The 72,089-nt window shown below is 44.9% G+C and overlaps 1 pseudogene; it reads right to left on the bottom strand.

The window, feature by feature from the left end:
• Window positions 1–34,756: 34,756 nt before the first annotated feature.
• On the bottom strand, window positions 34,757–38,465 carry LOC125532925 (annotated as a pseudogene).
• Between the last annotated feature and the right edge of the window lie 33,624 nt (window positions 38,466–72,089).

Here is a 72,089-nt window from a genome sequence, read left to right on the forward strand (position 1 = left end):
TGAAGAGTGTATAAACTAATCATGGTTAGCCGTGTCCCCGGTTATGGACATCTTGAGTATCTAGTACCTGGATTATCATGTGAATCTCATCATGTTACTCTAAAATTAAATTGTCGGGTTTTGTTTAATGATGATGCTTAATTGGGATTGAGAATGTTGTCAACCATTCTCAATGTTTAACAACTACCATGATAGTTAAATAAAATTTATTCCTTTGCAGTAGGGAAAAATTGGCTTTACGTAAAAACTGTAACCATAGAGCTTTCCACCAGCCAAATATGCATATAGTATAGCCTATTTCATTCCATTACTCTCTATGTGTTACATTGCCAGCATATTCCATGTGCTGACCCGTTTCAGGCTGCAACATTAATGTTGCAGACTTTTCGGACGACGATTAAGGTGCTTTTAGGTCGTGGTTTTATACTCAGTGATGCCGTTGGAGTTGATGGACTCACTTATCTTCCAAGCCTTCCGCTGTTATCGTTATTAGATGGCCTTAAGCCATATTTATTGTAATAAGCTCTCTCTTGAGACACTCGTTGTAATAAGTGTGTGATTGCTACTCTGTTATAAATCCTTCAAGTACTGTGTGGTGTCAGCATTACTGATCCAGGGATGACACCTGAGCACAGAGATTGGACCATTTGAGGTCTGGTCGCTACAAGATGGTATCAGAGCACATGCTGACTGTAGTACACGACCACTAAGAAAGACCTAGATCACTACTCACTCTTCTCATTCTGACCTCTCATCTTTTCTACTCTTTTAGGATGGCGGATGCAAGGAACAAGTTCACACAACCGGATGAAGATGCACCCTTTGGACGTCACTTGAAGGAAGTCACTAGATACCTAAACATAGGAGTACCAAGCTTCACCGGAACCTACAACGCCACTCTATCGGAAGAAGAGCGCTGGATGATTCAAGTTCAAGTTCCAGGAAGGACGTTCATGCCAGTCACTGAGCCCATAGAGTTTTTCTTTAATGCACCAACTTGGAGTCTAGGAAAGAGCATGGCAGCTCACATCGCCATGGGACGCATTGGAGAAGTTTACCGCAATGATCTCAAGGATACTATCTACCAGATTTGTGGGCGCCGAGCTGAGCACTAGGAGATGATCAGCACTAGGAAGGATAGATCAGTTGCAGCTTTTATCCAAGAGTTAAACCAGCACATACGACGACAAGAGAACCAGATGTGCGCCGACATGATAGATTTGAAGAAGGCGAGGACAAGAGTCAAGGAACTCAAGGAGGAACTCAAGGATACACGTGAAGATTATGAAGAGGAAATTGAAGTATTAGTGGAGAAGAATGACGATCTGATCAAGAAGATTGGAATATTTATGGGAGGCCCTACACCACTGGAAGAAGATGAAGAACCCAAGTAGATTCGCCCGGAAGACTACATCCTCATCGATGACACCGACTCGGATCCAGATGATAGCGATGATGACTATGTGGATGAAGCAGGAGCAGATATCATGGAGTCTGCAACTGAAGAATATTTTTAGTAGACCACCCCATCAGTGGTAGTAGTCCACCATGTAAATATATTAGTCTGAGCACTTTTGCGATAGTTAGATCGATTGTATGCCCTTGTTTGTTTGATTGAATGAAGTGAATTGTTTGCTTTTGCCTCATGTGCATATGGGTAGTGTTTTCTCTTTAGACCCTCTCTACTCTTAAATATTATCTTTTCTAAACCCTAAGATGCCTCCGAGATGTGACCCCGGATTTACCTTCCCACCGGAGCTCACCCAGTTGATCCAGCAGCAGAACACATTGATGCAGTTGCTAGTCCAGAATCAGAATCAGGGGAACAACAACAACTCACCAACACCACCACCACCTGTTGATCACTTAGCCCGTTTTCTTAGGCTGAATCCGCCGGTGTTTTCTAGTAGCACCGAGCCGATAGTAGCAGATGATTAGCTCCGCAAGATAGCAAGGGAGTTGACCACGGTAGGATGCACAGATGCGAAAATGGTGAATTTTGCCGCACATCAACTGGAAGGACCCGCAGCATCATGGTGGGAGAATTTCACAGCCACTTTCCCTGTCGACACTGTCACATGGGACCAGTTCCAGCAGGCTTTCCGTACTGCCCATGTTTCAGCAGGAGCTATGGCCATGAAGAAGCGAGAGTTTCGCAACTTGCACCAAGGAGGACGGACAGTTGGCCAGTATGTGGAGGACTTTAGTAAGTTAGCACGTTATGCCCCAGACGACGTTGCGTTGCTACGGATGCAGCTAAGCAGGAGAAGTTTCTGGAAGGACTGAATGATGAGTTGAGCATGCAGTTGATGGTAGCAACCTTCAACAACTACCAGGAGTTGGTAGATCGTGCTCTTATGATTGAAGGGAAGCAGCAACAGATTGAGAATCGCAAGAGGAAGTATGGACAAGGGAAGTACAATTCAGGAGCTCAGCAGAAGCCACGTTTTACCCCTAGACCGGGAGGACATTTTCAGCATACCCATGGAGGAGGTAGCTCGCACAATCACAATGGCACCAAGAATGGTAATGGGAATGGAGGAAGCAACGGCCAGAACCGCACCAACCCATCAACCCCAGCCAAGAAGACCTGAGCCAAGTCACTTGCTTTAAGTGCCAGAAGACCGGACATTATGCCAATGAATGTCCTGAACCAGAATGGAATGGCAATGGAAGCTCTGGGAAGAAGCCGAACCCTTTCAACAGGGGACAGGTGAACCACGTTAATGTGGAGAGGTTGAAGAGCAGCCGGATGCAGTAATCGGTAAGTTTTTGGTTAAGTCATTTACTGCATCGTTCTTTTTTGATACTGGTGCATCGCATTCATACATATCAAGGGGATTTGTGGATAAGTATAAACTCCAACCCAAGCCCTTAGGTCACCCATGTTAGTAACCTCGCCTGGAGCAGAGTATATGGCTAGTCTATGGTGTGATCGGTTACCATTAAGGATTGGTAACTACGTATTTCCCTCAGACCTAATAGTATTGGAATCTCAAGGATTGGATGTGATATTAGGCATGGATTGGTTATCAAAGTATGAAGGGAATATTGAATGTGCCAGTAAGTCAATTTTGCTTACCACCCCAGAAGGGAGAAGGATCAAGTATGTATCCCGGCATGTGCCGAAAAGGACTCAAGTAAATTGTTTAACAGGAGTTGTGCAGGAGGAAGTACCAGTGGTAAGGGATTTCCCTGAGTATTTCCAGAAGAGTTGCCAGGCATGCCACCGGATAGAGATATTGAGTTTTTGATTGAGCTATTGCCAGGCACAGGCCAATATCTAAGAGACCATATAGGATGCCTGCAAAGGATTTGGTGGAGATTAAAGCAGATTAAGGAGTTACTGGATAAGGGATATATATTCGCCCAAGTTCTTCACCTTGGGGATCGCCAGTACTTCTAGTAGACAAGAAGGATGGATCGTTAAGGATGGTTGTTGATTATTGAGGATTGAATGAAGTAACCATCAAGAACAAGTACCCACTACCGATGATCAATGATCTGTCTGTTTGATCGATTGCAAGGAGCTAAGGTATTTTCCAAGATCGATCTGCGATCAGGATACCACCAATTGAAGATTCGAGAACAGGATATACCTAAGACGGCTTTTACCACCAGGTATGGGTTATACGAGTATACTGTTATGTCATTTGGTCTGACTAACGCACCTGCATATTTTATGAACATGATGAACAAAGTGTTTATGGAGTTTTTGGACAAGTTCACCGTAGTGTTCATTGATGATATCCTGGTTTACTCGAAGAATGAAGAGGAGCATAAGGAGAATTTGTGTTTGGTCCTTGGAAAGCTCAGAGAACATCAATTATATGCCAAGTTTAGCAAATGTGAGTCTTGGTTGAAGAAAGTTGGATTTCTCAGACACGTTATATCCGGAGAAGTTATAGCAGTAGATCCCACTAAGGTTTACACCGTGACAAATTGGGAAGCACCAACAACATTTGGAGAGATCCAGAGTTTTCTTGGACTTGCAGGATACTACCGGAGGTTTATTGAAAATTTCTCGAAGATTGCAAAGCCTATGACAGAGTTGTTGAAAAAGGATACCAAGTTCATATGGACTGAGGAATGTAAGGCTAGTTTCCAGGAATTGAAGAAATGTTTGGTTACATCACCAGTGTTGATTTTGCCAGATCAGACCAAGGATTATGAGGTGTATTGCGACGCTTCACGTCGAGGACTTGGAGCAGTGCTTATGCAGGAAGGAAGAGTTGTTTCATATGCCTCACGAGAACTTAAGCCTCATGAGTTGAAGTATGCTACGCATGATTTGGAGTTAGCAGCCGTAGTGCATGCGTTGAAGACTTGGAGACATTTTCTCATTGGAAATCATTGTGAGGTGTACATGGACCCCAAGAGTTTGAAGTATATTTTCACGTAGAAGGAGTTGAATCTCCGGCAAAGGAAATGGTTGGAGCTCATCAAGGATTATGATATGAGATTGCATTATCACCCCGGAAAGGTTAACGTAGTAGCCGATGCGCTGAGTCGTAAAAGTCATGTCAACACCCTAATGACGGGAAATTTACTAAGGGAGTTAGCCGAAAATCTTCGTGAGCTATGTTTGGAAATAGTACCAAGAGGCTATGTAGTAGCATTGGAGATTCAGTCTACTTTGATGGATAAGATCAGAGAAGCCCAGAAGACTGACAAGGAGACTGCTTCTATTAAGGAGAAAATTAGCAAAGGAAAAGCTAAGGGATTTCGGGAAGATGAGCACGATACCTTATGGTTTGAAGACCGTGTTTATGTGCCTAATGATTTGGAGATTAGGAAGTTAATTCTGCAAGAGGCCCATGATTCACCCTATTCGATTCACCCAGGAAATACCAAGATGTATCTGGATTTGAAGGATATTTTCTGGTGGACCGGAATGAAGAAGGATATTGCGGAGTATGTAGCAGTTTTTGATGTATGTCACAGACTAAAGGCAGAGCATCAGAAGCCAGTAGGATTGCTACAGCCATTGCCGATACGCGAATGGAAGTGGGATAAGTTAGGTATGGATTTCATTACGGGTTTACCTAGAACTCGTTCAGGCTATGACTCGATTTGGGTTGTAGTCGATCGTTTGACAAAGGTAGCTCATTTCATCCCGGTGAAGACTACCTATACCAGTGCCAAGTTGGCAAAGATATACATGACCAGAATCATATGTCTGCATGGAGTTCCAAGGAGCATTGTATCAGATAGAGGAACCCAATTTACCTCAAAGTTCTGGAATCAGTTGCATGAAAGACTAGAGTTCAGTACAGCTTTCCATCCGCAGACAGATGGACAGACCGAGAGAGTCAACCAGATTTTGGAGGATATGCTGAGAGCTTGTGCACTAGATTATGGATCTAGTTGGGACGAGAATTTGCCATATGCAAAGTTCTCTTACAACAACAGTTATCAATCCAGTTTGAAGATGGCCCATTTCGAAGCCTTGTACGGAAGGTAGTGCAAGACCCCATTGTTGAGGGATGAAGTTGGAGGCCGCCAGTTGTTTGGACCGGATCTGATTAAGGAGTCTGAACAGAAAGTAAAATTGATTCGCGATAGGCTCAAGGTAGCCCAGTCCAGGCCGAAGAGCTAGACAGATTCTAAACGCAAGGACACAGTTTATGAAGTCGGAGACCGAGTTTATCTTTGAGTATCTCCACTTCGAGGAGTTAAGCACTTTGGAGTTAAGGGAAAGTTAGCGTCACCTTTTTGTAGGCCCATACAAAGTTTTGGAGCGTATGGGAGAAGTAGCCTATAAGTTGGAATTGCCCGAAGGATTGTCAAGAGTTCACGACATGTTCCACGTTCCCAGTTGAAGAAGTGCCACACAGAAATGGCTGATATACCGCTGAGAGATATAGTGCCACTGGAAGCCATTCAGTTGGACAGTGATTTGACCTATGAGGAGAAACCAGTTAAGAATCTAGAGTATGCCAGTCGAGTCACCCGCGGCAAGGTTATCAAGTTTTGCGAAGTTCAGTGGAGTCACCACACGGAGGATGAATCCACCTGGGAGCGAGAGGAAGAATTGCTAAAGGACCACCCTCACCTATTTTCTAGCCAACCCGAATCTCAAGGGCGAGATTCATCTTAAGGGGGTAGGTTTGTAACATCCCAATTTTTCAATTTGGAATGTTATACACTAGGTCATCATTGCATAGCATATTTTACTACATTTTGGTTGATCCTAGATAATTCTACGCAACTCAAGGACCCTCGGAGAGAGTTGGGGATTTTGTTATTTTCATATTTGAGTTTTCTCAAATTTTGAAAATAGGATCATTTGATTTTATTTATTTATCTTCAATTATTTCTATTACAAAAATATGAGAGAGGAAATAAAATGACTTTCCCAAAATAAAGAAATATTGAGTATTTAATAAAAAAATCAAATAAGATTTTATTTTGGTTTTATTTGCTATTTTATTTGAATTTAGGAAAAATGTGTGTTTTTCAAAATTGCATCTAGGCCCCAAATAAATGTTCATCCTGTGCGGCTTGATTTTAGAAGCCGGAGAAAATTTATTTCGGGATTTTTGGAGTCAGTTTAGTATTCCTTTTGTTTTTTTCTAAGCGTAATTATTAAAAAAAAGTTCGAACCGACTATGGGCCGTAACCGGCCAGGACTCCGCCTGGCCGGGCCTTTAAATAGTGCCGCTCGAGGCTCGACAGCCCAGCCGTGCCCCCGCCCCAAACCCTAACCCTAGAGCGCCGCCGCTGCCGCGCCGTGTCGCGCCGCATCGCTGCCCGCCGTCGCCGCCGCGCCGCCTCGCCGGACCGCCGGATCCGCCGCCTCGGAGGTAGATCTCGCCGCCGGTTTTTTTTTAGAAAACCGATCGGTTTTCCGTCGGTTTCGTTTGGTTTTTTTTAGTTTTGTTTTTTAAATAGATAGGTTTTTCCGGTTTATTTATTTAGTGAGCGTTCGCCCGTTTGTTCGTTTTAACGAACGTTCGTCGTTTTCTTTTTCTCGGATTAAATCCATGATTTTTCTGATCACGATTCCTGATCCGTTTTTCGTTCTAGTATAATTTTTCGCTCGTTTATTGGAATCAGGCGATTCAAGCGCCTGGAGTTTCGTCTCGAAACCCTCTTTCCGTTTAACCAACTCAAGCAAGTTTTTGCCACTGTAAAAATTGCCCTACATCCAGAATAGTAAACGAAGCTTGTTTCTTTTGCCGTTTGTCTTTCGTTGCTTCGTTTGAGTTGATTCTTTTTGCCAACCGAAGTTCTTAAGTTGAACTTTCTGGTTATATCTCTTATTTGAGTTTTACCTGTGCATTAGTTGAGTACTTATTGTATGCTTGTTTGTTTGCGATAGAGTACCTGGAGTGCGCTGCTTGCTACTTCGAATCGCTAGGTTTTGCGGATCACCAACAAGGCAAGTAACACTTTGATCATACCTCCTACTACCCGGTTTTATTGCATTAGATCAATCCTCACACATTGCATGATTAGGATCTAATTAAATTGTGGGTTTGGGAAGTAGTTGAGGTAGTACCTATTACCTGTTATTATCAAACCTTTGGGAGTTACTTCTACATTTGCTTATTATGCTATGCTATGCTAGTAGACGTGGATTGGGTGAGTGTATCCATGACAGATGTGAGATTGTAAATTAATGGTTTATCTAAGGTGACAAATTACATACACATCTGGGTGGATTGAGGCGCCTGGGTATTCCAGCGATTGCCTGTTTTCTTTTGGACCGCCACCCAGAATCAAAGGGATCATGAGATTATTCATGCTAGAAACTTCCGTGTGCAGCCACAAGCTACTATGGGCTCTAGCATAGTTGACTAAGTAATGCGAACTCTTACAGTGGTAGACTAGCAGATGTAGGGGATGTAGGTTGGTACGGTCTACCCGTTCGTAAGGTGCTAGTGCTTCTGAAAGACTATGCCTCGGTCATCCGTTTCTCGAACACCTTGTAGTGCGAGAAATCCAACAGAGGAGATCGAGTCTTATGGGGAAAAGTGCACAAACCTCCGCAGAGTGTATAAACTAATCATGGTTAGCCGTGTCCCCGGTTAAGGACATCTTGAGTATCTAGTACCTGGATTATCATGTGAATCTCATCATGTTACTCTAAAATTAAATTGTCGGGTTTTGTTTAATGATGATGCTTAATTGGGATTGAGAATGCTGTCAACCATTCTCAATGTTTAACAACTACCATGATAGTTAAATAAAATTTATTCCTTTGGAGTAGGGAAAAATTGGCTTTATGCAAAAACTGTAACCATAGAGCTTTCCACCAGCCAAATATGCATATAGTATAGCCTATTTCATTCCATTACTCTCTATGTGTTACATTGCCATCATATTCCATGTGCTGACCCGTTTCGGGCTGCAACGTTAATGTTGCAGACTTTTCAGACGACGATTAAGGTGCTTTTAGGTCGTGGTTCTATACTCAGTGATGCCGTTGGAGTTGATGAACTCACTTATCTTCCAAGCCTTCCGCTGTTATCGTTATTAGATGGCCTTAAGCCATATTTATTGTAATAAGCTCTCTCTTGAGACACTCGTTGTAATAAGTGTGTGATTGCTAATCTGTTATAAATCCTTCAAGTACTGTGTGGTGTCAGCATTACTGATCTAGGGATGACACCTGAGCACAGAGATTGGACCGTTTGAGGTCTGGTCGCTACAGGGGTGGTGCGGTGCGGCAGGGCGGGGCAGGCAGCGGCTGCGACGGCGAAGTGCGGCGCAGGCGGTGGGGCGGCTCGGGGTCCAAGGGAGGGCGGGTGGTATTTAAAGGGGGGAAGGGGCGGGGGCGGGGTCCGACTTGGGGAGGGGGTCAGCGGCGTCGGGCGGGGCTCAGACTCCCTCCGAGTCTGGCGACGGCACGCGGGTGAGCGGGGGAACGCGGCAGCGAAGCTGGGTCGGCTGGGCCCTTGGCCCAGTTCGGTCCAGGAACTTTTTTTAAACAAAACCGCCAAAAAGGGGAAAAAATCCTAAATAAATATATAAAAAGTCTAAAAATGCCAAAAACAATGTTCACCGTCTAAATAAAATATTTTGAATAAAGTGAACATTTTCTTGGCCTAAAAATGCAATTTTGAAAAATGCAATTTTTTCTAATTCAAAGAACATAGCAATAAAATCCAAATAAAGTTATTTATTTGATTTTATCATTTTCCTCTAATATTTCTTTTATTTTGGAGAAGTCATATTATCTCCTCTCATATATTTTAATACGAAATATTTCGGAGAGAAAAATAATTAAATCAAAATGACCCTCTTTTCAATATTTGAGGAAAATTCAAATATGGAAATAATAAAATCCCCAACTCTCTCCATGGGTCCTTGAGTTGCTTAGGATTTTTAGGATCACAACCAAAATGCAGATAAAATATGATATGCATAAGATGACCTATGTATAACATTCAAAATCGAAAATTTGGGATGTTACAGACGTAGATTGCCGTTCGATCGTGGCGCATCCTACGGTGCACATACGCGGTCCGCGTGGCTGGGGTTTCGGCCAATCATAACGTAACACACAACAGGCTCAGCGCAAGTGTTTCCGGAAGCGAAGGAGATGAACTGTGTGCGATAATGTATGGGCAAAATTGTAAGGGAAGCCAAATTTCTGTTGTCGTTTGTCGTTGAGCTCTTGAATACCACCGCACTGTACGGCTGCCCGGCCCCTCCGTCCAAGAACTCTCTCTAGGCGTCGTCCATGGCACCGTGGCACACAGTAATTGGTAAGGAAGCAATGGCATCCCGCCGCGCCGCGTTCCTCGCCGCCCGCGACCGCACACATCGTAAGGAAGCAATGGCATCTCGCCGCACCGAGTTTATCGCCGCTGACGGCCAGACAGTTACATGGGCAGACTTTGAGGCTATCATGGCCGGATGGGTGGTGGATCTAGAGGCGACCAAAGCCGCACAAAAGGAGCAAAAAGGCAGAAAGCAGTCAAGAAAAGAGAGTCCCGCCGCCATAAGAAAAAAGAGACCGCACGCTGTGGTGATGAGAGCTTGGCGGAGATCGAAGCACGGTGGGCTGCTGCCTACAAGGCCGGGAAGGAGAACGCCGGCGTCTGGCCAGCATTCCCCGATGGCAGCATGTGAGAAGTAGTTTAAGTTTGTAGTATTAGAGAAAATTACCAGTAATACTTTAAGTTTATAGTATTAACGTACAATGTCGGTAAGAGCATCCTTTGAGAGCTTTGAGCGTTGATTAGCATGTGTGCCCATGTGCGTTTTTTTTGCGTTAATCATTAGAAGATCACAAAACACACAGTTTCTATGTTGTATCTGTCTGTGTTTTTTTTTGCGTTAATGACCCATAAGTTTGTTACCTGTGCGATGTTTCCTAATAAACCAGGTGTACCATTGACCGAAAAAAGTTCAAGTACACGTGTACATTTTTTGTAGACGGGATCTGCCAACTTTCTTTTTTCTCGCGCACGAGTATTTTACACGCTTCGTCCGCGTTGTGTGTTTTCCCTGCCCAAGTTTCAAGTTTCATAGCGAAATTCTCATTAGGCGCGCGAATTCCGAATTTATTCCTCCAATCACATCCCCACACTCAGTATCCCCCCCTCGCGCCTCCCCCTACCGGCATCTCAAATAGCCGCCGTCGCAACCACACCTTCAACCACATCTACGTTCTGCTTGGATCCAGTCAGGTAACCTACCGATCTCTGTCACGGCCCTGGCCTAATTTCTTAAATGGCGTCTGCGAAACATCCTCATGCCTCCAAATCCCCATCGCCAGGAGCTGATGGCGGTCCATGGCGCGATGGCCACTGTGCGTGTTGACCCGGACGAACACCTCGCCTCCGCCGCCGTCGACATGGTGCAGGCTCTGGCCCAGATGAAGTCCCCCAGCGACTACCCCCCAGGACTTAACAAGTAAGATCTGGCCAGCTAAATCTTACCAATACCACTTGCAACGGCTATGATTTGTACGTTTGATGTATTAAGCATGTTCGTGCCTTGTTTATTTCAGTACTGCACACTGTGTGATGTTCAAATATTACCGTGTCCAGCTCAATTTCACCAATACCAGCAACAAACTTGCAATACATGACTCAGGATATCACTAGAGATGCTGCCCATTTACTATTTTTAGTGGATGCTAACCCTGTTGTACTTAACATGCCTGTCCATGTACTTACGTAGGGCCATAACGGCCGATGATGTTGTTTGCCATCGAGGTTAGCTGCATCCCTTGTCTTCAAGTATTTCACATCACTTGTGCAATTGCAGTTTAACTTCTACCATTTACTAGTTTCCTGTAGGCACACATGTCAGTGGCACTGATCCATGCTTCGACTCGGAGGAACAACTCGAATCCACCGTCGCTGACTTTGGACGGGCTCTAGCCAAGATGAAGTATCCCAGCAACTACCTCTCAGGATTTACAAAGTATGTACTCACCAATTCAATCTTACCAATACCAGTTGCAATTAATGGCTATGTTCTATATGGTCGATGTATTAAGCATGTTCTAGTAAACATGCCTAACACATTTTTGCTATTTTCCCTACCTTTTTATAGACATCTGGTCCATTCTCTGCTCTGGCAGCACCTGCCTTGTGATGTTTAACTATGTCAATTAAATTTTTATCAGTACTGGTTTCAATGTCTATTAAGCCTGTTGCAATTAACAGTTGAATCCATTTTTAAACAGTTGTATTTTAGTGGCTATAAAACTTACAAAACATGACTTAGGATGCTGTTAAGCATGTTGCAATTAATAGTTGTATCCATTTTTTAGTCTGTCCATTTGCTACCATGCTACTCTCCGCAATGAAGATATACTAGAGATGCTGCCCATTTGCTATTTTTGGTGGATGCTAACCCTGTTCTACTTAACATGCCTGTCCATGTACTTATGCAAGGTCATAACGGCCGATGCTGTTGTTTGCCATCAAGGTTAGCTGCATCCCATGTCTTATAGTATTTCACATCATTTATGCAATTGCAATTTAATTTCTACCATTTACGGGTTGCATGTAGGTACACATGCCAGTGGCACTGATCCACGCTTTGACACGGAGAAACAGCTCGCCTCCGCTGCCGCTGACTTTTGGCGGGCTCTGGCCAAGATGAAGTGCCCTAGCAACTACCTCTCAAGACTTACCAAGTATGTACTCACTAGTTCAATATTACCAATACCAGTTGCAATTAATGGGTATGTTTTCTACGGTCGATGTATTAAGCATGTTGTAGTAAACATGCTTAACACATTTTAGCTATTTTCCCTACCTTTTTATAGACAACTGGGCCATTATCTGCTCTGGCAGCACCTATCCTGTGATGTTTAACTCTGCCAATTGCATTTTTATCAGTACCAGTTTCAATGGCCATTAAGCCTGTTGTAATTAACAGCTGCATCCATTTTAAAGAGTTGTATTTCAATGGCTACAAACTTAAAAAACATGAATTAGGATGTTGTTAAGACTATTGCAATTAATAGTTGTATCCGTTTTTAATCCATCCCTTCGCTACCGTGCTACTCTTTTGCAATGAAGATATCACTACAGATGTTGTTGTTTATTACCATTTGCTATTTTTGGTGGATGTTAACCCTGTTGTAGTTAACATTGGCTTCCCATGTACTTACACAGGGCTACAATGGGCGATGCTGTTGTTTGCCGTCGAGGTTAGCTGCATCCCATGTCTTATACACCATCTATTCCTAAATATAAGTATTTTTAGAGATTCCAATATAGACTACATAAGGAGCAAAATGAGTGAATCTAGATTCTAATCTAAACTATATTTATAATTCTATATAAATCCGTATGTACTTCATATTGAAATCTCAAAAAAATACTTGTACTTAGGAACATAGGTAGTTGTATTTTACATCATTTGTGCAATCTCAGTTTAGCTTCTAACTTTTACTGGTTGCTTGTAGGTACATATATGAGCGGTACTGATCCACACTTCGATCCCTTTTGTGTATGGGAAAATGAGATATTTATGAACAAGCGTCAAGACAGGAAACTAAAAAAGATTGTTAGGCGAAAGAAACGGGTGATTGGAATTAAGCTCTTTATTTACACTTTGTCGAAGACAACATTGAACTTTATGATCGTAAGTAATGTGTTGCTTTTCCCCCTGCCCACAACAAGTTACTTTGTTAGATATCAGTATCTGATATTTTTCTCTTTTCAGTGGTTTCTGAAGCTATTTATTGATGATTACCTTGCAAACTACATGACCAGAGTGAAGGAAACTAAGGTTGAAGTATATAATTTATGCTACCATGATAATGCTCTAGAAGTCTTCCTGAAGGCGGTGAAGGATGGGCCAGCGATCGTCACAAGGGGTTCGACAAAAGTGATTCGTGCCTATGGCATGCAGGAAGACACATTATGGGCATTTCGCTTCTTCAACACCATCGGCAGTCAAAAGGATTTACACTTGTCTCTTCACCTTTGCCGCCTTTAAATATTATGGTTCATTATAGTTAATTGCTGCCTAATCCTATAATTACTGAACATATTATACTAGCAATTTTATTTATGGATTCGTTGTTGAACCATTGTGTTGAGAATTTGAATTGCACATCTCATATTTCAAAATTTCCAATTCGAATAATAAATTATAGACAAAAATAAAAAGACAACAAACGGTCATGGAACTTTGCAAACGGTTCTGGCAGTGAAAGCGCTTGTGATGGATAGCCCAATGCCACATAGTTTTCTACATCAAATCGTGTGTGATGTAGTTGATAAAAGCAAACAGTTAACCAAGGCAGAGCGTGTGATAGTTACACCTTTCACACATGAGCCTACACATAAAACTGTGTCGGATGTACATACGAACGGAAACGTTTTCCCTATTGACTGTGTGGGATGTACATAAGAACGCAAACATATTCCTTGGATTGACTGTGTGTGATATACATACCTACGAAAATGTTTTTGTTGGATTCACCGTGTGGGATGTACATACCTACGGAAATGATTGGGTTTCGATGCGTCGCCCGATCACACACGACCCCAGTCTGTGTCCCAGGAGGGCCTATTCTGATGATTTCTGGGTCGTGTGGGAAGGACCCCCTATCGCCCACACTCACTTGGCGATGGATCGAAATACTGTCGCGGAAAGGGGTTAAAAACCGTTTGTATAGCACCGACGCATACTAGTGTATGTACCACTTGCAAGGCCTGACGCTTCCATCGAAACCTCTGCACCTTGCATAAAATTTCTTTCTGTCAGTCCACATAGTCTTGGCATCAAACTCATGTTCGACTGCATAAGTCTTGAAACATATTCTAAACTCCTTCATGCTTGGGAACAACTTGCCTACTTCAATAACATGATTTTCTTTGTCATACACACTTACAAGCTCATCATCATGTGCATCATCTACATCATCTGCAGCATCTTCCATCAACTATCCATCCACGTCTTCACAAGCATTTATGTTAGCATCATTAGGCAAACTCGATTCATCCCTCTCTTCCTCATCTTGATCATCTACTGGATCTACTAGAATGCCAAAAGTTTGGCCATCTCAGTGTCAGCCATTGGTGCAATGACCAAATCAGTAGTGTCTTCTAATTGTACTGAATTCCAATCAACACAAACAACCCTTGCAGCACCATCACAACCCTCTTCTGCATCTTGATCAAACCCCCTATTACTATCACTTCACCTGTAAACATGGGCATTGTCTGTCTTTGTGAAGCCCAATCATCATCTACCATCTATGAAGCCAACTTTGGGGGCACATATCCAACCTTAGAATCTGATTTTAGATCAATGAGCTCTGCATGAAATGTAGTCTATTTGCTTGCCCAGCCGTCTTGCCGATCGATTTCATTCACCATCTCTTCACCATTCTCAATTCTCACCTACTCACCCTTCCAATTATCAAACCGTAACAATGCTACCTCTTGCTCTGGACCCAAAAAATGCTCTCCCTAATTTTCTCCACAACATTTCTCACAGCCCTCTCTTCCATGCACCGTATTTCCTATGGATCAATCTCTACAAATTCAACCTTCCATTTCACAATTGTATCTCTCTCTATGTCTCGCGCGCTACCATCACCTAGCTTTGCCTTAGAATGAAAGAATTCGACAGTGAATTCGAATGTCCGAGCACCATCGCCCCTGTTTGTCAATGGTGGGCAGTGTGAGCTAGCAGAAGCAGACGAGGCACAAATCACATAGCTTGGAAAGGATGCACATACCTAGTCGACCTTGTAGTCTCTGGCGGCTCCATCGCGGTCAGCCTCCCTCCCCCGCACCCAAATCTGAATCAAATCGACTAAAAACAGAGGGAAACAGATGCTATGCTGTGAGATCTAACTCGACAAGGAGAGAAGCAGGACAAGGGTTCCAGATTCACTCACCACAGCCGCCATCGTCGCCGAGAATGAAAGCTCCGCCGCTGCGGTTACCGAGAAAAAAAGCTTCGGCGCCGTCGCCGGCTCGCCGCCGAGAACGAAGAGGAGGGAGCAACGGGTCACGTCTCACCTGATTCAGACAGGCACGGGGACACATCTCACCTGCTGCACTGCCAAGTGCGGTCGTAACTAGATGCACTGTCAAGTGGGACCCACATGTCTTAAACATAACCTCAGTCCCGTTGATGACCATTTTAATCACCCGAGTGGGCCTTGGCTATTTGGGTATTTTTGTCAACCACGTCGCACTCCTTCCATTTCACCTCAAATGTGTCGCACATGAGCTATTGACCCCTTCTCATGATCCTTCTCATACTATCTCCTCTGCCAAAACTCTCTTCTACAAAGTTGCAATTGTCGACGCCGGCAAGGAGCAGCGGGCGAGGTGGCGACACAATTGACCTGCGGCTGGCGAGTGCATGTTGCCAGCGCACTGCTCACTAAACGTGTGTCCTCTTCTTGTCCCGTCAGTTGCTGCAGATCGAGCCTGGTGGTGTAGTGCTGGAGAATGAAGATGAACGGAAGTTCCTTTTTAACGGAAAGCATGGGGGGTGGGGGGGGGGGGGGGGGGGGGGGGTGGTGGGGTGGTGGAGAATTAGGGTAAATTGGCTGAGGGAGTGAGATTTTATCGGATGTCCCCGAAGGGACAGGGAGTGAGATTTTATAGGATCAAGAACCAACGTTAAATCGACACATTGAACAGTATCTATGTCGTCCAACCAGCTAGACAGATCGGACAGTTTTCTATTTATACGGCACAAAGTTTCTTTGTAGCTCGTCCTACATGGTACCCCTTATCTATGCCGTTGGCCATAATATGGAGATGTGTGCTAGTGCTAGCATCAGCAGTAGTATCTCTGTAGCCACAGAGCGTTTAGTCTGAAAAGGTAGGCCTGCTGAACAGTAGCAAGATTCCCTCCTAGGTCTTGCGTGCAACCAGCGCTGTCCCAGTCGTGTAACTGCCTGGTCTCCGTTGATGTTCGGTCCCAGGGTCCACCCTCCTCTGTTCCACCCGCCTCCCTCCCTCTCTGCAGATATTTGCATGCAGCACAAACTCACTCTGTGTCTCTCTCACAGCATTTGCACGCAAGACACGCTCTCTCCTATTTATTTTACTCCATCTGCATGCAATGCAGCACACTGTCTATCCTGACATGCAAGACACACACTCTCTCTCCTTTTTCTTTACTCGACGAGCACTAAAAGCACGCACATGTGACACTGTTGTGGTGAGGAACCAGCAAGAATCGAGTCAAAACAACTACAAGAAAATGACCTATAAAGAGTACATGTAGTCGAGCTTTGACTTTTGCCAGCCATACCTATTAGTGTGAGAGTACCTTTTGTGATTATTTTTAGTGAGGGAGAGCTCGTGATGTTGTGAATGCGTGCGAGAGTCCTAAAGAGAGAAATCATGTAGAGAGAGGTGCATGCATATGCCAAAGAGCAAGGAGAGAGAGCTTGTGAGAGATTATGTTGTGCAAGCTTTGTCCGAGAATTGTGCGTGTCAGAAAGAGTGGAGAGAGAGAGGGCCCTCTGTGCATGCATGTGAGAAAGGATGGAGAGAGAGAGAGGGCCATGTGGGCATGCATGTGACAAAAGCCTGCAGCGGGTCTAGTCTGACGAAAACATGACATCTCAACAGAGTATTAAGCGTTGAGAGCCCTATAGCAACTGCTGTTTTCTAAATCTTGGCACATATTCATATGTGCCTGGGTCCAGCTTGAACGGTTACGATATAGGGTGCCGCGTAGCCTGTCCTACAAAAAACTGTGCTCTATGGTTATGAGTGTGGGAGTGTGGTTTCATGTAGCCTGAGCTACAAAGGAACTTTGTGTATGGTTATTGGACTGATAAGAAGGTTTCCGTGCTTGGAGAAGTTGTACATTCAGGTGAATTAATTGTTCACTGACAATAATACCTTGTGTTTGGCTACTCATTTGATCTACTTGTTTTGCTGAAGTTGTTGTTTGCTGATGTTCTTTCCAGCGCAACACCTCAAGGAAGAACAATAATGCGTGGCGTCGTAAATACCGTGATCTGCTCAAAAGTCTTGACATCCGTCTGAAAATTATGGTGTTGAATTATTATTCCGGCAGAAAACCTGACGTTGATTTTGTCACATTCTTTGCCCTCAACGCTGAACCGCTAGAGTCGATGACACTTGTGGTCCAGACCGACGATGATGACTTCTTGGCAAAACAGCCTCACAAGCTTCAGCTGGAGAAGAGGGCTTCAAGTGGTGCTCGGTTTCATTTCACCACGGAACGACACTACGAATTTGGATACAAATTATCTTTTTGAGTGGTAGTTTTGAAAATACTTCGTGTTTGGTCCAGTGAGAAGTTACCCTATCCAACCAGCAAACCTTATTTTATGTTTCGTCCGATAAGCTACTGTGTTTGGAGTATTTTAGTTTGTATTGTCTTTCAACATGTTCAAACAAGCTATTTATTTAAATGATGTTTGCGGTTATTACATATTATTGTCTTATCATGAATTCATGATACCCTGTTTAGATAAAATTATTTGCATGTGTGGCGCCTGGGTTACTGCAGGAGAGGTGTGATTCTGGACCATAGTCCACCCGCACCCACGCTCGGCGCCGTCCGATTAATACTACTTCATTGGGGATACAAGCCAGCTTATCACTCAAACTTCAAAGATTAAGCTAATTCTAGAACAGTATCGGGGACCAGGGCTATGCCCTTTCTTTTCTGAATCTATGTGGGGCCAAGCAGTGCCCCAATGCTGATTCCCCTCCTGGTTGTCCCATGCAAATAAAACAATTAGTATATTTTTGGATATTTATTTATAGAATGGCTATAGTGCACGCATGGTACATCGAAGTTTGTATGTGTATTCATGATATTTATTCATGCAAAAAGGATACTTTTGCGTTCTTAGAAGAAAAAATCTTGTTCTCTAAAAAAAGAAAGATTACACGTGCTTTCACATAACTCTCTCTATCTTCTTGTTGCTACGATTTTATTTTTCAAGAAATTACTCAAAAGATATAGATGACCCAAATAACCATGTTGATGTACATACATGTAAAAAATGAATAACAATGCTGTTGCACATAACGAGGCAATACAAAATGTTGAACAGTGAGAAAACTAGTACTGATGTTAGTGTGGTGTGCTTTGTCCCCTAGTATCTTGTTGATTTGGCACTGATGTTAGTGTGGTGTTAGCAGGTTTTTGCCCGGTGGTAGATGTTTCAATAGCGAGCATCTGCAGTGGGTTTCCTACTAATGCTCCAACTTGCCTATCCCCTTTCCCGCCCCTTCTCTTTTGGTTAGTTGTAATACCTGGATGGATGTACTGAATATTTCCGTTAAGCAATTAATGAAAAGGGGTGTGTGCCTGATTGGAAAGAAAATGTTGATCTCAGGCAGTCCACTGTGAAATTCCGGCAACTTCATATCATGGTGACTTGGAGAGGATATTCTCTTCAAATTTTAGGTCTGGTTGTACAACTGGATGAAGATTGGACTTTTGTTCGGGGCATGTATAGAGATGATTTTGGCAGTCTCGAGCATGAAGCCATGAATTAATGTTTGAGGCTGAGAAGTCCGCCACTAACCATGCATGCATTGCATCTCCATGACACCTGTTTTACTGTTCACACGTGAAAAATCATAGTTTGAGGTTTAAAAAAATCTGAAAAAATGCACATGAAGATAGAGATGTATACTACTCCCTCCGTATCATAATGTAAGACGTTTTTTTACACTAGTGTAGTATCAAAAGGTGTCTTTCATTATGGGACGGAGGGAGTACATCTCAGTAAAATTTCCAGTTTTGACGTGGGCTGCACATAAAAAAATGATGGGCTTTTATAGTGAATAGTGCATGTGCTAGAAGTATATGAACGTTTTTGTCCAGCTAACACGGAAATGTTTTCATCATGAAATGTTATAGAAATGTAGTATACATCTCTATGTTCATGTGTATCTTTTTTTCAGAATTTTTTGAAACCTCAAAATATGATTTTACACACGTGAACAGTAAAACGGGTGCCATGGAGCCTGAGCTCCAAACAACCACACTCCTCCATTAGTCATTTTCAGAGAGTATCTCGTGGAGACTACTTCCATCTCACTCTCAATTTTAAAAAAGAACTGTCCAAAACTCTAGTTTTGGCGCTCAATCCCTACCAAAAATTCGTGAGGCTGAAGGCTGGGATGACGTGAGGAGCTATACCAACGCGGGTCGGCTGGGGTCAGGGGGCTTAGAGGGATGACCTCGGGCGACAACAAGCCTTTTGTGCGTAGAGGAGCTTCGAGCCACTCATTCTCTGGCCATGCCTTCACACCTGCCGTGTTACACCGACTTCACCGCACCGCCACCATCTACGCTTTCACTCACACCGTCTGCATCATCCTCCCATGCCATCACTGATATTCCCTCCTGTTGGTCCCTGACAGCGTCGGCTAACCTCGTTGGCCTCCCCCATGCCACCCCACCTTCCATTGTAGATTGCCATGATGCGTCGGGCTTCCACCGTGCCGCCCGCCTCGTCCAAACCACCACGTCTCCTTGTTGTTGCTCCGCAAACTATGCCTCACGTCCCATGCGTTGCTCACCCTTTCCCACTTATGCAACCGGAGCAAGCCACCGTGCCGAAGATGATTTCGAGGTGGTTATCGTCGCAAAGGAGAAGGGAAATTAAATAATAATATTTGATCCATTGACGAGGGGCTTCCACTTATCATTGTCTATGTAGAAGAAAATGTAGTGGAGGTATCAACAGTCTACTTGAGAAAAGATTCAAAAGTTGTTCTCCCTACTATAGGGGGTCACCTTGCATATAGGATGATGTTTTTGGTAGTCTCCTACAGATACTCTTATAGGAATCATCAAATGTGGAGAGAACATTTGATGATTCCTATAAAAGTATCTGTAGCATAGTGGTAATAGCATAGTGGAACTTGTGGAGAGAACATTTTAGAGGAAAAGCTAAGCACTCATGCGCTGCTATGGAACTACAAACGGCGTTACTAGGATCAACCTATGGTTATTTCATTTTACTGCCCGCGTGGGACACGGTTTCTGACCATGTCATGGCAAACAATGTTATTCTCCTTTCTTTGTGACTACAAGCAAGTTACTCTCTTCATGCCACATATCTATGCCCAAAATCTACCTCTAGCCTTACTAAAAATTGTGTTTCCCAGCTGGTCTCTATAACACTTAGTTTTGTATGTTCCCATCTTCTCTAACTCTAAAGGGCCACCTTACAAATCTCACTTCCCTATGTATAATTAGACATGGACTATAGAATCATTTCTAGTTCTATTTTTTCTTCAAAACGGAGGCAAAAATTGCCTCATCTATTAATCAAGCAGAAGAGAATTTCCCAGTTAATTACGGAAAACCGGGCAAAAACCGGAACAACAAGGGCCAAGCCCACACCCATAGACTGAAAACACACAGGGCAAAGCCCACCCTTATCGACGACATGTCGACCTGTGGCCATACAACGCAGCTCCGACTCTGAAGGAGAACTCAGAAGAACGAAACCAGGCACGGCTGGCGCCATGGAAGATCGCCAAAAGGGCCGCCTGCAGCTAGTCATCATACACCACAGGGCCCCACCGCCGCAGCTTTGACTCCACAGCAACAAACAAACTGAGGCAATACCATGGACACACCGGAGAAGAGCCGACTATCGCAAGCATTGTCGCGTCCCCGACATTGCTCCCACCATCATCATTGCCACAGAAGTCTGGTCGCCACCGTGATTCTCTCGGGGCCGCCGCCCCGACATCCACCGCTCCATCGCGCCCAGCGCAATCAACCGGCACCGCCTTCTGGGACCGCCCCGACATACCACCGTGCTCCTCAAGCAGCAACACCGCACAACCCAGCTGCCCGCAGCCCACGCTGCTCAGGGCAACCGCTCGCAGACCACGAATGTCGCACCACATCCGGGGCCGCCGCCTCGACGTAAATTCAGACCGGACCGACAAGCTTGCCACCTAAGTGGGCCAAGATTGCCACCCAAGAGAAGGCCGAGCCGCCGCCCGCACCATGGAGCCACCCCGCGCATCTCTTTCCGAGGCCGCCGCCTCATCTCACATCAGTCGTCTGGGGCCACTGCCCCGGCATCCACCAAACCCGACGTAGGAGAAAATCAGACGCACCAAAGCACAATCTAACTCTCCCAAGCAACGCCCCCAAGTGGGAAACGACGAAGACGCCGCCGTCGCCCGCTCCAGAAACATCTGGAGCTTAGCTTTTCACCCAGAGAGCCCGAGCCCCACGTAGAAGAAGATGACTTCCACCACGAGGCCTCCAAGGAGGAGATGACGCCCGAAAGCGCCACCGTTGACGGCACCGACAAACTCGGGTCAAGGCTTTCGCCCAAAACACACACATCCCAATGGAGTCCTGCAGATCTGATCCACCAAAAAGCGTGGAGATCATTGGAGCCATCCCTGTTGCGCCTTACACTCTCCAACGTCGACCACCAAGCTTCACCATGCAGCACCCACAGTAGCAGCACCTAAAGCTGCAAATGAGAAGTGAGCGCATATGTCACCCCGGCCAAAACGCCATGGCTCCTAGCCCGGGGCCGCCGCCCCGGCTTCCTCCTCACCCCTGTTCCGCACCTCTCGCCAGAGCACCACCAGGCCACACCCACACCTGCCATGCTCGCGCCGCGCCGGACCAGATCGGCCGAAGCACGGGCCACCGCCCCATAGCGCCAGGGTCGCCGCCGTAGGCCGGCCCCTCAAGCACACCACTAGATCCGGGCGCGAGGGCTCCAGCCCGCCGGCGTCGAGCACGTGACGACCACGTGCCAACACCGCACGAGGCAGCCACGGGCCGCCCGCCCCTACAAAAGAAGCCCCACCGCTGCCGCTGCCACACGGGCTTTGCCCGGCGGTGCATCCCAGCGGCGGTGAGGGGGGGGGGGAGACGGCGGAGGAAGCGCTGTGGGCGGTGGCTTTGGTCGCCGCCCGTGTCGCTCGTGCGGAGTGACGTGGGGGCCTTTTCTCCAGCGCCGGAATTTTGGTTGTCTGAGGGATCTCCCTTGACTTCCAGTTCTATTATCATTCAACAATGGATGCAACTACCGGTTTCTCCTTCAGATCTGCACCATTCGATGCCAACAACTTTGGTCCAGCTCTCCTAATTTCTAGGCTTTTAACAATATGGTGACAACCATATAATAAAAAATGCTAGGAGCAAATATAGTTCAACTACTTAAAATAACAGATTTGCATCGTAACTAGATAATCATTGGACACTTCAATAACATGACTAACATTGATACAAAGAAGTTACAACCAATGATTTTATTTCTTGTATCTTCTAATAACCATTTTCAAGCTCAATATGATTGCACAATGATGCATGTAAAGCGTGCTCTAGTGCCATCTTGCGTGGACTAGTGCTTCACAAATACCTTTCCCTTCAAGAATTAAAACTGAAGCATAATTAGCTATCACAACAACCGCATGCATATAAAAAAGGTATGCGACTTAAAATAAGAGATTTGCATCGTAAGATGAATTATCCCCACCCCCTCGTTCTCTCTCTCTCTCTCTCTCTCTCTCTGTGTGTGTGTATGTGTGTGTGTGTGTGTGTGGCTCGCTTAATGCTTTGGACATGGATCCTCCATGATTTCTGTTTGTTATATTAGATTAGAGATTTCTATTATTCATGTAGTGTGTGACACATTTTGTAAGATCGCTTTTCTATTGTTTTCCCCATGAAATAACGCTGCATAGCTTGTGTATGCCAAGAAAAAACAGTAAAACAATATTTTATTTTTAGGGTTCAAACAACAAGCTTACATGTAGTTATATCTTATCAGAAAAGTTAGTGAAAGGGGCCACTTGAATAGTCCCTGATTATACAACTTAAATTTTGCATCCTTTAGGACATTATTAAAAGTAACTTCCTCTGAATTACCCATTAAGTATTCACAGTAAAACCAATCCACAACCTTGATAAAACGGAGACAAGCAACACTTTACGTTTGTATATTGATCATATCCCGATGTTTATACATGTGCAATGGAAGGCATATGGGCATCACGGAGCAGGTAATAACACAAACACAATTCAATGCAACTCAACAATGTGCAAACAATGATATGCAGTAGTTGAGCATATAGAACAAGTCGATAAATGAAGTGATTAAGTAAATTAGGAAGAGTAGTGGTAGATCATTAAAAAGATAGTGGTTGTGCAAAGCATAAACTAGCGTTGGTTTGCACTGTGATAGTGATTTTTTTTTACTTATGCTCTAATGTGATGCAAGATCCATGGATGAGACACAGATACAGATGCACTGGATGTATATCCTCTATTAAATACTTCGTAATGGTACACTAGGAATGGATTGGGAATGGCTGCGGTTTTTTTATGTGATTATGCACTCACTGGTTAACTTCGATCTGAATTATGATAATGTATTAGATTTTTTATTTATTTTCTAATTGTTGATGGTATTATGCATAAATGCTTGTGTGAAAAGGAAAACAGACAGGCAATAGACCATCATGAAAATCAATGTGCAACGTGCAGTTGGACGGGGCTGACTACATTATTGTACCATATGTGATACACACCACTAGATTGTTTGCTTGATATGTGGAAGAAATAAAATTTTGGATCGTTGGAGCTTTTGCGGTCTTTTGTGACCATGAAGTTATGCTTTGAACGGAGTAAGAGCAATGGGAAGTTCTACAAGAGAAAAACCCTTCAAATCACACACACTCATGTGATTAATATCTCCTTTCAGCTCGCCCCCTATTTTAGTTCAGAAAATACATAGTTATTGAAGTATAGATAACTCAACAGTATGAAAATTCTTATGTATGCACTAATGAATTCATGGGTTGCGGGGCCATAGGGCTAATGGCACTGGTTATTACTTTATTTTAAAAGAAAATTTCCAAGTTTATTGCTTCTCTTCCTTTCGGTTTGCATGTTTCATTTCCATAAGCTGCATTAGTTGTGATGTCTTCCATGATTCGATCAACTGCAATGTTGATGCATTATTTATTCAGGTGGTAAGGTGTATACTAGTAGAATTATTCAAGTTAGGATGTTTTCTTATTAGCTTTGTTCATTCCCCTGGAATTGCTACTCCACATCATTTCATGACCTATGTTTCTTTTCATTGATAGGGTTTGAAGAGTATAGGTATGGGACTTCTAATTTATCTCCATGTATGTTGGCAATAAGCCATGTGTGTGTGCATGGCGCGTAGGTGCGCGTGTGTGCGTCGCGTGTGTTTGTGCACGAACGCTGCAGATTAGCTGCATGCATGGGCGTGTGCTGTTAGTCTGTTAGTACGTGCAGGCTAATTGCATGGATGTTTGGCCGGGTCTCACGGAGGAGGGAGTGGCTCACGACGAGAAGAGGCTGATTCCGGAGGGAGTGTGTGCGTGGGTTATGGATGCGTGGGCGCTGCGTCATCCGGTGTATAAAGTCTAGACGATGTGGTCCTCGAGTGGTGCCAATCCCAGTGAATAAAGGTTGCCAAGATACAGGCCGATTCGCGGCTGCGGCGTTCGTCGCCATTGCTCTGAGTTCGTGCTCGAGTTGGGTTATCTTGTGCGTATGGTTTCCGGGTTTGCGCCAACAATTGGTATTCAGAGCCACAAGGTTCGAGGGGCTGCCGTGGCGTGCGGCGGCGTTCGCGGCGCGCGCGGCGAGTCCACGGCGGTTCATTGTGATGTCGTGCGCGCGGCGAGTACGGTGGTCGCGGAGGCAAGGAGGTCGCGGAGGACCTGCGTGGTGGCCCAGAGGCCGCGGTGGCTCGGCACGACGACCATGGAGGCGCAGTGGCGCAAGGCACGGAGACGCGGCATGGCGGCGCACGGAGCTACGGGTTTCGGCAGCGGCAATGAGTGGCGCACGACTGGGCGCAGCGCGGCGGTAGCTGCATCGGCGGCGGTGCGCGACAGCGGCCGGCGAGGTGGCCGCGTTGCACGGCATCTGCGACGGCTCGTGCTGGAAGGACACGGTGGCGTCGGGCGGCAGCAACCATGGCGACGAGCCTGTCGTGTCAGGCGCGTGTATGGGCGCGCGCCGGGCGCGTTGGGTCCACGACGTCTGGTGCAGTCGAGCTCGTCGGGCGCATTCGGTGCGCATGGGACGTGCGGGACGCACCGGTGCGGTTGGGCTCATCGGGCGCGTCGGGTGCGTGCGGGACGTGCGGGGCATCGAGGGACGTTGGGCGTGTGTCGTCGGCAGAGAAGGAGCTCGGCGTGTGTCGCCGGAGTTGTGATGCAGCACGGTGAGACCGACATCGGTGCGCCAGGTCGGGTCCGTGGTGGTGTGACCGTCGTCGTTGCGTCAGGTCGGGTCCGCAGGCTGGGTGACTATCGTGGCGACGACTTCGACATGAGCTACTCCGGTGACGGCGAGGTCATGGCTTAGAAGGAGAGTGTTGGCAATAAGCCATGTGTGTGTGCATGGCGCGTAGGTGCGCGTGTGTGCGTCGCGTGTGTTTGTGCAAGAACGCTGCAGATTAGCTGCATGCATCGGCGTGTGCTGTTAGTCTGTTAGTACGTGCAGGCTAATTGCATGGATGTTTGGCCGGGTCTCACGGAGGAGCGAGTGGCTCACGACGAGAAGAGGCTGATTCCGAGGGTAGTGTGTGCGTGGGTTATGCATGGGTGGGCGCTGCGTCATCCGGTGTATAAAGTCTAGACGATGTAGTCCTCGAGTGGTGCCAATCCCATTGAATAAAGGTTGCCAAAATACAGGCCGGTTTGCAGTCACGGCATTCGTCATCATTGCTCTGAGTTCGTGTCCGAGTTGGGTTATCTTGTGTGTATGGTTTCCGGGTTTGCGCCAACAATGTATTCCCAAGCTGCAGCGGCATCCCAACCCAATCTTGAATTAGAAACTGTCTTCACCGCATCGTCCCCCTCCCCCGCTAGGGCTACTCGGATGGCGCCTAAAAACCTAGCTGCCGCCGGCGCGCACTGCCTCCTTCCCTCCCTCCACGCCACCGACCTAAGCCAGGGAGCCCACGGCGGTGGTGGAGGACATCGCCTCTGTCCCGCGTCTCTGGGTTGTGCAGGGCCTCGAATCATGTGGAGGCGCACCCGATCCGATCGGTGCGACGACAATGGTTGCGGCGTCGGAGGCGGCGCGGGCTGCAGGCACGGTGGCGTGGAGGGCCTGATTGTGGCATCGGCGGCACGTCCGGTCAGATCTATTTTGGCCGGTGCAGCCGGCAGTGGTGGACATCTCTTTCATCAGAGGCGGCCCGCCAGCGGCTGGGTGGTCGGATCTCGTGATTCGTCATCTAGTCCCGGCTACGAGTCGGGGAGACATAGTTGCCGGTGAAAACAGAGCCGTTGGCGGGAGATGGTGGCGTTTTGCGCCATTATCTTCATGAAGGCATCGTCGTGTAACTGTTGTCGACCCACTCGTGCTACTTCAGGGGGAAACATTGGATCTGGTTTTCCAGATCGGACGATGGCGATACTACAGTGTCGTTTCTCTCTTGAGAGCATCGTTTGTGGAGCAGCGCTGGAAGACAGAGGCGGGAGGTGGAGCGGCTTCGTTTTGCACGTAGCTTCGATGGAGCTATGAAATCATGACTGACCGACAGGTGCTACGCTGAGTCATGCCAGGTTGATAGGTGCTACGCACGACAGAACTTCCGGAGTCTTCGCGTCTAGACGGACGAGCGTAGGGCGGTGGAGCCCTTGGGCGTCATGGTGCCTTGACGGGTGTCCGGACTGGCAAGGATGACGGGGATCTCTCTCCTAAAGATGGGTTAGTAGTCTGATGATGATGGCAGCTTCTAAAACGTGTGCATGTGATGTGCGCGTTAGGTAGGCTGCACCGGCTGTTGGTCCCGGTACGTTATATGGATGGATCGGCGAGGACACCGATTTTAGATATTGAGAGTGAAAGCACTCCACATTATCGAGTTTGTAGATGTGAGTGATGGCTTTGGGTGGACTGATGTTTTTGTCAGACCTTTGTGGAATAATTAATAATGATGGATGCATGCATCGATTGATGCGGAGGCCGGGGGTTTAACCTCCATTTCTTAAAAAAATCCACCACTTCCAGGATCACTGTTGGTTGTGCATTAGGAACATTAGCAACGTGGATGGGGAGTGGTACAACTTCAATAGTCTGTATCCGGCACATCTCTCATTTTCTCCTCTCAGCTTACCTTGACACCATGAGGGGGCCTGGCTAGAACATCTATGTAGTAAGGGGCACTTTTCCCAGGGACTGCCCTACTGATTACAATTATTTTGGCCAGTGGCTAACTCATGATGAAGCCAGGATCATTACACATTCATGCTTTGAGGCGTGGCAGAAACAAGAGAGCAACACTGCAATAGCAATGGTCTCGAGGAGGTATCTCACAATGGGGGTAGCCGCTAGCTTGAGGAACCTTGAAGTTCCAGGCACAAAAACTGAAGTATCTAGTCAGCAGCCTTGCCAACAAAAGGGCATGCCTAATTGCCTATGATGCAAGAGGAGAGTGATGATAACCTGTAGGCGGCAACAACTATTAGCTTGATGCCATTTGAAGCTCCAGCGACGAGTTCTCATCTAGCCCAAGAAGAGAGAATTTTGACAACCATGGAGGAACCTGGCAACGGCAACTCTGAGGGGCTGGCAGAAGATGATTAGAATGTCATTTTTCTTCTTCATTCATGTAGGAACATTCTTGAACGCGAAAAGAAATTAAGTCTCCGTTCGCTGGAGCAGCTATTGTGAACTTCTGATACGATGTAATGATCTGGAATGTTGGATTGAACGTGTGTGATAATATATTTACATGAATACATTGAACTTCAGTTAAAATGAGTCTGTGCATCTCTTTTTCTCAATTTGTTGGAATTCATTTGAAATGCTACTCCTTTAGAATTGATTTCGGGGTTGGCTAGATGGCTAGATCTCAACTTCCCTTGTTGCCTTATCTAACGTAAGGTTTGGTTACCTGTATGAGAGTGGATGGGTTGCTCTATGTAGAGCATAGTCCAAAACATTTTTATGGATCTGCTCAATGTTCATATGTGGGCTGGCATGTAATAATAGGTTTAGCTTTCATCTTGCATATATATTCCGCTTTTGCATATCTATTCCGCTTTTACCGTCTCAGGTCAAATGATGCTGACTTGAGGTTGACGGTAGTCTATTTTCTCCTTTTGATATTAAGCTTTTCAATGCATAGCAAAACATTGCTAATCTTTCAACCGCTTCAGGTGCATATGTGGGTATGTCATATTACAATCAAAAAGCAAGCTTCCTCGTTTTGTAGTTTGTGATGACACAGGTTGCTGCTTTGCAGAAGACCCAAAAGGGATATCTATGAATCCGAGCTATCTGATAGGTTGCTAGTGATCGATAAATGGCAAATTGGAAAAGTTGTAGGCAACCATGTAACTCATGAAGAAAGAACATGCGCTGATTAACGAAGCACAAACTGTCGCACTTCCATAGCTAGGAATTCTCGCATCTCTCCCTCCATGCACTCTATCTGGTTGGGAAAGTTATATTGGACTGATAGCCCACTTAATCTGAAAGTGGCGTTTCATTCGTGCAATCCACATGATGCGGCATGGAGGAAGCATGGACAGACAGCTGCACCCACAAGGTTCAGACTTCAGAGTTCAGACATCACAACCGAGGGAACCTGCTACCTGCTCCCATTTAAACTTCTCGGTTCAGCAATTTCTCACAAGTCACAACCATGTGAAAGTTGCCAGTAGGTGCAAGGTTACAGGCAAGCACAAATATGTGTCTCATCAATTAAGCACAAGACATGCTCCCTCCATCAATTTTAATTTCAAATGGCACCCGTTGGGCATTCATTCATAGTGCTACCGTCCTAAATAAGATGTCACGGGAATGTCACGTCGTTGTTTGGTGATAAGCATAGGTAGCAGCAACTGAGGAAGCCCGAGCTAGCTAGCTAAAAGATTCTTGGACGGTCATGCGTATGATGGGACATATATGTATCACCTGAGGGATATATATGTTGCTTATGATGGCACTTCTAGAAGTTCTTATGGGCAAGAAATAATACATTGCACTGCTCCCAAAATTAAAGTGGTAGATGCACTTTCTCTTTCTAGATCCGGTGATGACACTTCTCCCAAAATTAAAGTGCTAAATGCACTTCTCCCAAACACCAAAAATTCTCTTCTACAAATCCACCATCATGCAATCTCGCTGCCTCTTGTCGTGGTGATTTTTCCACACTTCCATCCTGTATAAAACTTCCTTATGGTCAGACGAGTGTGTTCTACACACAATCGAGTCGAGTGGAGATTAAACGAAAGTCACAGGAATTAGCAAGGGAGCAATGGAGGGGGGGAGGAGCTCGCAAATATTGGGATCCTAGCTCCCATGAAAATACCCATGCACATCATAGAAATTATGTGATGTCTCCCCTGGAATCTAGATCGTCGCCTCCATTGTATCTCCTTCCCCCACTTGTATAATCTCCCTCCTCCTCCCTCCCTCCCTCCCCACACCAAACAACATGCCAGAAGTCCACCCCCAAACCGCCACCGCCCTAGAGGGAGTCTTCCTCCTCCATGCCCTGGTGCTTCAGCGGCGTCGCCCGTACCTCCTTCCTCAATTTCGAGAGCTGAGTTTTAGGACCATGGCTCGGCCGCACCTACGGTCAACACCCTTGGATGTAGTACACCTCCCATTGGGATATATATGGGCCCTATTAACATTCAAATTTTTGTGATTCAGTACTCTTTAAGTTAACCCATCATTTACGTTGGCATTCAAACAGTGAGTTTTTTTTTCATATTGCTTGTAGGCCTTCTCAGGCTAGACTTCCAATGTGGCACGCCTTTCAATAATATTGTAGCTCACAAGCCCAAGAAAGAAAATTAAAAAAGAGTCATGTTCAGGCTTCCCAATAATAATGTAGCTCAGGGTGATATGTATGCACGAAAAAAACATAACAGAAAAGAAAAAATAAAGGAAAATAAACAAACAAAAAGAAGAACAATGAAAAAAAACAAAAAAAAGAGAAAACAGAAGAATAGCAACAGTAGCAGCTACATTACCATGCTAAAGTTTTGATTCTCTCTGGAAACTATTGCTGCCTTTTTTTCTTTGCTCTGATGCACATAAATTTCTCTAATTGAAACATTCAAAAACCGATTTAGCTCGATATACTATCTGCAGCGATTGTTGAGGCATCCATGCAAGTCTGGGCCCATAGCCATTGTGCATCACGAAGCAATAAAGAAAGTGTATGGACCAAACTTGATTATTTTAGTGATTATTTTATTCTAGCATGCAGTAGATCTTATTAGAATCTATAGGCCTGCTAACTATCTTTTGACCATTCCCGCCATGTTTTACCTTGGCCGTCAGGCACAAATCCCAAGGATGGGGCCCAACAGATGTGTGGCTTTGAGCGTAGGTGCGGCTGCACCATGGTTCTATCCAACATTTTTGCTCAATTTCGGGCAGTGGCTGGCGAGGTACGAGCAGCTTCCAGTACTCCGGTGGGTTGATTGCTTAGTCCCAGACCAACATCCTCAGATTCTGCTCGCTTTCTAGGTCCGCCCCGGCTGCTGCTCTGCTATGAAGAAAAATCTTCGTTTTCCACAAACAAAAGCACTTCGTTGTTGCACGGCCGAGTACTAATAGCAATTTATTTTGGCAATAGCCAGGGGTTCAATTCAACGGATGCTCAGCTCGGCATGTGTTTTGCTGTCTATTACCCTCAACAAATTTTGCAGAACCTTATTTTCTGTCAGTTTGACTGAATTCCCCATGCTCTACATCCGGAGCCCCACCTTCTGTGGGCGGATTCGCCCGTCGCCGGCTAGCTAGGGAGTGCTTGGATTCGAATCATGCCGACGAATTCTGCCGTTTTACTAGTTGTTCCCGACGGATCTGAGCTTTTGTAGCTATGATTCTTGTCCATGCTGAAGGTGGTTGTGTATTTATCCGAGTTTCTGCATCTCCAGTTCTAGGGCAAAGTTTGAGTTCCATGTAGCTGTAATTCCAGCCACGCCACAACATTTAGTTAGCTTAGTGATAGCCACAACAGCTTTGCAGCAGGGAAGTTTTAAATGTTGCGTGTTTGTCATATATGTACAACTAAATAACTGAATATAATCCTTAGTAATTTTCGTTCTTTATTGCCTTACATCTTAACTAATAATGGCAATGTACGCAAATTAGTACATAGTTCATTATTGGTATTTACTAATATGAACATACCACGCACAGATGATGATGTTGTTAGCTGATATTCTAATTGTAGAATCGAAGCTCGCTAATTTACTACTTTGGCTGATAGTAATAGAGTTACAAGTTATAGCACCTTTTGGTTATTTGAAGTTTGTTCCGTACTGCACCTTCTGGTTTGACCTTGGGAAGGACTTTCACTTTAATTTTGGTCAATTCACTGAGAACTATAAGCTGAACTTGGTATGTGTATGCACATTTTAGAACCTGTTAGTGCTATTGTGGAAGTTCACATTTAGTATCAAAACTTTACAACACCAGGCATAATCAAACTTATAGTGATCTTGAGATTTTATGAGGCATTTTGCACAAGCAATATAGAAAAGAAAAGTTTGGAATTTAACATGTTACAGTATTTCTTTCATTCAAATTTAAGTTGCACGGAAGGTCTACCTAGTATAAATGCAAAAATGAGAACTTGCTTCACATATAAATCCATCAATAATATTTTAGTTTGGAATATACATAATTATTAAGGTTTTGATAACTCAAGGGTAAGCAAGTTGTTATGGAATCCACTTATGAATTCATGGGGTTGCAGGGACATAGAGTTTGTGCATTGGTTCTTATTAAACTGATTAAAGAAATTTTCCAGGTTAACAGCTTTCCCTTGCTTCCAGTTTGCATGTTCCATAAGCTTCATTTGTTGTGATGCCATCAATGCTATGGTCTACATTCTTTATTCTGGCAGTATGTTGTAAATTGGCAAACTTATGCGCATTATTTCCAGGAATTGCAACTCCACCATTATTTCTAGAACCAATGTCTCTTTTAGTTGATAGGTTTTAAAAAGGACAAGGTATGGAACCTTCAATTTATGTCATATTAGGGATGAAAATGGAGTGAAAACTTTCCGCTTTTCCGGAGAAAAATGGAAACAGAGAGGAAATGTGAGAACAGAAATGAAAATTTGCAAAACGGAAATGGAAATGGAATTTTTTATGCGGAAACGGAAACAAAAATAAAACCGTGATTTCTGGTGGAATAGACGTCGAAATGGAACTTTCCGTTTCCGTGAATATGGAATTTCTGTTTTTACCATAGGCCTATGGCTGCATTGTAGCCCAACCACCAAACAACACACAATGACACATTGACGAGAATGGCCCAACTTCTACTACCACATACGTACTCAACTAGACCCTACACGCAATTGTCCAGCACTACTAGAATACTACGCTAAGTTGCCGACGTAATCATATCACTACTAGGAAAAGGGCTATAGATGGAATTGACACTAATGGCGCATCAGACATATGGTGCGCCATTACTATATACTAATGGCGCACCACCTGTTGGTGCGCCATTAGTGTGGAAGAAACTAATGGCGCACCAGGCACACGGTGCGCCACTAGTAACAAAATGTTTTTTTTCATTTTTTCAAACAAACTAATGGCGCATCCTGGCAGAGTGCGCCATTAGTAGTTAGAACTACTAATGGCGCACCAGCCATAGAGTGCACCACTGCTGTATTTTTTTTACTTTTTTGCAAAACTACTAATGGCGCACCGTTGCATAGTGCGCCATTATTAGTTTAAACTAGTAATGGGCACTTTTTTTTTTACTTTTTGATATCATGAATATTTTTAAATTTCATGGGCACTTTTTGAATTCATGAATATTTTTTCAAATTTGATGATATTTTTTCATATTCCACATAAAAAATATTGAATATTCATGAGGACACTCGATCTCGATCCCCTCCCTCTCGATAGCTATCCCCCTCGCCAGATCCCCCTCGCCGCCGAGCACCCCCCGCCCGCCGACCCCCCCCCTCGCACCCTCCCCCACTCCACCGCCGCGACGACCCACCGCACCCTCCCCCGCTCCACCGTCACAAATGAATGCAACTAAAAATCCAAAAAAAACAAATTTTTATATTTTCAAATAACAAATTTGATGATATTTTCAAATAATAAATTTGATGATATATTTTCGATTCATAAATATTTTCAAATAACAAATTTGATGATATTTTTAAAAAATTATTACTGTTTTTATAAAAATTTATTACTGTTTCATATTCATATTCATTTTCATATTCATATTCATATTAATTTTCTATTAAATTATTAGATGCAACAAAATAATAATAATAAAATCTTACTTATGGCGCATGGCTGGCTGGTGTGCCATTGCTATCTAAAAAAAGAATACTAATGGCGCACCGTCTCGGGATGCGCCATTGCTATAAAAAAACATACTAATGGCGCACCGCCAGGGGGTGCGCCATTAGTAATCTTCCCACCTAGTCGCCCGATCCCTTCGTCCCTCCCGCTCGCCAGATTCATTCCCCCCTCGCCAGATTCATTCCCCCCTAGTCGCCCGACGACCCCCGCGCCCCGCCTCGCAGTCTCGGTCCTCGCCGCCGACGGCCTGCCCCGCTCCTTCCCTCCACCCCGAGCGCCGCCGCCGCGCGTCACCACGGCCACCGACCGCCCCGTCCTCCGTCGTCGTGCCTAGGAGCTGCGCCAGGAGCAACACCATCATCACCTTCATCGCCTACGTCCACGGATTGGAGCCGGGTCATCAAGGATCGAGCGCATCGACCTCTTCTTCCTCATCACCGACCACTGCTTCTCGGCGTCGATCCGCGCTACCCCGACCACCCTCGGCCTCGCCATCTCCTTCCCCAGCTCCGCGGTGAGCGTCTCCATCGATTCCCTTGTTTTTCTCCTTGTTTAGTCACCGTTTGTGCATGCGGGCTCATGCTCACCGCGCCGGCCGCCCCTCGCTGTACATTCTCTAATGTCCTTACCTGAAACTGAATATAAAGTCAGTTTAAAAGTCAGTCTCCTGATCTGAATATAAACTTTATCTGAAACTGAAATTGAAACAGATGCAGTCGTAAAAATTCAGTTAAAAATTCAATTTTAGAGCTTGGCTCCTGATCTAAATATAAAGTGTACGACAAGCTTATATTGCAAGAAAGTTTAAAATTCAATCTAAAACTCAATGTAAAATTCAGTTAAAGTGATCTGAATATAAAAACTCTTGGAGTAAAAATTTAGTCTAAAAGTCAGTTAAAGTTTCAGTTTTAGAGTAATTTTCAGTTTGTAAAACTGAGAAGTGTATTTTTTTATTTTGAAACTTAGTGTAACTATTTTCAATTTTGATGGAAATCAGTCTAAAAGTCAGGAGGGGGATCTCTGTAGATTGCATATACAGATTTCTTGAACAGTGCTATTAATTACAAACAGAGCAATGTTGAAAATGAAACAAAAGGAATTGGAAAGCCAGAAAGATAGGCATTCTGTTGTAAGTAAGCTAAGATAAAAAAAGTGTTTACTTTAAGTAATTATTTACAACAAGCATTGTGTAGGAAAATGTCATGCAGGCTGTAACTTGAACTTGAAGAACTCCTTAGATAGTTTTTTAGTCTCCTTATACAAAGCAAGCTGAAGTTTGAACTCAATGTGCTGTCATAGGTGCTGTGCTGTCAAAAATTGTATGTGCAATCTCCAGAACAATTATGCTTATGTGAAAACTGTATGTGCAATCTCCAAATGTATCATCATAATGTAGGTGCTGTGTTGTGTGATTCTTCATGCCGAGAACTTCAGCTTTTTCAACTTGCTGGACTATATGTTCATTGGTACTACTTGTGATGCTGCTGCTGTACTACTTGGGAATTTTGTCAACTTGTGATGCTGCTGCTGTACCCCGAGAGGCCCTTGAGTTGGCCGGAATGTCGATTAACTTCCGTTCCGGCAAATTCGGGTACTCCATATGTCCTATTTTCAGCAAAGGTCATGCTGAAATTTTCCGTGAATTTTAGCATGACTTTGCTAAAAATAAGACATATGGGGTACTTGCGACTAATGCATGGGCCGGGGTATCTTAGTACTTAGTTAAGTAGGATCAACTGCCCCGCCATTCTTGCTGCATTAAACCATAGGTGGCAATAGAGCCAAGTGATTAGGCCCAACTTAGAATTCTCATTAGCATCGATAAACCCTAGATGATAAACCCAACATAGGTGGCAATAGAGCCAAGTGATTAGGCCCAACCTAGGGTGCCTCGGCATCGATAAACCCTAAATGATAAAAACTTAACTTGGCTTCTATAGGGTGCCTCGGTGTCGATGAGAACCTAAATGATGTACGCTTAGGCTTTTAGGGTGCCTCAGCGTCGACAAAACCTAAATGATGAAAGCTTAGGCTTTTAGGGTGCCTCGACGTCGACAAACCCTAAATGATAAAACCTTGGCTTTTAGGGTGCCCCGGTGTCGATAAGAACCTAAATGATGAAAGCTTAGGCTTTTAGGGTGCCTCAGCGTCGACAAACCCTAAATGATAAAAGCTTAGTTTTTAGGATGCCTCGGTGTCGACAAACCCTAAATGATGCAGTTTTGAATTATGAACGTAGGATATGTCGTCATCATCATCGGGCGATGAAAGTCTCCCGGGGGAGTGAGACTGGTGCCACGACGATCGAGGTCTGTGCGACATGCCTCACCTGGACGATGATCGGCGCTTCAGCATTAAGCTCGAGGAGACCTTCGAAGTTGAAACGGTACACAACGACGACAAGTGTTATTTTCATAATTAAGCATGACTTCAACTATTTCAACGTGTAATTTTCATCTTTTACAATTCGAGTATAGCTTATCCCATGCCATGCAAGACGCTATGTCTTGGAGAGGATGGATTTTGAAGACCATGAAATTTCTGAAACAAAGAAAATTCACCTAAGGACTCATCTCGATGTGGACTTTGAAGTAAATCTATATAATTCTGAGAGCGTAACCCATTTTGGTTGCAAAAATTGGGAAGCATTTTGCAAGATGTATGGTTTTGATGAGGGTATGCTTATCACCATGGATCATGGTAATCCTGACATCAACCAAGACAATATGGACATTTGGGTCCTTGTTGATACGCCTCCAGTTCTACCACTATGTGAGTTTCTCAAACATAGTTATTAGCTAATTTATATTGTTTATTTCAAAATAGTTGACAGCTTATTTCCATTGACAGCTTATTTTTATTGTTCAAAGAATGTGCGGGAGATGGTAGACAAAACCCACTACACCGATGGCTCCGAATTAACAACTTACAAGGAGAAAAATCATCTGGTCGGATTTTGTACTGACATTGAGAATTACAATATCCACAATCAAACTCCTCAACATTATGGTAAATACGTGCCACTAGTGCATATGTTCAACTACGGTGACTACCATGGAGATACCCTGGTAAGGTTTTTACTATTACGACATCCGTGCATCTTTTGCATACTTCTAAAACTAGTACATCATTGCTAACTATGAAGTTATTACTATGTTTTTCAACAGATAATCCCAGAGAATTGTGTGCCTCAAATGATGTATCAGAAAGGTAGTCTTAATGTTTTGAACATACAACCAGGTCATCCTACGAATCTCAAATGTCCATACAAGATTTCTAAAAGAAGTGGAGACATGAAAATCAAAGGATGGAAAAAAATGTATGGACAGTCGTAAGGAGCTTCTTGGAAGCAAAAGGAAGCGAAGCGCAAGAATTGGAGACAGGATGTTCTCCATTCTCCATAATGGAGAGTCAGGGTCTATATTGTTTTATGCTATTTTAGCTTAAATAGGGTATTTAGGTCCTGCCTAATACTGATGATCATGTGCTAAGAACAATTAAGTAGGGTTGGTTCGATGACTATCAAGATGATGATCGTATGACTTGTTATGAATAACGAGTAGAAGTTGTATGATGATGATTAGTAGGACTTGTTAGGATTAGTATTACTTCCAACAAACTCGATACTCGCGGTCTCGAGACTTGTAATGTTTTATCTTTGTTCGGTCTTTTGAATTCGGAGACTAATATAATGAATTGTATTTGGAGACTAATCTTCTATTGTATTCGATGAATCTGCTGTTGCTGTGTGCTACTGTCTATATTCTGTCAAATAATATATTTTGTAACCTGTGCAAAAATCAGAAAAGTAAAAAAAACCTAATATTCATACTAATGGCGCATCACTACAGAGTGCGCCATTAGTATGCCAAGTATACTAATGGCGCATCCATGGGCAGTGCGCCATTAGTGTGCCAAAGCACATGGTTAAATATGGCCCTGGGAGGCATACTAATGGTGCATGGTGTTATATACTAATGGCGCACTAGGTGGTGCACCATTAGTAATAAATACTAGTGGCGTGATACTAATGACGCACCAGTGATGCGCCATTAGTAGGCAAAACTGGTGCGCCATTAGTAGGCCTTTTCCTAGTAGTGTATTATTTTGTAGCCATGATAACAATTCTTTAAATTTGTTTGTGTTGTGTGTATTTTTCTGTGGTTCAAGGGGATTTTAACTTCTGGTAAACGACCACTTCTGTTTCTGGGTCCCCTTTGTATTCGCTCTATGTTTGTTTCCGATAGTATCCGTTTCCGGGGTTTCTATACTTGTTTTCTCTTTTCGATGCTGCTTGTCGATGATGTTGATCCCATCATAGTACTGCGTCTCCACTACTCTTTCCCGTTCACATCCCCTCCGTCCAGCACCAGCTTCTGTGCACGAGAACGCAACACGCTTACATCGATCGGTTCAACAGTCAATCAAACATCAGAAATTTGAATTCCGGGAAAAAAAGAGAAGAAGGCGTCAACCTAGGGCTTGGCCTCGAGATCGCGGAGCCCGCGGAGCCCCGGCGGGTCATCTCTAGTGGCCACCTCGACAGTCCACACAGCCCGCGCCATCGTAGGACGGGTCGCTGTGTGGCGGCTTGACCGGGCATCTCACGGCGACGCTATCGAAGTGCCTGCGTGCCTTGGCCTTCACCCGCGCCGCCTCCTCCGGCGGCAAGTGCGGTTCGCTCCGTGCCGGCCACGTCGTCGCCATGTCTTCCCTCCTCTCTCGTTGGCTCGCTCGGTGGTCACTTGAAGTCTCCGGTTCCAATCCGAGCGAAAATGCCAAACGAAGGCCGAGCTCTGCAAACACAATGACTTTAATATTGAAAAATTTAAATTCATACTTGAAGTTTTAAAATATACACATAATTAAAGACATAGCATACATATGTGCAAATTATCATGATGAAATACTTTAAAATGAGAGCTACACAAAAAAATAGCTTTTGAGCACATGTATTGTTGATCCTCATAGTTCATAAAAAAATTGCGACTTGTAATTCAAGATATTTCATCATAAAATTAGACACACATATACATTAAATCCTTGCATACCTGTATATTTTTTCAGAATTTTTTGAAACTTAAAGGTACAAAATTTTGAACTTTTCAAAATAAAGACCTCCATCACTACTGGAATTGAGTTATACCCCGAGTGCCACGGATACTCAGCAAAGGGCCTATCCCCGCCGACAAAGCCTTTGTCGAGTGTTGGACTCGGCAAAAGCCACATGGTGTACACCTCTCAGGCAAACAGGAATTTGCCGGGAGCTAGGACACGGGCACTCGGCAAAGAGTTTACTGAGAGTCAAACAATACAACTCGGCAAAAAAGAAGTAGCTAATGGACAACAGATGGGGACGGCAGTTGCCACGTGGCGCATCTTTGCTGACTTGGCTCTCGGCGAAGACCCTGACACCTAGGGTACATGAAAATTCCAGTAGTGCATGAAGCTCGGCCTCCAAAACACTCTAGTTGTGATCGTTATCCTAATCTGCCCTTGTTATGCTGAGATTGGGACGGCTAGCACGTGGCGAGCTCGGGAGGCGAGTGATTATTCACGTGGGATCGGTTGGTTCATCCAGAGAGTTTCCTATTCAATCATAGAGAAATATAAAAATAAAATTCTTAAAAAGAGGTAATGTTTGTTTTCCTGCCAGACAAAGTGCTTCGTCCAACCTTACACGCCCCCTCCCTTTTCTCTCTGTTTTGATTTTCCCCACCCTGGTGTTAACACAACCAACCGATATAGTGTTAGGACCATATCTCTCTTATCATTATTATGTGGATACATGATACAAATCTCACTAGAGATTGAAGGAGATATAGTTTAGGATGGGACAGAAAACCGCACTTCTTTAGACTAAAAACTTCACTTCATCGGACAATCAAGTGCACTACATGATTTTCTTTTTTGTGGGACATATTTTTTTTCCTAAACGAGGTGGAGTGCACTTCATGTCGAGTGTTGGTGAACCACAAGACTATGAAAAGTGAACCCGGAGACTACCGTAAATGGGTCGTACTGCATCACACAGAAAACCACACTTATTTAGACTAAAAACCATACTTCATTGGATAGACAAGTGCACTGCATGATTTCTTTTCTATGGGACGTAAATTTTTATGTGTCGTTTTGATAACATTTTTCTGCATTACAATATGAACAACATCACACGGCCGACCACACTGCTTCAGAATGAAAACCGCACTGCATCGGACGGGCAAGCGAGCTGCATAATTGAACTGCATTACATTTTTCTAAGTTTCCATAATAATTTTTCTGCACTTCAAAATGGTAGTAAGTGAACCGAGATGCTACCGAAATTGAACCGCATTACTTTTTTTTATTTTCCGTATTTTTCTGTGGTTTTTACTTTGGGTCCAAGCGAACCGCAACACTCTTAAAAGTGAACCACAACACTCTATGAAAGTGAAACACACAACTATTTTTTAGCATTTTAAACTTGTTCAACAAACACAACGTAATTTTTTTTGCAAATACATTTTTTGTTCAAATGAAGTGTACTTCAAAGTCCTTTGGAGTGGACGTTTTTAAAGACCGGAGTGCACTGCATTTTCCTTTTTCTTTTTTCTCTAGAGTTGTGGTTCCCCCCTAGTGCACTGCATATATATGTTTTTGGTTAGTAATGAAATACATAGTGCGAGAACGAAGCTAGTGGACTGCATTTTTTTAAGCACGATACACATCACATCGCGTTGTGGACTGCATGCTCACGGCACCGGCTCCACCACCGTTGTGAGGAAGCACACACACGAATTCAGGCCTCGCCGAGCAGTGCTACATCTTGAGCACTGCACTGGTTTTCAATCCAGTAGGAGGAAAGGGTGATCCAGCAAAGTAGCGTAAGTATTTCCCTCAGTTTTTGAGAACCAAGGTATCAATCCAGTAGGAGGCCACGCACGAGTCCCTCGCACGTACGCAAACAAATAAAATCGTCGCAACCAACGCAATAAAGGGGTTATCAATCCCTTCACGGTCACTTACGAAAGTGAGATCTGATAAATAAAATAAGATAATATTTTGGTATTTTTTATGATAAAGATGCAAAGTAAAGAAAGCAAAATAAACAGTGCCAGAAATATAGCTTGTTGATGGGAGATTAATATGATGAAAAATAGACCCGAGGACCATAGGTTTCACTAGTGGCTTCTCTCGAGAGCATAAGTATTACGGTGGGTAAACAAATTATTGTTGAGCAATTGACAGAATTGAGCATAGTTATGAGAATATCTAGGTATGATCATGTATATAGGCATCACATCCGAGACAAGAAAGATTGAACCCAAAGCTAAACTGATAATTCGAAGAGACTTGCAAAGATAACCAATCATACATAAAAGAATTCAGAGAAGATTCAAATATTGTTCATAGATAAACTTGATCTTAAACCCACAATTCATCGGTCTCAACAAACACACCGCAAAAGAAGATTACATCGAATAGATCTCCACAAGAATCGTGGAGAACTTTGTATTGAGATCCTAAGACAGAGAAGAAGCCATCTGGCTAATAACTATGGACCTGAAGGTCTGAGGTAAACTACTCACACATCATCGGAGAGGCTATGGTGTTGATGTAGAAGCCCTCCGTGATCGATGCCCCCTCCGACGGAGCTCCGGAAAAGGCCCCAAGATGGGATCTCACGGGTACAGAAGGTTGCATCGGTGGAATTAGGTTTTTGGCTCCGTATCTTGTAGTTTGGGGGTACGTAGGTATATATAGGAGGAAGAAGTACGTCGGTGGAGCAACATGGGCCCCACGAGAGTGGAGGGCGCGCCTGGGGGGGGGGGGGTAGGCGCGCCCCTACCTCGTGCCTTCCTGGTAGCTTTCTTGACGTAGGGTCCAAGTCCTCTGGATCACGTTCCTTCCAAAAATCACGTTCCCGAAGGTTTCACTCCGTTTGGACTCCGTTTGATATTCTTTTTCTGCGAAACTCTGAAATAGGCAAAAAAACAGCAATTCTGGGCTGGGCCTCCGGTTAATAGGTTAGTCCCAAAAATAATATAAAAGTGTATAATAAAGCCCAATAATGTCCAAAACAGAATATAATATAGCATGGAACAATCAAAAATTATAGATACGTTGGAGACGTATCAAGCATCCCCAAGCTTAATTCCTGCTCGTCCTCGAGTAGGTAAATGATAAGAACAGAATTTTTGATGTGGAATGCTACTTGGCATCATTTCAATGTAATTCTCTTAATTGTGGTATGAATATTCAGATCCGAAAGATTCAAGACAAAAGTTTAATATTGACATAGAAATAATAATACTTCAAGCATACTAACTAAGCAATTATGTCTTCTCAAAATAACATGGCCAAAGAAAGTTATCCCTACAAAATCATATAGTCTGGCTATGCTCTATCTTCACCACACAAAGTATTTAAATCATGCACAACCCCGTTGACAAGCCAAGCAATTGTTTCATACTTTTGGTGTTCTAAAACTTTTTCAATCTTCACGCAATACATGAGCGTGAGCCATGGACGTAGCACTATATGTGGAATAGAATGGTGGTTGTGGAGAAGAAAAAAAAGGAGACGATAGTCTCACATCAACTAGGCGTATCAACGGGCTATGGAGATGCCCATCAATAGATATCAATGTGAGTGAGTAGGGACTGCCATGGAACGGATGCACTAGAGCTATAAGTATATGAAAGCTCAATAAAAGGAACTAAGTGGGTGTGCATCTAACTCGCTTGCTCACGAAGACCTAGGGCATTTTGAGGAAGCCCATCATTGAAATATGCAAGCCAAGTTCTATAATGAAAAATTCCCACTAGTATATGAAGGTGATATCATAGGAGACTCTCTATCATGAAGATCATGGTGCTACTTTGAATCACAAGTGTGGTAAAAGGATAGTAGCATTGTCCCTTCTTTTTTTATTTGGGCCTTTTCTCCTTTTTTATGGCCTCTCCTTTTTTTTATTTAGTCCGGAGTCTCATCCCTACTTGTGGGGGAATCATAGTCTCCATCATCCTTTCATCACTTGGGACAATGCCCTAAAATGATGATCATCACACTTTTATTTACTTACAACTCAATACTTAGAACAAAATATGACTCTATGTGAATGCCTCCGGCGGTATACCGGGATATGCAATGAATCAAGAGTGACATGTATGAAAGAATTATGAACGGTGGCTTTGCCACAAATACAATGTCAACTACATGATCATGCAAAGGAATATGATAATGATGGAGCATGTCATAGTAAACAGAACGGTGGTAAGTTGCATGGAAATATATCTCGGAATGGCTATGGAAATTCCATAATAGGTAGGTATGGTGGCTGTTTTGAGGAAGGTATATGGTGGGTATATGATACCGGCGAAAAGTGCGCGGTATTAAAGAGGCTAGCAATGGTGGAAGGGTGAGAGTGCGTATAATCCATGGACTCAACATTACTCATAAAGAACTCACATACTTATTGCAAAAATCTATTATTTATCGAAACAAAGTATTATGCGCATGCTCCTAGGGGGATAGATTGGTAGGAAAAGACCATCGCTCGTCCCCGACCGCCACTGATAAGGAAGACAATCAATAAATAAATCATGCTCCGATTTCGTCACATAACGGTTCACCATACGTGCATGCTACGGGAATCACAAACTTCAAGACAAGTATTCCTCAAATTCACAACTACTCAACTAGCATGACTCTAATATCACCATCTCCATATCGCAAAACAATTATCAAGTATCAAACTTCTCATAGTATTCAACACACTCATAAAAAATTTCTTTTTACTAATCTTGAATGCCTATCATAATTAAAGAAAATTACCATGATGTTTTGTAGGACTCTCAAAATAATCTAAGTGAAGCATGAGAGAACAATAGTTTCTATAAAAAAATCCACCACCGTGCTCTAAAAGATATAAGTGAAGCAGTAGAGCAAAAACTATATAGCTCAAAAGATATAAGTGAAGCACATAGAGTATTCTAATAATTTTCAAATCATGTGAGTCTCTCTCAAAAGGTGTGTATAGCAAGGATGATTGTGGCAAACTAACAAATAAAGACTCAAATAATACAAGACGCTCCAAGCAAAACACATATCATGTGGTGAATAAAAATATAGCTCCAAGTAAAGTTACCGATGGAAGTAGACGAAAAGAGGGGATGCCTTCCGGGGCACCCGCAAGCTTAGGCTTTTGGGTGTGCTTGAATTTTACCTTGGGGTGCCATGGGCATCCCCAAGATTAGGCTCTTGCCACTCCTTGTTCCATAATCCATCAAAACTTAACCCAAAACTTGAAAACTTCACAACACAAAACTCAAAATAGAAAAAATCTCGTGAGCTCCGTTAGCGAAAAAAAACAAAACACCACTTCAAGGTACTATAATTAACTCATTATTTATTTATATTGGTGTTAAAACTACTGTATTCCAACTTCTCTATGGTTTATAAACTATTTTACTAGCCATAGATTCATCAAAATAAGCAAACAACACACGAAAAACAGAATCTGTCAAAACAGAACAGTCTGTAGTAATATGTAGCTAACGCAAGTTCTGCAACCCCAAAAATTCTAAAATAAATTGCTGGACGTGAGGAATTTATCTTTTAATCATCTTCAAAAATAATTAACTAAATATCACTTTCCAAATAAAAATGGCAGCAATTCTCGTGAGCGCTAAAGTTTCTGTTTTTTACAGCAAGATTAAAAAGACTTTCCCCAAGTCTTCCCAACGGTTCTACTTGGCACAAACACTAATTAAACACAAAAAACACAACAAAAACAGAGTCTAGATAAATTATTTATTACTAAATAGGAGCAAAAAACAAGGAATAAAAATAAAATTGGGTTGCCTCCCAACAAGCGCTATCGTTTAACGCCCCTAGCTAGGCATAAAAGCAAGGATAGATCTAGGTATCTTTAGTTGGTAATTATTTAATGAGACATCTATCACCTTTAGGAGTTTCTTTCCTTTTTTCAACAATCAAACTTCTAGGCACGAGATAGAAAACATCATTAGTAGCAAATGGTTCCTTAATGATAGAAAAATGATTAGGATGAATACTTATAGATTTGAGATCCGCAGTTTCTTTGCTAGAGGATTCACCCTTATTTTTAGGACCATACATAAGCTTGGCAATTTTAGTTGGAGGACTTGGAGTATTATTTACGGAAGAAAAAGAGGTTCCCAAGTTGGTAATGATACCATCAAGTTTATCGATTCTAGTGGAATCATGATTTATTCTTTCATTAACTATAGGTCCCTTCTCTTTAATATTTTTCAAAGTTACTCCTACTTTAGATCCATATTGGGTAATTTGGTTGTGGATCTTTTTATCAAAATTTTCAATTAACTCTACGGTAGCAACTTTATTTTCAACAATTTCAAGTTTTTGCATTACATGCCCCAAAGTTAACATAGTTTCATTAACCAGAAGAGGGGGTGAGCCAAACAAATCTATCATAGCATTATAGGAATCGAAAGTGTGGCTACCCAAGAAATTCCCTCTGGCAATGGTATCAAGGACATATCTGTGCCAAGGAATAGCTCCTACATAAAAATTGCGGAGAAGAATAGAAGTAGATTGCTTCCTGGTAGATCTATTTTGAGCATTGCAAATTCTATACCAAGCATCTTTTAGGTTTTCTCCTTCCCTTTTGATGAGGACATGACTACCTTGGACATGACTACCCTCGCCTCTATCACCTTTGCTTAAAATTAAGAACTTCATTTTCGGGAGACAATGGAGAAGATAGGGGACTAGCGATAATGACAAGCAGGCAATCCAACACACAAGCGAACAAGAAATGGGCAAAAAGAGGCAAATAGAGAAAGAGAGGGAGGATGGAGAGACGACAAATAAAATGGCAAGGGTGAAGTGGGGGAGACAAAAACGAGAGGCAAATGGCAAATAATGTAACGCGGGAGATAAGGGATTGTGATGGGTACTTGGTATGTCTTGACTTTCAACGGCGCCACAAGTGACTCATTGTCGGGAGTCAAATCTTGACTTGTATTGCGCGAACCTCCCCAGCTACGGCGCCAGAATCCTTCTTGCTGCCTCTTGAACACTGCGTTGGTTTTCCCTTGAAGAGGAAAGGGTGATGCAGCAAAGTAGCGTAAGTATTTCCCTCAGTTTTTCAGAACCAAGGTATCAATCCAGTAGGAGGCTGCGCACGAGTCCCTCGCACCTACACAAACAAATAAATCCTTGCAACCAACGCGATAAGGGGTTGTCAATCCCTAGACGGTCACTTACGAGAGTGAGATCTGATAGATATGATAGGATATTATTTTGGTATTTTTATGATAAAGACTAATAAAAGATGCAAGTAAAATAAATGGCAAAGGAAATAACTAAGTATTGGAAGATTAATATGATGGAAGATAGACCCGAGGGCCATAGGTTTCACTAGTGGCTTCTCTCAAGAGCATAATTATTTATGGTGGGTGAACAAATTACTGTTGAGCAATTGACAGAATTGATCATAGTTACGAGAATATATAGGTATGATCATGTATATAGGCATCATGTCCGAAACAAGTAGACCGACTCCTGCCTACATCTACTACTATTGCTCCACACATCGACTGCTATCCAGCATACATCTAGAGTATTAAGTTCAAGAGAATAGAGTAACACTTTAAGAAAGATGACATGATGTAGAGGGATAAACTCATGCAATATGATATAAACCCCATCTTGTTATCCTCAATGGCAACAATACAATATGTGCCTTGCTGCCCCTACTGTCACTGGGAAAGGACACCACAAGATTGAACCCAAAGCTAAGCACTTCTCCCATTACAAGAAAGATCAATCTAGTAGGCCAAATCAAACTGATAATTCGAAGAGACTTGCAAAGATAAAGAATCATACATAAAAGAATTCAGAGATGATTCAAATATTGTTCATAGATAAACTTGATCATAAACCCACAATTCATCGGTCTCAACAAACACACCGCAAAAGAAGATTACATCGAATAGATCTCCATAAGAGAGGGGAGAACTTTGTATTGAGATCCAAAAAGAGAGAAGAAGCCATCTAGCTAATAACTATGGACCCGTAGGTCGGAAGTAAACTACAAACACTTGATCAGAGAGGCTATCGTGTTGATGTATAAGCCCTCCGTGATCGATTCCCCCTCCGGCGGAGCTCCTGGAAAGGCCCCAAGATGGGATCTCGTGGATACAGAAAGTTACGGCGGTGGAATTAGGGTTTTGGCTCCGTATCTGGTAGTTTGGGGGTACGTAGGTATATATAGGAGGAAGGAGTACGTCGGTGGAGCAACAGGGGGCCCACGAGGGTGGAGGGTGCGCCTGGGGGGGGGGGGGGGGGGGAAAGGGGGGCCCCCGGGGGGGGGGGGGGGGCCGGGGGGGGGGGGGGGTAGGCGCGCCCCCCTACCTCGTGCCTTCCTCATTGATTGCTTGACGTAGGGTCCAAGTCATCTGGATCATGTTTGTTCCGAAAATCACGTTCCCGAAGGTTTCATTCCGTTTGGACTCCGTTTGATATTCTTTTTCTGCGAAACCCTAAAATAGGCAAAAAACAGCAATTCTGGGCTGGGCCTCCGGTTAATAGGTTAGTCCCAAAAATAATATAAAAGTGTATAATAAAGCCCAATAATGTCCAAAACGGAATATAATATAGCATGGAAAAATCAAAAATTATAGATACGTTGGAGACGTATCACGGACGACATGATGAAGGGGGTGCAATAGTACTCGCTGATGTAATCGGTCCTGTAGAATATAGAATGGATGATGAGACGGAGGTCGACCCAATGGGTTTCCTCAATACAAACGCGTATGATTGTGACATACTCCCTTCGTTCGTTTATGTAAGGTGTATTATTTTCGGCACGGTGACCAAGGCACATAATTATAGACATGTTAGGATGAAATTACACTTGGCAAATTTATTTGTTAGTGGCAAGTAAATCAGTTAGTCGAGAAAGTATGAGATATATGCAATCGACAGAGAGATAGTTTCCTTGTTTTGCTACAAGGAGAGATACAGACAATCAGGAGAGAGATTCTTTCCCTTTTTCTGGAGGGCTAACAAGGGAATTATGCGGAATTGGAAGAAATACACCTTACATTTTGGAATTTTATCAAAAAACAAATACACCTTATATAAAGGAATGGAGGGAGTAGATATGATGAGTCAAACATATGACGAATCGGGTTATCAACATGCTAATGAGGATATGGATGATCTGTCTGGGCAGGAAGGTCGTAGCAGGGATTGCAAAAAGTCTCTCTTCATGAAATCCTCACAGGACACGCCTGAAGATGCCGCCTCAACATAGGCTCAACTAGTCGAGGGTCGTACAGTGCTTAGCCCGGGAACACTGGGGCAGGGGTTAAGGAAGGGTCTGGAAGGTGTGCCCAAGAAAAAGGAGAGGAAGAGATCCGGGAAGATAGCTGCCTCCAAACAAGCCAGAGCACATAGCAGCCAGATGATGGATTCTGAAGAGCATGTACCCATGAAAGGTGTGGCCATGTTCCATGTCACAGGCGAGCCGATGCTACCGTCGAAACCGCTGGAGGCACTATCAGGGGATCTCAGGAGACTGCACGACCATGTGCTATCGACTGAGAAAAGCCTACTAGCCTTGAAGGATCCAGGATATCCGACATATGTGGCTCGTGGGCCCGAGGGGAAGTGCTACGTCAACACACGGCCCGTGGAGGTGTTCTTCCTGCGCTTTGACCATATCTTTGAGATGTTTCTGACAAGGCGGCTCGATTTTACAATCATCCGCCTTTTTGCGCTACATATGAGCTCCGTCATGAGGAGAGAAGAAGTCTCGCAAATCTGTGTGGCGGATCCGTACTACATGCATGAGTCTTTCTTGAGTCTCGGCGACTTTGAGCGTGAAACTACTAGGGACTACCTCCAAAACTTCATGGTATAGAATAAGGACCAGGAAATTGTCCTCCTATCTTATCATCCAAAGTAAGTCATTTCCGGACAACCCTTTCATACATTTTAATCATTCCTTCTCGCTCATATGGAGAATAATTTGAGGTGTCTTTTCCCCGCAGCAACGGGCGCGCCGTCCTTATCGTTCTTTACCTGCGAGTCTCCCACGCCATGTATTTCGACCCTCCAGAGACTATGAGAAGAAGGACTACACCCACATAATGAATATTCTAGATGATGCTCTGCAAGGCTTCAACATTAGAGGTGGCCACATGCGGATCAGGAAACAAAGGAACAAGAAGATGGGTTTCGCGCATAAAACTAACTTCTGCTACATCCATGTCCCAAAACCAAGCAAGAAGGATGGATTGTACATCCTCCATCTCATGATTGAGTTCAACACGGATCACCAAAAGCTTCGCATGACAAGCAGAAATGATGAACATATCCACAAGTGGTTAGAATCTCATGGAGAAGCGGATTATAAACTTAGAGATGACTTCTTTCGCATCCCAAGGGACATTGCGACGATCATCATGAAAGAAGTCGTCGATGAGAAGGGGATGTTCCACCACGGCCCTATATCGCGAGCTGATGTCCGAACTAGCATAGGCATGCAACGTCAAGACCTCACGCCGTTCAAGAAGCTAGGGTCCATCCTCGATGATATGGAAGGATGGAACTTCTAGTGATTTACGGTGCCGATGATGATGATATGTGTCGGTTGAACTTGTGTACTTTCTGTAGCGATGAAACTTTGTGATGTCCACGGTCCCTGCCGAACTCGCATAACGCTACTTTGTTTATTTGGGTACGATGACCTGGGTACCTCTAGTTAATTAGTTTGTGTACTGTATGTTGCATCTAGTTGCTAATTAACCTTTTCTTTTTCGTGTTGCTCTAATATATTTTGTTGCATATGATTGTACATCCTCATGATGAACATGCATCTCTAACAGGTACCTAGTTTCTTGATGGCGAGATGGCGGTGCTATGTCGTGTACAAAGGGAAGGTTCCGGGGGTGTACAACGAGTGGCCTGAGTGTCAGGTGCAAGTGAATGGGGTTTCGGGCGCCAGCCATAAAGGCTTCAAAACCAGACAAGAAGCTGAAGCTAGTTACTTGAGGTTCATGCTAGCGCGCGAGAGGACTTGTAACCGCCGCCTCATGTACTGCATAGTTTTGCTCTCACTCATAGTGATAGCTCTTCTTGTGTATACCATTGTTTAGATGCATGACGTTGTAGTTGCATGTATTCGAGACTTGCATGTATTGCTATTTTCGAGATGATGACGAGATACCACTTTGTGTTGGATGATGATTATGATGAGACTATTTGTATGTATATGCTATGATTATATTTGTGGTCTCGCAGCCATTTGTATGTGTATCATGATGACATTTGTATCTGCTAAATATTCTTGTATGAAGCTTGTTCAAATACAAAACAAATATGCAGGAAAAAACAAAAACTACTAAAATTAGGAGTAGCGAGTGGAGAAAAGTTAGCAGCAGCGCCAGAGTAGCAGTAGTGCGTCCAGGAAAAGCACGCTAGAGCTATTAGCAGTAGCGAGCTTCCATGAAGCACGCTGCTGCTACACTTGTATAGCAGTAGCGCGGGTGTGCACGCGCTACTGCTACGGGTTAGCTATATGCAAACTAAGAGTTATTTTGAGCTCAGATTGCATATAAATCAAATAAACTACCACATATAATTCATTCCAAACTAAAACCCACAAATCACTATACATATAGATTATTGCAATAGCTAATCGAGCAATGAGAGCTGAAAGAACAAAGCTGCTAACCTTTGTGATCACTTGGATGGATTGGGTGCCTTCAAATCTTCACAAATTTTGGCAAAAATGGTGGTTGTGCTCGAGAGGAGAGGAAAGGGGAAGAACAGAGAGCTCGGGCTCGACGAAGGGTTTATATAGGATAATCTTTAGTCGCGGTTGGTTATACGAACCGGGACTAATGGTGAATCTCTAGTCCCGGTCCGTGCCATGAATCGGGGCTAAAGGTGTTGGTGGGGCCCCAGCCTGACACCAGCCTGCCACCACCTCTTTAGTCCCGGTTCGTGGCACGAACTAGTACTAGAGGTTCGCCACGAACTGGGACTAATGAGCGCTGTCCGCCTAGCCGTTGGAACCGGCACTAATGGTCACATTAATGTCGGTTCATTCATAAACTAATGCTAATGAGCTAAACATTAGGCCCTTTTTCTACTAGTGTTGTCTTGCTTTTTTGCAAACTGCACATGTAAAGTTAATCACATTTAGTTGATGCGCAAAAAGAAATCACATTTAGTTAGCTTAGTGATAGCCACAACAGCTTTGCCGCATGGAAGTTGTAAATTGTTGCATGTTTGTCATACATGTACAACTAAATCACTATATACAGAATATGATCCTTAGTGATTATCGTTATTTATTGCCTTACATCTTAATTAATAATGGAAATGTATGCAAATTAGTGCATAGTTCATTATTTGTATTTACTAATATGAACATACCATGCACACATGATATACGCCTTAGCACATGGCCCCTCGCCCAACCTCCTAACCTATCAGGCATACGATATCAATGGATACACGTTCTACACGGAGCCAAAGATATGGACAGTGATGATCAGAACTCAGGGGTGACGATGGAATGCATGACCGGCAGCGACAACGACGCAACTGAAATATTTTACGAAAGGGTCGAGGAGATCTGTGAGCTTGACTACTCTGGACTACACAACACGACGATGTTCCATGTCAGATGGGCTAAGAATGTCAAAAGAGAAAACCGGACTTTCACTACCATGACTATACCCGACGCCAAGAGCGCTACCGTGAACGTTGTCGTAAAAAATGACCCATGGGTACACGCTAAGCACGTGACACAATGCTTCTTCATAACCGACCAGCGCAATCTCAGCCGTGTTGTCGTGAGGAGCGGCAAAAGGAACATCATTGGAATGGATGGAGTCACCAATGAGGAATACTACGATCAACACGGAAACCCAGTGAGGGAAGATGATGATGAAGAAGTATACGTCAAAAGAAGAATCAATACTGCATTACCTAAGAAAAATCATACTCCATGGAAAAGGCAAAGTCACAATGAGGAGCTCAATTATTCTCAACGAACAAGAAGGGAAAGAAGCTGGCTCAAAAATGAAAACGTCAATGCTGAGGAACCGTATGTTATCGGTCAAATGATGTAATATATATGTTCCTATTTTGTATACACACTTAGTTAACTGCTCTTGTAAAAAAGTGAGAGAAAATAAAGGAAAACAAACGAGAAAACTGTTATTGGTTATAGTAGCAGCGCGTTTTCCAGAAAAGAGCTACAACTAGTCAAGGCAGCACTAGCGGTTTCTGCACGAAACCACTATAGCTACCTTGAGTAGCTATATCGCGTTTTGCCTAAACGCGCTACTACTATGCCCACTTAACCCCGAAAATCCCCACTCCTCTCTTCTTGCCGCCTCTTTTCCCCCAAATGCCCACACTCCCTCTTCCCCCGTCGCGCCACCGGAGCCCTCGCCGCACCTCTGCGCTCGCCCCGACCCTGACGCCGACCGACCCCGGCGCAGGCTCCGGCCCACGACCCCGACCCCGGCGCTCGCCCACGGCCCCGACCCCGTCCCCGACGCTCGCCCACGGCCCCCGACCCCGACCCCGGCTCCGGCCCCGGCGCTCGACCCCGACCCCGACCCCTCCCAACCTCGGCCGTCGTCGGGCCTGCACCCTCTGTAAGCCCCCACCTCTCCTCCTCTCTCTGGTAGCTAGGTTTTTTGGTTAATTTAGTTAGGTTTTAGTTAGGGCAGATGGTTAATTAGGTTATATATGTGGACATGTGATGTTTTGGACATGTCATATTTCGAAATTTGGACATGTCATTTGGACATGATGATTATGTGCAGGGTAAATGATCCGAGTGGCCTATGTTACGCCGAAATGTTGATTCATTTCCGTTCTGGTGAATTTCAGGCGCTCGATATGTCCATTTTTTAGCAAAGGTCATGACGAAATTTTCCGTGAATTTTGGCATGATTTGTGCTAGATAGTAGGCATATCGAGTGCTCAGAAACGACATTCGGGCAAACATAGATTTCTTTTTTATGTCATTTCTCATTTTTTTCATAGTTTTAGAATTAAACGAGGAGACTTAATCATAGGAAACATGTCGAACAACGAAGAAACTGGGCCTTCTGACCAAGATGCGGACGAGATGGATTATGAGGGTGAACAAGAGTACCTCGACTATTTGACTGCTAAGAAAATGCAAAGTCAAGGTTTGCAGGTCGGCCTCGATGGTGGTATTGACGTCGACATCGACACCGACGGCACCGGCATTGATGGCGGCGACGAGACCGATGGCGGCGCCAAGACCGGCGGGGAAGGTATCAGCGAGGAAGATACCGTCGTGGAAGGTACCGACGCTGATGCCGCTACCGAAAAGAAGCAGAGGATACGAAAACCTAACAAACTAGGGATTGGACGACTGGTGATCCCAAAGATGGCATTTGGCAAGTTTGAGCCATTAGAGTCAGAAGAACCTCGCAAGTGCTATGGGAACCAAGTAGGATGCATCCTACGGGAATGCGCGAGCATCAACGATGATGACTTAAGGAGTAAAGAACATTTGACGCAGTTGCTCCTGACGAAGCTGCACAAGAGATTCAAGTTCCCCAACTGGGATGATAATATAGAAGAACCGTGGGATGATCTGAAGATGAAAAAGATTAACAATTACACCATGGGCATGTTCAGCAATGATTTGGCCTCCTGGAAAGGGAGGGTGAAACGAGCTATTGACGCTGAGGAACCCCTGTCCACGATTCTGGAGGAAAATTCGACACTTATGGTAGAGGAGTTCGAAAAGTTCTAGGACACTTGCGCTACCGAGGCAGCCAAGTCTAAGGCTGCGAAATTCAAGAGCCTTCAGCAAAGGAACACGGGGAAGCATCGCCTTGGAAGCCGTGGCTACCTTGATAAAAGGCCCATATGGGATAATGAGGATGCGGAACGTGAAGCCGTGGGTATCCCAGACCCCTTCGCGAAGTTCACCAACCCCTTGGAGCGTGACTTCGTCAGGGCCCGCTACAAGTGGGACAAGGAAAAGAAGGTTTTTTACACGGACCAGATCATAAGGAAATTTAGCTATAGATCTAGTCGACTACACATTCCTAAACGGTTCATGCTCCTTCTACAGGAGAAGCAACACTAGCTTGCAGCTTAAAGCCCTACTTCTCCGATGAGGCCCAAGTGGGACACCCCTCTCAACTGGGCCTTGAACGAACTTAAGGGACTCCCTTTGGGCTAGCGGCCCCAATATGGTCGTGTGCACGGCGCTGGAGACAGCGCCACGTGGAAGGTGTTTTACAACGAGGGCCCGGAGGCCCAGAAGCAGAAAAAGAAGTTTAGTCAGGTGGACATCAACGAGAAGGTGAAGCTTGCGGTTGAGAAAAAAGCAGCTGAGGACGCGAAAAAACAGCCGAGGAGAAAAATGAGTTGCTACTACAGGCAGTCAATGCAGCTGTAACTGCCTGCAGAAATGGTTTTGCTACTAACTTGGTTCCAGCTATCATCAACTGGACGAAGGAAAATCCAGACAAGACGGTACATGATTTCTCGTTGCCCAGTTTCGTCGGGAGCAACTCCGTGAACAACAACACCACTGCACCATCACTTGCTCATGCAACCGGGCCTCCTCTCGCAGTCGCTCCCGCTCATAGCAGCCTGTCCTCAGTCTCTGGCGTGCTAGGTGGGCCTTCATCTTTGGCTGAGCTCGACGCCATCACGGTAATTACATGTCGCACCAGCATAGAATATTCCATTTTCGTTGCCTTTCGGATGTTTTACGCCACAGACATGTGTTTGCAGGCCGAAGAAACCCCGTGCACCATCTACTTGATCAAAGGCCAGAAGGTGGTCATGGGAAAGGGGATGATAATGAACCCCTTGCAAGCCACGTTCCACAACCACCCGATCCCTGCTGGGCACTTCAGAGTTAACTTGTGTAGTGTGAAATCGGGGCACGAGCATTTGCCTCCTCCAGTAAAGCCTGTGGGAGAGGACGACGAGACCCCGCCGCGGATTGGAAACTGCAAGGGTTGGGTGCTGCTATGGCCAAAGAATCTTATTCGTCTAGAGCCGGACGAGAGCACACCAATAACCACACATCAACAACCATGTGCGGAGACCACCACCCCGCCTACGCAAACCAGCTCCTGTAGTGCCGGGTGAGAGCGGTGGACGACATGATGAAGGGGGTGCAATAGTACTGGCTGATGTAATCGGTCCTGTAGAACATAGAATGGATGATGAGACGGAGGTCGACCCAATGGGTTTCCTCAATACAAACGCGTATGACTGTGATATAGATATGATGAGTCAACCATATGACGAATCGGGCTATCAGCATGCTAATGAGGATATGGATGATCTGCCCGGACAGGAAGGTCGTAGCAGGGATTGCAAAAAGCTCTCTTCATGAAATCCTCACAGGACACGCCTGAAGATGCCGCCTCAACACAGGCTCAACTAGCCGAGGGTCGTACAGTGCTTAGCCCGGGAACACTAGGGCATGGGTTAAGGAAGGGTCTGGAAGGTGTGCCCAAGAAAAAGGAGAGGAAGAGTTTGGGGAAGATAGCTGCCTCCAAACAAGCCAGAGCAAATAGCAGCCAGATGATGGATTTTGAAGAGCGTGTACCCGTGAAAGGTGCGGACATGTTCCATCTCACGGGTGAGCCGATGCTACCGTCGAAACCGCTAGAAGCACTATCAGGGGATCTCAGGAGACTGCACGACCATGTGCTATCGACTGAGAAAAGCCTACTAGCCTCGAAGGATCCAGGATATCCGACATACGCGGCTCGTGTGCCTGAAGGGAAGTGCTACGTCGACACACGTCCCGCGGAGGTGTTCTTCTTGCGGTTTGACCATATCTTTGAGGTGTTTCTGACAAGGCGGCTCGATTTTACAATCGTCCGCCTTTTTGCGCTACATATGAGCTCTGTCATGAAGAGAGAAGAAGTCTCGCAAATCTGTGTGGCGGATCCGTACTACATGCACGAGTCTTTCTTTAGTCTCGGCGACTTTGAGCGTGAAACTGCTAGGGACTACCTCCAAAACTTCATGGTATAGAATAAGGACCAAGAAATTGTCCTCCTGCCTTATCATCCAAAGTAAGTCAGTCCCGGACAACCCTTTCGTACATTTCAATCATTCCTTCTCGCTCATATGGAGAATAATTTGAGGTGTCTTTTCCACACAGCAACGGGCACGCCGTCCTTATCGTTCTTTACCCGCGAGTCTCCCACGCCGTGTATTTTGATCCTTCCAGAGACTACGAGAAGGACTCACTACTAGAAAAAGGCCTGTTAGTGGCACACCTATTTTGGCCATTCATGGCGCACTATAGGTGCGCTACTATCACCAAGCCACTAGTAACAAATACTAATGGCGCACCTTTGGTGCGCCATTAGTATACCAGATAATAGTGGCGCACCTGGCAGTGCGACATTACTATGTCCAACAGTGCGCCATTACTATGCCTCCTAGGGGGACATATTTACCTTCACGTATGCCCCCAAGTGCGCCATTACTATGCCCCATAATGCGCCACTGGTATTTAGCCCTGGTGCGCGACTAATGCTCAACAAGCTGCGCCACTACTATGAATATTAGGATTTTTTTTGCTTTTATGATATTTGCACAGGTTACAAAATACATTACAGCACAGAATATAAACAGCACATCATATAAACAACAGATTTATCGAATACAATAGAAGATTAGTCTCTGAATACAATTCATCATATTAGTCTCCGAATTCAAAATACCGAACAAAGTTAGAACATTACAAGTCTCGAGACCGCAGTAGTGAGTTTGTCTTCACATTACAAGTCGATATCTAAACTACCATCACATAGAAGAGAGCTGCGGTCACGATGAGCATCATCGCGATGAAACTGGTCTTCATCCGGTTCCTCCTCCGCTTCCTCCTATCTCCCGCTAGATAGCGTGCGTATCTAGCTTCCGCCTCCGCCCTAGTGGTGTACCCTTTTTATCTGTTACCGCTGAAATGGTGAACCTGTCTCCGACACTCCTCCCAGTCGTTGTAGACTCTGGGAACCTTACCCTTGTACACGACATACACTACTAGGGAAAACCTTATACACAGAAATTTAGCAACAGCGCGGGTTAAAAAAGGGCGCTAGTGCTAGATAGCAGTAGCGGTTCAGAATAAACCGCGCTGCAGATACGATTCTGGCAGTAGCGCGTGTGCCCGTAAAAGCGCTACTACTAATATTCCCATTGCTGGAACAATGGGCTACACATAGGAGTAGCGGCCTTGCAGGAAGCACGCTACCGCTAGGGCATGAGTAGCAGCGCGTTTCCCTGTAACAGCGCTACTGCTAATGGAAATAAAATAAAATGAAAAACAAATAGAAAAGTGAATGAAAATGAAAGAAACAGAAAAAGGAGAAAGAAAAAATAAAATGTAAAGCAAAATAAATGAAAAATCGAAAAAACAGAGAAAGGCTTAGCTGTAGCGTGTGTTAGTAAGAGGCATTGTAGCTAACGCAGCTGCAGCGCGTTTCCAGGACCCCCGCTATAGAAACAGAAAAGGAAATAAAAAAGAGAGAAAATTACATATGTATAGCAGTAGCGCGTTTTGGAAAAAGCGCTATAGCTACCTTAGCTATAGCGCGTTCTGCGAAACGCGCTACCGCTAGTTTTGACTTAACCAAAAAACTGTTCCCCCCCGGCCACCACTTGCCCCCCAAATCTCTTGACCCGCCCCGCCGCCGTCTCCCCGATTCGCCGTCGCCCCACTTCGCCGCTGTCTCCTGCCGACGTCGACGCCCCGGAGCCACCAGAGCCATGCGCCGTCGACACCAGCGGAGCCGCCCCCAATGCCACGGAGCCGCGCGGCCTCATCAACGCCATCGGAGCCGCTGTCGATGCCACCGGATCCTCCCTCGCCACAACTACCTCCCTCACCGTCACCGGAGACGCCCCTGCCTCCCTTGCCACCACTGCCTCCCTCGCCACCACCGGAACCATCCTCTGTAAGCCCCCACCCCTCCTCTCTCTCTCTCATGCATAGGTTAGCTAGTTTAATTAGGTTAATTACCTAGGTTAGTGCAAAAATTTAGTTAGGGATTTGACAGAGAACTAGTCAGGTTAACTAGTTTAATTAGGTTAATTATCTAGGTTATTTGGGCAAGTTTTATTTTAAAGATGATCCCTTCCTAGACTTTTATTGTTGATTATATCTTTTCATTGAAGTGGTCATGTTGTTTGTGCCCAAGTGGCTTTGTTGTTTGAATGAAGCTGAGTGGCCTATATATGTTTTGCCGGAATGTTGATTCATTTCCGTTCTGGCAAATTTCATGTTCTCGATTTGTCCACTTTTAGCAAAGGTCATGACTTGTGCTACAAACTAGGACATATCGAGTGCCCGGGATTTGCCGCACCAGGAAGGAGTCAATGTTCCTACAAAACATAGGCCTTTTGTATGTCATTATTCATTTTATCAGGTCTAGAATTAATTTACTAGATTTAATCGTAGGAAACATGGCTAGCAATGATGAAGGACAGGGTTCTGGTGATTGCGACAACGTCTACTGGGCGGCCGACGAATTTTTTAGCCTTGCCGAGACCAACACGCAGACCGGTGCTGAGACTCAGACCGGCGCTGAGACTCAGACCGGCATCGAGACCGGCACTGAGACTGAGACTGAGACCGGCGCTGAGACTCAGACCGGCATCGAGACCGGCGCTGAGACTGAGACCAACGCTGCCTCGGGGAGTGGAGCCGGTGTAGAACAGAAAGCAAAGAGGCAACGGCTTCCTAACAAACTCAAGACTACTAGACTGGTGGTCACGGAGATGGACGATGGCAATTTTGAGCCAAAGGCGCCCGAGGAAGCGCGTCGATGCTACGGCAATCAAATAGGCTGCATCGTACGGACAACCGCCAACATCAACGATGAGAAACTACCAAAGATAGAAAATATGAGGAGCTCCCTCCTAAAGAAGTTTCACCAGATATTCTTGTTCCCGGGCTGGAATGAGAAGGATTATGAAGATCCAGATCAGGACCCGACAATGAAGAAGATAAACAAACACGCCATGACCAAGTTTAGCAACGCGTTGGCCGCCTGGAAAAATTGAGTGAAAGCAAAGATCATCGACAAGAAGGGACCCTACTCCGAGATTGTAAAGGATAATCCGACAATCACGGAAGAGCAGTTTCAAATATTCAAGGAGGCTTGCGAGGCCGAAGCTGCCAAAAAAAAGTCTCAGTACATGAAGGGGCTTCAAGAGAGGAAAATTGGGAGCCACCACCTCGGAAGCCGTGGTTACGGCGGAAAGAGGTCCAAATGGGCCAAGGAGGATGCGGAAGCCGCGAGTCTTGGCATCCCAGACCCCTTGGCAGATTTCACCGTCCCGCAGGAGCGTGACGTCCTCAGGGCCCGGCACCGTTGGGACCCAGTGAACAAGGTTTACGAGACAACACCGGTCATTACGGAGTTCATGAGACTGCTGGTAATTTTAGTTTCTGATCAATTCGACGGCACACGTTAGTCATATTTGTAAACGATCCTTGTGCCTTTTGCAGAGAGAGCAGCACTGGATTGCGGCCGAAAGCGACTCGCCGTCTGAGGCATTGGCGAGGCCCAAGTGGGACACTCCATTCAACCGGGCGTTGAACATATTGAAACGACAACCGGTGGATACTCGACCGTCGTATGGACGCGTGCACGGTGTCGGAGACGGCGCCACGTGGAAGAAGTACTACCATGAGACCACGGAGGAGAGAAAGGAAAGACGGAGGTTAACTGAAGAAAACATCGACAAGAAGGTTGAGATTGCGGTTGAGAAGAAATCATCTCAAACAGTCGCAACAGCGGTAGCTGCCGCAAAACAGGTGGTTGCAGATTTGTCTACTTCCTTGGTGACGGGCGTTATCACTTGGACAAGGCAAAATCCAGAAAAAAATGCAGAGGACTTTCCCCTTGCCAACTTCTTGGGGAGCAGCTCGACTAGCGTTGCACCAGCACCTGCTCCCGCACCTGCTCCCGCACCGGCTCCCGCATCAGACGTGCTCGGTGGTGCTTCATCTTCGGCTGAGCTTGACGCCCTCACAGTATCTGTCACACCGGCCCCCTTCAATATAAATGTATAATCTCCCGTTTTCGTTGCCTTTCGGATGTCTCACGTCGCAGACTTTTCTTTGCAGGCCGACGAAACCCCGTGCACCATATTGTACACCATCGGCGACCAGAAGGTGGACGTGGGGAAGGCAACGATAATGAAGCCGAAGGAACCATTGTTCCACTGCCGGCCGATCCCCCCGAACGTCTTCAAGGTTTCCGTGGCCAGTGTCAAACCGGGCCACGAGAATTTGCCTCCTCCAATACTAGCGGGGGATGACGACGAGACACCGTGGCGGCTTGGTGATTGTTGCAATGGGTGGGTGCTGTTGTGGCCAAAGAGTCTGCTTCGTCTGGAGGCGGCCGAGAGCACACCCATGAGCACGCAGCCTCAGCAAGGTATGAACATCAACACCCCACCTACCCAATTATCGTCGGGTGTCGGGTTGGGTGATAGCAGACGGGGTAAGGAGGAGGCTCCTTTAGTCGCTGATGGCGTCACCATGGATGAGGATGAGGACGACGATGGCGCTAAACAGTATGTCTATACTGGCGCCTCCTCAGGGTTTGAGCGTCATGAGTCGGTGCCTGAATTGCCGTCTCAACGTATTATGGATGACCTTCCGGTAGTAAAGAAGTCTACGAAGAGAGCGAGGAAAGGCAAAAAAGTTGATTCTATGATCCAGCCGCCTCAGCAGCCTCGGCTTCAAGACCGTATAGATATCCCCGATGCGGATAAATGGCATATTCCCGGTCAACCAATCCTACCTGCAACAGCGCTACGGGCCAGATTCGGCGATCTAATGAGACTTCATGACGATGTGCCGCGGGTAGAGAAAGGCCTCATCGCCTCGAAAGATCTAGGATACCCACTCTACATGGTTAACGTTCCACGGCAAATGTCGTACGTCGGCAGCTTCCCCGCGGATAAGTTCTTCCTCCGATTCGATTACATATTCGACATGTTTCACGTGAAGAAGCTGGATTTTACGTTTGTCTGCCTTTATGCCTTGCACATGAACTACATCATCGGCGTTGAGCAGATATCTAATATCTGTGTCGCTGACCCATACTACATGCATGAGGTCTTCTTGGGAGTCTGCGCAAAGCACCGTGAATACGCGGGGATTACATTGTCACTTTCATGCTCGCCAATAAGGACAAGGAGGCGATTCTCGTGCCTTATCATCCCGTGTAAATCATCCGCGCTGCTATCCTTCCTTCGATTTCAATCATTCATTGCACGGTGGAGGCTAATTAATTTGAGGTGTACTTATTTTGCGCAGCGGCGGGCGCACTGTCCTCATCATCCTCTACCCCCGATTCTCCCACGCTCTTTACTTGGACTCGTCGAAGAACATTCACAAAAAGGATTACACCCACATCAAGGATGTTCTCGACAGTGCTATGTTTTACTACCAAGCAAGGGGTGGAGCGGTCAGGGACAAGAAGGCAAGGGGAGGCAAGGCCGCCTTCGGCCATAAGAATGACTTCTGCTGCATCCAGCAACCGAACGATTCTCTTAATGATGGATTCTATGTCCTACACCACATGCTGGAGTACAGACGGGATCACCAGAACCTTCGCATGTCACCTAGATCCGGCGATGCCCATATTCTGCAATGGGCAAAGGACATAGGAGATATCGAGGATCATCGACTTCGAGCTGAGTTCTATAACATCCAACGCGAACTTACCCAAATCATCATGAAGGAGGTCATCGGAAAAACGTCGCGGGAAGACGTCCGAACATGGATAGCCTATCAGCGTCTCGACATGAAGACTTTCACTAAGCTCAAGGTCTATCTCCCTGACTTTGATGGATGGAACGACATGTTGGAGTGATTGTCGATATATGACAATGTGTCCGTTTAGTCCATACTTTCTGTATGACAAAACTTTGAGTTATGCATGGTGAATCTTTATTTGTGATGTAATTAAACCGTCCTCCTCCTCGACTAGCGAAAATCACTGTAGTTAGGGCATTTTGGGGTACGATGAACTTTGTTATTTATGCTTATGATATGTTGTTTTTATTTTTGCCAAGTCTGTCTCTTTCTGTTGCTCAACTATATATGTTGCATATCATCAACTCATGTGACGATACAGGTGCATAGATCATAGATGGCGAAGAAGTGCTACGCCAGGAGTATATATACGACAAGTGTCCGGAGTGTCAGGCCCAGGTGTACCAGTTTCCTGTTTCCGAGCGACAGGCAGTAGTTAGTTTAGGTTCACCCTAATGCGAGAGAGGGATACGAACTCATGTACTCAAAGTGATAGCTCTTCTTGCGTATATCATTGTTTAGATGGATGACGATGTATTTGCAAGTAATCGAGACTTGTATCGCTGTTTTCGAGATGATGACGAGAGACCACTTTGTGTTGGATGATGATTATGATGAGACTATTTGTATGTATATGCTATGATTACATCTGTGGTCTCGCAGGCATTTGTATGTGCTAAAGATTCTTTTATAAAGCCTGTTCACATACAAAACAAATATGCCGAAAAAACAAAAAATACTAAAATTAGCAGTAGCGAGTGGAGAAAATTTAGCAGCAGCGCGGTAGTAGCAGTAGCGCGCACGGAAGAAGCGCGCTATAGCTATTAGCAGTAGCGAGCTTCCACTAAGCGCACTGCTGCTACACTTGTGTAGCAGTAGCGCTGGTGAGCACGCTCTACTGCTAGGTGTTAGCTGTAGCGCCTTATTAGTAGCGCCGGTCCGCGCGCTACTGATACACCTAAAACCCGCGCTGCTGCTAGCCTTTTCCCTAGTAGTGATACGACGGCATCTCTATGCACTAGACAAACAAAATGTTAGTAGCAATTCACAGACAATACATAAGCAATATATAAGTATGCAACAAAAGGATCGGAAGAGAAAAGCAACACATTAATAGCATGATTCATGGTCCTACTAATAAATAGCATCGATTACATATAAGTTGAACGACTGTCCATACTAAAGAGACATACAAGTTCATTAAAGTTTAATTACAACATGAGCTAATCGATATTTTAGAACTACATAGCATCATTACTTTCGACTCAACTCAGGGACCGGAGCATGGATGAAGCCGCCATCTTTCGTGATATTTGAGGTAGAACTGCCTCGATGTACAAAGAACATCTTGATGGATGATTTGCGCAAACTCCGACTGGATGCGAAAGAATTCTTGTCCGATGACCGCGTCCTGGATTGCCGACAAGCTTGCGGCCCAATCTTTGAGATTAGTTGGTAGCAGAAGGTGATTATGGTCCCGTACGGTCGCCCGCATGTGATGGAGGGCGTAGTAGGCATCCTTCTGACCGCCAGGAGGCTGCTTGACGCAGGGTAACGTCATTACGTGGGTGAACACGTTCTTGCGGTACCTACAAATTGGCCTCCTAAAGGTGCCTCCAAATTTGGCGTAGCCAGGGAGAGCATCATCAAGAACTTTCTTGATATTTGTGTAGTCTTTCTTCGACTGACGGTCTGAGTCAAAATACGTGTCCATGGAATATTTCGGGCTTAAGAGGATGAGTGTGCAATGTGTGTCATTGCACAAAACACGGAATGTTAGAAAAAAAGAACGATCGAAATCTAAGAAATCATATGTTATGGGGCGGTGAGGGGATGACTTACTCGGGAAAGTAAGGCACGAGGAAGTTATCCTTATCTGGGTTCTTCGATCTTATCTTTTCTTGGTTTTTATGAAGTCGCACTGGGAGCTAGTGCTTGCAATCTCAGAATAGCTCCATGGATCTCATCGGCGCCAGAATGACGCCTTCGAGGTATGAACTCGCGACTTGCCGGTCCCCAGCGCTGCCCAAGATCTTGGCACGCATGTAGAAGGGGTCAACTATCATGATGTTCGGTGTCTTCTCTCTAATGATCCGCATCTCCATACTGAGCGAAAATAGCCGAATGAAGGTGTAGTGCAGCGGATGAAGGTTAAACATAGCGAAGATGTCATCAAACCGCAGGACGATCATACCCCCGATGGTGCTATCGACAAAGTCCATGCGCTCTGGCACCTTGGCCATGAAAACTGGGTATGCCACATCATTCTTGGAGAGACGCCACTTCTCCATAGAAAGAACACTGTCATGCAGACTCCGCATAGCACCAGTTGCAGCATTGAGCAGATTAGTCGGTAGTATCGGCCTACCCGCCACATGCACCCTCCTCGAGATATCCTTAGGTGAAGGTGGCCCGTCCTTAGCACGGATTATACTCGGTGTCGGCTGGCTCGCACCCTTGTTATTCTTTCTTTTCTGTCCCTTCTTCTTCAGCTGTAATGGGATCGAGTTGTGCTCAGAGACAGTCGTGAGACTTCATCCCGCTGAACTTCTGCTTCGCTGAGTCTAGGTATCTGCTTATCTTCCCCGCATAACCGTAAGGAAGTTTTACTCCTATGAGGCAGGTGAAAAACTGCTCGATCTCCTCCTCACTGAGGGTGAAGCACGCGGGAGGGCAGTCATTTCCGATCTTCTTGGCCTTTTTGCCTTTGACACAACTTTTCGTGTCCTTTGCCTCATCATCATCATCATCATAATCATCATCATTAGCATGAAGCTCCTCCCTGATGCCCATTGATTTCAAGTCTGCCCTTGCTTTTGGCCCATCTTTGGCCCTCTCTGGCAAGTAGAGCAGGGTACCAAGTAGATTCTCACACACATTCTTTGTGATATGCGTGACATCAAGCCTGTGAGGCACACGGAGGATCTGCCAGTACGGCAAGTCCCAGAAAACAGACCTTGTTTTCCATACCTTCAGCAGCGGCTCTGGCACCTTTCGCTTCTTTCCCGGCTCTGGCACCTTTCGCTTCTTTCCCGACGGTGGGCAATCTTTCCAATTTTTCAACAGCTCGTCTATTTCCTCGCCGCTCCTCGTACGCGGGCATCTTCGGGGTTCGGTTTCACCATCGAGCAGATCCTTGCGTTTTCTCCATGAGTCATCGTCGCGAAGCCACCTTCGATGTCCCATGAACACGGTTTTCGAAGACCCGAGATCTCTATCTAGCTGGCGATACGTTGTGTCATCCATGCACCTGACGCATGCACAAAATTCGTGGACCACATGTCCCACGACATATCCGTAACCAAGATAGTCGTGCACCGTCGTGAGCAGTGCAACTCTCATAGGGAAATATTCTTTCTCTACGGCATCCCACGTATTGGCTGGCGTTTTCCACAGCGTGTCTAGCTCGTCTTTCAGCAGCCCCAGATACAGATTGATGTCGTTCCCTGGTTGTTTCGGCCCTTCAATTAGATACTCATGTGAATGTACTTCCTCTTCATGCACAACCAGGGGGAAGGTTGTACATCCACACAAACACAGGCCAGGTGCTATGTGTGCTTCTCTGGCTGCCAAACGAATTGACTCCATCGGTGCTCGCGCCCAGCACGATGTTGCTTGGATCGTCCCCAAATTCTGGGTGTTCGAAGTTCAACGCTTGCCACTAGCTCGCATCCTGAGGGTGACTCAGCATCTTGTCTTTTTTATTTATCTACGGATCATTTCTGTCATCTTCTCGCTTCTTCTCCTCCCTATCCGCGTGCCAACGCAGGAGCTTTGCTAGCTTAGGGTGCATGAAATACCACTGCAGACGAGGAGTGATCGGAAAATACCACACCACTTTTCGAGTAGCTTTCTTCCTCTTCTTGTATCGTGTGCGGTAAATCCATAGGACACACGATTTTCTTCGCCTCCTCGAAACTGGTCGGGCACTTGTTCCCCTTGGGAAGACGTTCGTGCCAGAATGACATGTTCTCATCGAAGCATGCATTGGTCATTTTGTGTTTTACCTTCATCTCCAGAGCCATGAGCATTACTTTCAAGCGGGTATCCTTGGGCCTGCATCCTTCATACAATGGAGTAATCACGTCTATCTCCAGTTGATCCAGCTTGGCTTTCTCTCAGGCGGCAGCTCCTGTGTTATCCGTATGCTTGAGAAGCAGCTGTTGAATATGAAGGTCATACACCCAGCCCATCGATGGTCCATCGTCATCTGCTCCGGCATCTTCATCTTCATGATCATGCCCTTCGTCTTGATCTTCCTCATCATCATGTCCAACATCTTCTACATGATGACTGTGTACTGCATCTACTTCGTGATCATGTCCTGGAGATTCTACGTCTTCTCGCCCGCCCTCGCCGCGGTTGTCTTGCTACCCTTCCTCATTTCTTGCCCGGCCCCCATGGATGACTTCATAGTCATCTTCATCACCTTGCCACCGATAGCCATCCATGAAACCACGCAAGAGCAGGTGGTTCCGTACCTCTACGGAATCCGGGTCCATATGGCTCTTCAGCTTGCATCTTCGACACGGACATCTTATCTCCATCTCATTCTTTTGAAGCATCTTGGCCGTCATGGAGCTCAAAAACCTATTCACGATGCCTTCGGTCATCATGCGGACCATGGTCGCCTGTGGGGTAGAGAAAAATGATATTTTAGAACGAAATTTTTTTTTTCATGACTTTGCCTAAAAATAGGACCAAAAAGAATGCATAGTGCCAAATTCTCGCCGAAACAGAAATGAATCAACATTCCGGCAAAATATTGGCAACTATCGCATTTCTAATACCGCTACCTGCAAACACAAACATATGCAACACCACAAACATATGTAGATCTAGGCCATAAAAAGTGTGTACGTTGTTGGAGGGAGAAAAAAGTTGATCTAGAACATAAAGAAAGCTTTCCCCTTACTTACCTATCAAAAAAAAAGGAAATGTAACCACTTAATTTGGGTGAATCTATGGTGCAAATGAGGTGAGGAGGAGGAGGCAGCCGAGACCAAGCTTGCTAGAGGTGGAGAGAATGAAGTGGGGAAAGTGAGTGTGGTAGGTGGCTGTCCAAAATATCTAGCTGCTCCCAGGTTACCAATGGCGCACCACCTAAGAATGCGCCATTAGTAACCAGGGTTACTAATGGCGCACCTGGTGTGTGGTGCACCATTACTAATTTTGAAAAAAACATGTTAGTAGTGGCGCACCAATGGATAGTGCGCCATTACTAGTTAAGACTAGTAATGGCGCACTATCCACTAGTGCACCACTACTAACAAATTTTTTTATCTTTTTTTTCAAAACTAGTAATGGCGCACAACACACCAGGTGCGCCATTAGTAATGTGGACATTAATGGCGTACCTGTATCTGGTGCGCCACTGCTATATAGCAGTGGCGCACCACATACATGGTGCGTCATTAATGCCCATATTAGCTATAGCCGTTTTCCTAGTAGTGACTACACCCACATAATGAATATTCTAGATGATGCTCTCCAAGGCTTCAGCATTAGAGATGGCCACATGCAGATCAGGAAACAATGAACAAGAAGATGGGTTTCGCACATAAAACTAACTTCTGCTGCATCCATGTCCCAAAACCAACGAAGAAGGATGGATTCTACATCCTCCATCTCATGATTGAGTTCAACACGGATCACCAAAAGCTTCGCATGACAAGCAGAAATGATGAACATATCCACAAGTGGCTAGAATCTCATGGAGAAGCGGACTATAAACTTAGAGATGACTTCTTTCGCATCCAAAGGGACATCGCGATGATCATCATAAAAGAAGTCATCGATGAGAAGGGGATGTTCCACCACGGCCCTATATCGCGAGATGATGTCCGAACTCGCATAGGCATGCAACATCAAGACCTCACGCCATTCAAGAAGCTAGGGTCCATCCTCGATGATATGGAAGGATGGAACTTCTAGTGATTTACGATGCCGATGATGATGATATGTGTCGGTTGAACTTGTATACTTTCTGTAGTGATGAAACTTTGTGATGTCCACAGTCCCTGTCGAACTTGCGTAATGCTACTTTGTTTGTTTGGGTACGATGACCTGCGTACCTCTAGTTAATTAGTTTGCGTACTGTATGTTGCATCTGGTTGCTAATTAACCCTTTCTTTTTCGTGTTGCTCTAATATATTTTGTTGCATATGACTGTACATCCTCTTGATGAACATGCATCTCTAACAGGTACCTGGTTTCTTGATGGTGAGATGGTGGTGCTATGTCGTGTACAAAGGGAATGTTCGGGGGGTGTACACCGAGTGGCCTGAGTGTCAGGCGCAAGTGAACGGGGTCTCGGGCGCCAGCCATAAAGGCTTCAAAACCAGACAAGAAGCCGAAGCTAGTTACTTGAGGTTCACTCTAGCGTGAGAGAGGACTCGTAACCGCCGCCTCATGTACTGCATAGTTCCACTCTCACTCATAGTGATAGCTCTTCTCGCGTATACCATTGTTTAGATGGATGACGTTGTAGTTGCAAGTATTCGAGACTTGCATGTATCACTATTTACGAGATGATGACGAGATACCACTTTGTGTTGGATGATGATTATGATGAGACTATTTGTATGTATACGCTATGATTACATTTGTGGTCTCGCAGCCATTTGTATGTGTATCATGATGACATTTGTATCTGCTAAATATTCTTGTATAAAGCCTATTCAAATACAAAAAAATATGCAGGAAAAAAACAAAAAACTACTAAAATTAGGAGTAGCGAGTGGAGAAAAGTTAGCAGCAGCGCCACAGTAGCAGTAGCGCGTCCAGGCAAAGCGCGCTAGAGCTATTAGCAGTAGCGAGCTTCCATGAAGCACGCTGCTGCTACACTTGTATAGCAGTAGCGCGGGTGTGCACGCGCTACTGCTACGGGTTAGCTCTAGCGCCTTATTAGTAGCGCCGGTCCCCGCGCTACTGATATACCTAGAACCCCCGCTGCTGCTAGCCTTTTCCCTAGTAGTGTTGATGTCCTTGGGACACGACATCTTTTCAATAGGATCAAATTTAGCTTTGTCAACTTCAATACCTCTTTCAGAAATTTTATGCCCCAAAACAATACCTTCATTAACCATAAAGTGGCACTTCTCCCAATTCAAGACAAGGTTAGTTTCTTCACATCTCTGCAAAACTCGATCAAGGTTGCTCAATCAATCTTCAAAAGAGGATCCATAAACAGAGAAATCATCCATGAAAACTTCACAAATCTTTTGACAAAAGTCAGAGAATATAGACATCATGCATCTTTGAAAGGTAGCAGGTGCATTACATAAACCAAAAGGCATACGTCTATAAGCAAAGGTACCGAAAGAGCAAGTAAAAGTAGTCTTGTCTTGATCATCAGTTGACACAGGTATTTGAGAGAAATCAGAGTAACCATCTAGAAAGAAAAAATGTGTATGTTTGGATAATCTTTCTAGCATTTGATCAATGAAAGGCAAAGGGTAATTATCTTTTTTAGTAGCTTTATTTAATTTGTGAAAATCAATCACCATCCTATAACCTGTAATAATTCTTTGCGGAATCAATTCATCTTTATCATTAGGAACGACAGTAATACCTCCCTTCTTATGGACACAACGGACAGGGCTTACCCACTGACTATCAGCAACGGGATAAATTATACCTGCTTCAAGGAGATTTAATATTTCCTTTCTTACCACTTCTTTCATCTTAGGATTTAGCCGCCGTTGGTGATCAATAACTGGTTTGGCGTCTTTCTCCAAATTTATTTTGTGTTGACATAGAGTGGAACTAATGCCCTTAAGATCATCAAGAGTATATCCAATAGCAGCACGGTGCTTCTTCAGAGTTTTCAATAATTTCTCTTCTTCATGCTCTGAAAGTTTAGCACTAATAATAACATGATATATCTTCTTTTCATCAAGATAAGCTCAAACACGGCGAGGCGGGGCGGCTGCGCGGGTGGCGGCGGGGTGATGCGGTGCGGCAGGGCGGGGCAGGCAGCAAGGTGCGGCGCAGGCGGCGGGGCGGCTCGGGGTCCAAGGGAGGGCGGGTGGTATTTAAAGGGGGGGAAGAGGCGGCGGCGGGGGTCCGACTTGGGGAGGGGTCAGTGGCGTCGGGCGGGGCTCGGACTCCCTCCGAGTCCGGCGACGGCACGCGGGCGAGCAGGGAAACGCGGCAGCGAAGCTGGGTCGGCTGGGCCCTTGGCCCAGTTCGGTCCAGGAACTTTTTTTTAAACAAAACCGCCGAAAAGGGGAAAAATCCTAAATAAATATATAAAAAATATAAAAATGCCAAAAACAATGTTCACCGTCTAAATAAAATATTTAGAACAAAGTGAACATTTTCTTGGCCTAAAATGCAATTTTGAAAAATGCAAATTTTTCTAATTCAAATAAAATAGCAATAAAATCCAAATAAAATTTTTTATTTGATTTTATCATTTTTCCTCTACTATTTCTTTTATTTTGGAGAAGTCACATTATCTCATCTCATATATTTTAATATGAAATATTTCGGAGAGAAAAATAATTAAATCAAAATGACCCTCTTTTCAATATTTGAGGAAAATTCAAATATGGAAATAATAAAATCCCCAACTCTCTCCGTGGGTCCTTGAGTTGCTTAGGATTTTTAGGATCACAACCAAAATGCAGATAAAATATGATATGCATAAGATGACCTATGTATAACATTCAAAATCGAAAATTTGGGATGTTACAGACGTAGATTGTCGTTCGATCGTGGCGCATCCTACGGTGCACATACGCGGTCCGCGTGGCTGGGGTTTCGGCCAATCATAACGTAACACACAACAGGCTCAGCGCAAGTGTTTCCGGAAGCGAAGGAGATGAACTGTGTGCGATAATGAACGGGCAAAATTGTAAGGGAAGCCAAATTTCTGTTGTCGTTTGTCATTGAGCTCTTGAATACCACCGCACTGTATGGCTGCCCGGCCCCTTCGTCCAAGAACTCTCTCTAGGCGTCGTCCATGGCACCGTGGCACACAGTAACTGGTAAGGAAGTAATGGCATCCCACCGCGCCGCGTTCCTCGCCGCCCGCGACCGCACACATCGTAAGGAGGCAATGGCATCTCGCCGCGCCGAGTTTATCGCCGCCGACAGCCAGATAGTTACATGGGTAGACTTTGAGGCTATCATGGCCGGATGGGTGGTGGATCTAGAGGCGACCAAAGCCGCACAGAAGGAGCGAAAAAGGCAGAAAGCAGTCAAGAAAAGAGAGTCCAGCCGCCACAAGAAAAAAGAGATCGCACGCTGTGGTGATGAGAGCTTGGCGGAGATCGAAGCACGGTGGGCTGCCGCCTACAAGGCCGGGAAGGAGAACGCCGGCGTCTGGCCAGCATTCCCCGATGGCAGCATGTGAGAAGTAGTTTAAGTTTGTAGTATTAGAGAAAATTACCAGTAATACTTTAAGTGTGTAGTATTAACGTACAATGTCGGTAAGAGCATCCTTTGAGAGCTTTGAGCGTTGATTAGCATGTGTGCCCATGTGCGTTTTTTGCGTTAATCATTAGAAGATCACAAAACACACGATTTCTATGTTGTATCCGTCTGCGTTTTTTGCGTTAATGACCCATAAGTCAGTTACCTGTGCAAAGTTTCCTAATAAACCAGGCGTACTATTGACCGAAAAAAGTTCAAGTACACGTGTAAATTTTTTGGAGACGGGATCTGCCAACTTTCTTTTTTCTCGCACACGAGTATTTTACACGCTTCGTCCGTGTTGTGTGTTTCCCCCGCCCAAGTTTCAAGTTTCGTAGCGAAATTTTCATTAGGCGCGCGAAATCAGAATTTATTCCTCCAATCACATCCCCACACTTAGTATCCCCCCCCCCTCACGCCTCCCCCTACCGGCATCTCAAATAGCCGCCGCCGCAACCACACCTTCAACCACATTTACGTTCTGCTTGGATCCAGTCAGGTAACCTACTGATCTCTATCACGGCCCTGGCCTAATTGCTTAAATGGCGCCTGCGAAACATCCTCATGCCTCCAAATCCCCACCGCTAGGAGCTGATGGCGGTCCATGGCGCAATGGCCGCTGTGCGTGTTGACCCGGACGAACACCTCACCTCAGCCGCCGTCGACATGGTGCAGGCTCTGGCCCAGATGAAGTCCCCCAGCGACTACCCCCCAGGACTTAACAGGTAAGATCTGGCCAGCTAAATCTTACCAATACCACTTGCAACGGCTATGATTTGTACGGTTGATGTATTAAGCATGTTCATGCCTTGTTTATTTCAGTACTGCACACTGTGTGATGTTCAAATATTACCGTGTCCATCTCAGTTTCACCAATACCAGCAACAAACTTGCAATACATGACTCAGGATATCACTAGAGATGCTGCCCATTTGCTATTTTTAGTGGATGCTAACCCTTTTGTACTTAACATGCATGTCCATGTACTTACGTAGGGTCATAACGGCCGATGATGTTGTTTGCCATCGAGG

The sequence above is a fragment of the Triticum urartu genome, chromosome 1, assembly GCF_003073215.2.
Source record: "Triticum urartu cultivar G1812 chromosome 1, Tu2.1, whole genome shotgun sequence".
Taxonomy (NCBI): domain Eukaryota; kingdom Viridiplantae; phylum Streptophyta; class Magnoliopsida; order Poales; family Poaceae; genus Triticum; species Triticum urartu.